Source organism: Zingiber officinale, chromosome 4A, assembly GCF_018446385.1.
Source record: "Zingiber officinale cultivar Zhangliang chromosome 4A, Zo_v1.1, whole genome shotgun sequence".
Classification (NCBI taxonomy): domain Eukaryota; kingdom Viridiplantae; phylum Streptophyta; class Magnoliopsida; order Zingiberales; family Zingiberaceae; genus Zingiber; species Zingiber officinale.
In genome coordinates, this window is record NC_055992.1 from 15,117,116 (window position 1) to 15,189,204 (window position 72,089).

Below are 72,089 nucleotides of genomic sequence, written 5' to 3' on the forward strand. Positions count from 1 at the left end.
CCACCACTTGATCTCCAAGAAGGATGAGAGGTTCGGCCACACCAAGGAGAGAAGAGAACTTGAAGGGGCCGGCCACACCAAGGAAGAAAAGAGGGAGAAAATATAATAGAGGTTGTTCCCACAAAGGCACCCAAACCCCCTCTTTTATAATCCTTTAGCCTTGGCAAATAAGGAAAATTTAATAAAAACTTCCTTAACTCTATTTCCATTGAAAAGGAAAATTTAATAAATTAAAATTAAATTCCTTTTCTTAGTTTATATAGCCGGCCACAACAAATAAGCAAACAAGGAAATTTTTCGCTAGAAAAATTAAAGTTTCCTAATTTGCTTCCGGAGAAATTTTAAAATAAAATTTCTCTTTAATAATCCCTTCATGATTGATGCTATAAAAGGAAATTTCTATAATTTTAAAATTTAACTTTTCAACATGGGGATGATAAATAAGTAAAGTTTTTACCAAAATTAAAATCAACCTTTTAATCTACAAATAAGGAAAGAGATTTAACTCTTCTCTCAATCTTTTGTAGAATCTTATAAAAGGAAATATTTTAATTTTTAAACTCTCTTTTAAATCATGTATTCCACATAAGAAAAAATTTAAAATTAAAATTCCTTTTGTATTTATAATGGTCGGCCACCTAGACTTGGGTTCAAGCTAGGGCCGGCCACCCATGGACCAAGGCATGGCCGGCCCTAGCTTGGTCCCCAAGCTAGCTTGGTCAACCCCTATAACATGGGTATGAAGGTAGGTATAGGTGGATATAGTACTCTATAAATAAGAGGCTACGATAGGGACCGAGAGGAGGAATTGGTTTTGGTCTCCTGATAAAATTAAGCATCCCGTGTTCGCCCCGAACACACAACTTAATTTTATCAATAATAATTCATTCCACTAGAGAACTATTATTGAACTACCGCACCAATCCCAAATTACATTTTGGGCTTCTTCTTATTATGAGTGTGTTAGTCTCCCTGTGTTTAAGATGTCGAATGTCCACTAATTAAGTGAGTTACTGACAACTCATTTAATTAATATCTTAATCCAAGAGTAGTACCACTCAACCTTATTGTCATGTCGGACTAAGTCCACCTGCAGGGTTTAACATGACAATCCTTATGAGCTCCTCTTAGGGACATTATCAACCTAGATCACTAGGACACAATTTCCTTCTATAATCAACAACACACACTATAAGTGATATCATTTCCCAACTTATCGGACTTATTGATTTATCGAACTAAATCTCACCCATTGATAAATTAAAGAAATAAATATCAAATATATGTGCTTGTTATTATATTAGGATTAAGAGCATACACTTCAATAATAACTGAGGTCTTTGTTCCTTTATAAAGTCAGTATAAAAGAAATGACCTCTAATGGTCCTACTCAATACACTCTTAGTGTACTAGTGTAATTATATAGTTATGATAAACTAATTCCTAATTACACTACGACCTTTCAATGGTTTGTTCCTTTCCATCTTGGTCGTGAGCTACTGTTTATAATTTATAAGGTACTGATAACATTATCTTCTATATATGACACCACAAACTATGTTATCTACAATATAAATTAATTGAACAACTACAAATAAATGTAGATAATTTGATCAAATGTGATTCTTTATTCAAAATAAATGTCTACAAAAGTTTAGGCTTTCAATATACACTCTAACAATCTCCTACTTATACTAATGACTAAGCTGCCATATCTTCTGCCATACATCTGATTCCCATCCCCTCCACATGTCGATCGAAAGCTTTTATTGGAAGGGCCTTAGTGAAAGGATCTGCTAGGTTATCTGCTGATGCAATCTTGGCGATGACAACTTCTCCTCGCTTCACGATATCTCGTATCAGGTGGTATTTGCGCTCTATATGTTTACTTGCCTTATGGGCTCGTGGTTCCTTCGAGTTTGCAATTGCACCGCTATTATCACAATAAATTGTGATGATTTTGGGCAAACCAGGAATCACATCTAAGTCCATTAGAAAGTTCCTGAGTCATACTGCTTCTTTAGCTGCCCCAGAGGCTGCCACATACTCAGCTTCCATGGTTGAGTCTGAAACGCATTTCTTCTTAACACTTCTCCATGCAATGGCTCCACCTCCTAAAGTAAACACATAGCCTGATGTAGACTTACTGTTGTCCCTATCCGATTGGAAATCTGAATCCGTGTAACCCACAGGGAGCAAATCGTCTGCTTGGTAAACTAACATATAATCTCTAGTCCTTCTTAGGTACTTTAATATATGCTTTACCGCAGTCCAATGTCCTTGTCCAGGATTACTCTGATATCTGCTAACCATGCCCACGACAAAACATATATCAGGTCTCGTACACAGCATTGCATACATAAGGCTTCCTACAGCCGAAGCATAAGGAATTCCTTTCATGCCCTCTATCTCCTTTGATGTCTTCGGAGACATCTCTTTAGATAGAGCTACTTCATGCCTAAAAGGTAAGAAACCTTTCTTGGAATTCTGCATGCTGAAACGAGCAAGGATTGTATCTATATATGAAGCTTGAGATAGACACAACATTCTTTTCTTGCGATCCCTTATAACTTTGATCCCAAGAATGTGTGCACAATCTCCTAAGTCCTTCATATCAAATTGTTTGGATAACCATACCCTTACGTCCGATAATACCTTGACATTGTTACCAATTAACAAAATATCATCTACGTATAGTACAAGAAATACCACCACGTTTCCGTTACACTTCTTGTATACACAAGACTCATCCGGATACTGAATAAATCCATATGACTGGATTACTTCATTAAACCGGATGTTCCAAGACCTTAAAGCTTGCTTCAGTCCATAAATGGATCGATTGAGCTTACACACTAGATGCTCTTTGCCTTTTTCAATGAACCCTTCTGGTTGCTTCATATGGATGTTTTCTTCAAGACTTCCATTAAGGAAAGCTGTCTTGACATCCATTTGCCAAATCTCATAATCCATATGAGCAGCAATGGATAAGAGTATCCGAATAGACTTAAGCATGACTACCGATGAAAAGGTCTCCTCATAATCGATTCTCTCTTTCTGAGTGTACCCTTTTGCAACAAGCCTAGCTTTGAAGGTTTCTACTTTCCCGTCTGTCCCTCTTTTCCTTTTGTAGATCCACTTGCATCCAACAACTTTTATACCATCAAGTGGTTCTACAAGCTCCCAGACCTTATTAGAGTACATAGACTCTATTTCAGAATTCATTGTCTTTTGCCAAGATGTTGCATCTATATCTTGGAGTGCTTCGTCATATGTTCAGGGATCAGGTTCATGTTTACCCGGGATCAAGTTCAAAAACTCTCCCAAAAACATGAATCTCTCAGGTTCCCTCACAACTCTCCCACTATGACGAGGCACCGTCTGTGGTTGTGTATCATGTGTGACACGTGTTGCAGTCTCTTCTGGTACTTCATCTTGTACTGTTGGTACTAAAGTAGACATGTCCTCTCTAACTTCTTCTAGAACAACTTTGCTACTGGGCTTGTGATCCATTATATAGTCTTCTTCTAAAAACTGGGCATTGGTGCTAACAATGACCTTCTGATCTTTAGGACTATAAAATAAACCACCTTTCGTTCCTTTGGGATAACCCACAAACACGCGAACTTCTGTACGAGATTCTAACTTATCAGCATATGGTTTCAGCATATGTGCTGGACTACCCCAAATCCGAATATGTCTTAGACTAGGCTTTCGCACATTCCACAATTCTGTGGGAGTAGAAGATACTGATTTAGAAGGTACTAAGTTCTGAATGTGTGCTGCCGTTTCCATAGCGTATCCCCAAAACGAATTTGGTAATTCTGAATAACTCATCATCGATCTAACCATCTCCATAAGAGTCCTATTCCTTCGTTCTGCCACACCATTCTGTTGGGGTGTACTAGGTGCGGACAATTGCGATTGAATCCCGGCCTCTGATAAGTAATTCCTAAACTCTCCTAAGAGGTATTCGCCACCACAATCAGACCGTAGTGTCTTGATACTTTTACCTAATCATTTCTCTACATCAGCCTTGTACTCTTTGAATTTATCAAAGCACTCGGACTTACGGCGCATTAGGTAAATGTATCCGTATCTTGAATAATCATCTATAAAAGAGACAAAATATTCAAAACCACCTCTCGCCTGGATAGACATAGGACCACACAAATCAGAATGAACAAATTCTAACACTTCTTTGGCTCTATACCCCTTGGCCTTAAAAGGTCTCTTGGTCATTTTACCTTCCAAGCAAGATTCACAAGTTGGAAAATTTTCCAACTCTAATGAACCCAAGAGTCCATCGGCTATAAGCCTTTGAATCCTACTTAAGTTAATATGATCAAGCCTTAGATGCCAAAGATATGCTTAGTTCATTTCCGAAGGTTGTTTTCTCTTATTAGTGTTAGAAGATGTGTTATAAATTTTCATATTTTGCTTTGTGGGAGAAATTGGATTTAAAGTATATAAATTGTCAACTAATGCACCAGAACAGATAATCACTTTATTTCTCTTTATAACTACATTGTTATTAAAGGAAACAGAATATCCATCCAAAAACAGTTTAGAAACTGAAATTAAGTTCTTTCTAAAACTGGGTACATAAAGACAATTTCTTAAAACCAATTTTCTATTTCTATCAAAAGATAAGTAGACGTCTCCCACTGCAACAGCCCCTACCTTAGTAGCATTGCCCATGTAGACGGTTATCTCTCCTTCATATAGTCGTCGGGTTTCCTGGAACCCCTGCAAAGAATTACAGACATGATCAGTGGCTCCCGTATCTACACACCAGGTGTTGGTAGATAACACCGCTAAACATGTTTCAACAACCAGAGCATGAGATATACCTTTGTTGTTTTGATTCCTACGAGGATAGTCCGCCTTCCAATGCCCTGACTGCTTGCAGATGAAGCACTTGCCCTTCGGCTTCTTCACTCCAGCTTTAGGTCATGTACTCTGAGATTTATTCACTTTCTTTGCTGAGCTAACTTGTTTCTTCTTCTTCTTTCCTTTCGGTTTAGAAGTAGAACCATTTTCAGCATAGTGAATATGAGAATTGTGACGAAACAAACCTTCTGCTGCCTGAAGTTCTGTCAGTAGTTCCACCAATGAACATACCCTTTTATTTATATTGTAATTCAGGTGAAATTGCTCAAAACTTCTAGGTAGCGTTTGGAGGATCATATCGATCTGGGTTTCCCCATCAATTTCTCCTCTAAGGATTTGTATTTCATTTAGATAAGCCATCATCTTTAGGATATGATCCCTCACAGGAGTACCCTCTTGCATGGTGGTTGTCATTATCTTTCTCATGGCTTCTTGCCTAGAGGCCCGATCCTAGTGACCAAAGAGTTCCTTTGAGATTGTTCATAATATCATAAGCTGTTGGTAAATCTTGATGCTGATGTTGCAATACATTTGACATTGAAGCCAAAATATAACATCGCGCCATCTCATCTGCTTTTACCCATTTCTTATGATATTCAATCTCCTCTTTGGTAGATTCACCAGTGGGTACATCAGGGCAATGCTCAGTCAGTACAAACTTATAACTTTCAGCAGTAAGAACAATGTCCAGGTTCCTTTTCCAATCTATGTAGTTAGGACCTGTAAGTCTGTTATCTTTTAGTATGATAGACAGTGGGTTGAAAGTCATCCTAAGAATCACAAATAACTTTTGGTCAGAACTTTAAATTTAGAATAATATTGATTCCTCAAACAATACTATTTTAAATTAACCAACACCTCAAAACACCGTGAATTTTGTATGCCACGATAGTATGGATGTATACAATTCAACATTTGTAAAAGAAGGGTTTAACCCATTAATTTTATTATCTTGTCAACTTAAATTTTTGACAAATAAAATTAATAGTTGGTTTCCTTTGGTCACACGAATAATAGCAGTGACTACGATGGGGAGGATACTATTAGACGTGCCTAAGTGTATACTATTACTTGACACTAAGTCCATTAATAAGATTGTGCCCCTTCCGATGGGGAAGATCACACGCTCTTAATTAATTTCCTATAGTCATCCAAAATGGAAGTTTGATCTAGTGATCCACAAACAAACTCATCCAATATGGAGGAAGGCACTCAGAGCCAACGCGTAAGTTTGTTTGCATCACTTACAAACCAGTAATGGAGACCGTGGAATTTATTTAAAATCCCTCTCCCACTTAGTTATTTAAAATGAGGAATTTTGACTATGCTAGCCTACTTAACATGCATACTAACAAGCATACACAACACAACATAAAAGCAATAAATAGAAAAACTAATTTTCAACTATTATGACTTTTATCTATTGTTGTCCTCCTTGTGTCGCCATCCCTAGCTGCTGCCATTTTTTGCCACCGCCACCGGATCTAGTTGTCGCATCCATCTTGCTTCTTGTTCCGCTGCGCATCTAGTCCTCAAAAGGTTCCACGCCTTGCAAGATTCGATCCGCGACATAAATAGAATTTTATATTTTTCAATCCTATATTCCTCGAAGGAATGTACATGTATCTAGATCAAAAAATAAAATCCTAATAAAATTAAATACAGCTCCTACTGTATTTTATAATACAATCATGCACACACAATAAAATACCCTTGATATGTCCAAGGGTCCAATCAAAGTTAGCACATCCTACTATTATCCTACCTAAATTATGTATAACATGTGCATAACTAAACTAATACTAAATACACAGAGGCAAAACCTTAACTCTGATACCAATTGTTGGTTGCTACTTGGAAAACCTAACGGTTCCACTGTACAAAAATTTTGTACAAAGGTTTGAACCTTTTCCTAGCTATCATGTGTTCTTTTAAATTAAACTTGGATCGCTTGCGGAACTTAACACGTTTGATCCTAAGTTTAATTTATTTGTTCTTTTAGGTTTAGACTTGGATCTCCTGCGGAACTTAACACGTTCGATCTAAATCACCTAGGTCACGAAGACAATTAAATATCTATTTCTAAAATCGGCTTCCAGTACTGCATGGCGAGGCACATAGCCTTCTTGGATATGGGAGCAACCACCATCGACTAGACAAAGCCTTTTAAGGAAATTAAATATTTAACCTTCCCATAGTAACCCTAGGTTAACCTCTAAGAACAATCAAATCACAAGGAAAAGAAAAAAAAACAAAAGAACACAATTTCAAAAACTAATTCAAAAAAACTAGAATTGCATGTCTCTTGTATTTGGTATTTTTACATGGAGATAAAACTAACATGATGTGGAAAACAATATTAGTTATACCTTTCTTAGTGAATAATGACCTCTAGATCTTCTACCGTATTCCTCTTCTAATCTCGGACGTTGTGTGGGCAACGATCTTCCGAGACGAGGACCACCTAGCACCTTCTTCTCCTTCCTTCAAGTTTCGGCCAAGCACAAAGCTTCCAAAGGATGAAGATCTTTTTCCACCAACCAAGCTCCAAGAGATGCAAGCTTTCTCTCCTTCTTCTCCAAGCTAAAATCCGGCCACCACTTGATCTCCAAGAAGGATGAGAGGTTCGGCCACACCAAGGAGAGAAGAGAACTTGAAGGGGCCGACCACACCAAGGAAGAAAAGAGGGAGAAAATAGAATAGAGGTTGTTCCCACAAAGGCACCCAAACCCCCTCTTTTATAATCCTTTAGCCTTGGCAAATAAGGAAAATTTAATAAAAACTTCCTTAATTCTATTGCCATTGAAAAGGAAAATTTAATAAATTAAAACTAAATTTATTTTCTTAGTTTATATGGCCGGCCACAACAAATAAGCAAACAAGGAAATTTTTCGCTAGAAAAATTAAAGCTTCCTAATTTGCTTCCGGAGGAATTTTAAAATAAAATTTCTCTTTAATAATCCCTTCATGATTGATGCTATAAAAGGAAATTCCTATAATTTTAAAATTTAACTTTTCAACATGTGGATGATAAATAAGTAAAATGTTTTTACCAAAATTAAAATCAACCTTTTAATCTACAAATAAGGAAAGAGATTTAACTCTTCTCTTAATCTTTTGTAGAATCTTATAAAAGGAAATATTTTAATTTTTAAACTCTTTTTTAAATTATGTATTCCACATAAGAAAAAATTTTAAATTAAAATTCCTTTTGTATTTATAATGGTCGGCCACCTAGACTTGGGTTCAAGCTAGGGTCGGCCACCCATGGACCAAGGCTTGGCCAGCCCTAGCTTGGTCCCCAAGCTAGCTTGGCCGACCCCTATAACATGGGTATGAAGGTGGGTATAGGTGGATATAGTACTCTATAAATAAGAGGCTACGATAGGGACCGAGAGGAGGAATTGGTTTTGGTCTCCCGATAAAATTAAGCATCCTGTGTTCACCCCAAACACACAACTTAATTTTATCAATAATAATTCATTCCACTAGAGAACTATTATTGAACTACCGCACCAATCCCAAATTATATTTTGGGCTCCTTCTTATTATGAGTGTGTTAGTCTCCCTGTGTTTAAGATGTTGAGTGTCCACTAATTAAGTGAGTTACTGACAACTCATTTAATTAATATCTTAATCCAAGAGTAGTACCACTCAACCTTATTGTCATATCGGACTAAGTCCACCTGCAGGGTTTAACATGACAATCCTTATGAGCTCCTCTTGGGGACATTATCAACCTAGATCACTAGGACACAGTTTCCTTCTATAATCAACAACACACACTATAAGTGATATCATTTCCCAACTTATCGGACTTATTGATTTATGGAACTAAATCTCACTCATTGATAAATTAAAGAAATAAATATCAAATATATGTGCTTGTTATTATATTAGGATTAAGAGCATACACTTCAATAATAACTGAGGTCTTTGTTCCTTTATAAAGTCAGTATAAAAGAAACGACCTCTAATGGTCCTACTCAATACACTCTTAGTGTACTAGTGTAATTATATAGTTAAGAGAAACTAATTCCTAATTACACTACGACCTTCCTATGGTTTGTTCCTTTCCATCTTGGTCGTGAACTACTGTTTATAATTTATAAGGTACTGATAACATTATCTTCTGTATGTGACACCACATATTATGTTATCTACAATATAAATTAATTGAACTACAAATAAATGTAGATAATTTGACCAAATGTGATTCTTTATTCAAAATAAATGTCTACAAAAGCTTAGGCTTTCAGTATACACTCTAACAGTGATAGGTTCCATTGCATGCTTGTATAATTTCTCGGCGATGTAAGTCCAAGTGTGTAGCCTTGGCAACGTAAGTTCATTTCTTGGCGGTGTAAGTCCAAGCGTGTAGCCTTGGCAACGTAAGTCCATTCTCGATTGTGTAAGTCCAAGTGTGTATCCTTGGCAATGTAAGTCCATTTCTTGGCTGTGTAAGTCCAAGTGTGTAGCCTTAGCAACGTAAGTCCAAATGTGTATTAGCATGATTATTTGCTATTTATTTTTCCTAACTTAAACGTATTACCAAACATCAAAAAGGAGGAGATTGTTAAAGCAATCTTTCCTCAAGATGGTTCAAGGTGACCATGGGTTTTGATAGTTAGGCAAAGGGTTTAAGTTAGATTTACCCTTGTATTTGATATGTGTATATGAGTGTGCAGGATACACATATGATTCAACTTGATGGCTTCGGGTCCAGTGAAGGATAGAGCATCTGAGGGACCGTGGATAAGGCAACAAAGACAAGAGCTGAGAGAAGCGACTTTGAGGCATACGCAAAAGATAGCATCGGGACAAGTCGTGAGCTTGAATGCATCTGAGGGATGAGAGCCAAAGGAAGTAAGCTTGAAGGTAAGAGGTCATGTCACGTCCCAGAGGAGTTCCTGCCCCATAAATGGACAACATCTCCCTTGTAACTGTGACAATATGAGCATATATACATTGCCACAAGGCTACTCACAAGCAATAATCAACAGCTCACACGACTGAAACATACATAACCACACAGTTATATACACAGTCCACTTGGCTAGAACAAAATGATCACAACCACACAGTTATATAATAAATAGTTCACATGGCTGTACTAAAAACACAATAGAAAATGAAAGAAAAGCTCATACAAACCAAAAAAGATACAATGTGTGTCAGCACACCTTGAATACAACAAAAATATCAAAATGATAAAATAGTCACATGGCTAAACACCAATATAATGCCAATACTATAAGGAAAACGGGTAAGAAAACAAGAGCAAAGTAAAGACCATCTTCTGATGTGACGTGGGACCGATAGACAGGATACTCCAAGCGACTCCACAATCATTTATCTGTTATCTGAGGAAAAAGATAATACACAAATGCGGTGGTGGGTGTGGGTCACTCAAGGGGTAATAAATAAGATAGTGCATGACCAAAATAAAATATGGAGATCAAAGTATACAATCTCATCAGGGAAATAAGAACATGATCATAAATCAACATAATGAATGCATCTAAACATAACTGGCATATTGAATACACATATACAATTTGGATCTAACATATAAGATCATGATCACTCATAGCATAATAAACATGCATACCCAATCTGGATCTAACACATAAGGTCAAGATTGAAAATGACATAATAAATACACCTACCCAATCTGAAATCAACACATACGATATAATGATCAGTAAACTCATCAGGGATCAGCAACAGATCTGCTCGCAACACTTGAGCAATATAACTGACAGCATATACATGTATATTAAATGACATGTATGCAGCATGACAACCATATGCAACAATCATAGCTCAAAAAAGTGCAACATATCACAATCACATATAGCTAGTATCTACTAGACATATATACAAATATATCTCCATAGATGCACTGCGTATCATATGCAAATGCGCATGCATGCTCCATGGTCACCCTCACCACCTCTCCAAACACCACGACCCCTATATGGCCAAGAGGCTTGGATCCGTGACAACTATACTACCCTCTAGATACCACAATAGAGTGGTCGAGGCAGACAGTTCGCTAAGTAGCTATCTAGCTATATAGCATCAGGGTCCCTGACTACTCACATCTTTAGCCTCCTGACTACTGTATCCTCCAAATATCACTACTCATGAGTGGTCGAGGCTGACAGACCAGCCGCTCCCCTCCTAGCTACCACTCTCCCACAATGGTCGAATGGACAGCTATAAATGACTAACAACCCGCTCAACCACAAGGGAGACATTTGATTATCAACATGCAGTGAAAATGATGGGCATGATGTAATAATCATGATACAGACATAGTCATCATCAATGCAACACCTCAATCAATCATAAATACCTCCAGTACAATGATCCATCTAATATCTATATCTATAGGTATGGGTAGATTCAACTGGTGTCTACTAAACAACAAATACAATAAGTAGAAACACAAGACACATACACACCACACACGTATGCACACTACAACGTAGGTATAATCAACGTGATACCTCCAATATCACACCAGACACATAAAATCATCAACATAGGTATTATCGACATGATTCCTCCAATAGTATATATTAGAGACGTGTACACACAATATAGATACAATCAATATAGTTCCACCAACAGCAAACACCAAACATGTGTACACATATAATATGCAAATGGGCAATCAACCAGGTGACTCCTACAACGTATACCAATCATGTGTAACTCAACATCAAATGCATAATCAGTATGTTAATTCAGTCAACAAGATATCCCCTACTATATATACTCTACATGTATATGTTAGGATGTATACTAAAAGCCTAGCTTTTGGTATAAACATTTATCTAGAAATAAGAATCACATTGGTCAAATGTCTACATTTACAATAAATGTAGTTGCTCAATTAATTTATATTGTAGATAACATGGTGTGTGGTGTCACACACAGAAGATCATGTTATCGGTTCCTTATAAATTATAAACAGTAGCTCACGACCAAGATGGAAAAGAACAAACCATTGGAAGGTCGTAGTGTAATTAGGTGTTAGTTTATCTTAACTATATAATTACACTAGTACACTTAGAGTGTATTGAGTAGGACCATTTGAGGTTGTTCCTTTTATACTGACTTTATGAAGGAACAAAGACCTCAGTTATTATGAAAGTGTGTGCTCTTAATCATAATATAATAACAAGCACATATATTTGATATTTATTTCTTTAATTTATCAATGGGTGAGATTTAGTTCCATAAATCAATAAGCCCGATAAGTTGGGAAATGATATCACTTATAGTGTGCGTTGTTGATTATAGAAAGAAACTGTGTCCTAGTGATTTAGGTTGAGAATGTCCCTAAGAGAGCTCATAAGGATTGTCATGTTAAACCTTGCAGGTGGACTTGGTCCGACATGACGATGAAGTTGAGTGGTACTACTCTTGGAGCTAGATATTAATTAAGTGAGTTGTCAGTAACTTACTTAATTAGTGGACATTTGTTATCTTAAACACAGGGAGACTAACACACTCATAATAAGAAGTAGCCCAAAATGTAATTTGGGATAGGTGCGGTAGTTCAATAATAGTTCTCTAGTGGAATGAATTATTATTGATAAAATTAAGTTGTGTGTTCGGGGCGAACACGGGATGCTTAATTTTATCGGGAGACCAAAACCAATTCCTCCTCTCGGTCCCTATCGTAGCCTCTTAATTATAGAGTACTATACCCACCTATACCCACCTTCTTACCCATCCCATAGGGGCCGGCCAAGCTAGCTTGGAGACCAAGCTAGGGCCGGCCAAAGTTTGGTTCATCGGTGCTTCAAGGTGGCCGACCCTAGCTTGGGTTCATGCTTGGTGTGGCCGGCCCAAATTAAAATAAAAGGATTTTTATTTTTTTTAAATTTTTCTTATGTGGATAACATGATTTAAAAGAGAGTTTAAAAATTTAAATCTTTCCTTTTATAAGATTCTACAAAAGATTAAGAGAAGAGCTAAATCTCTTTCCTTATTTGTAGATTAAAAGGTTGATTTTAATTTTGGTAAAAACTTTCCTTTTAACCATGTTCATGATTTAAAAGAAAGTTTAAAAAATTAATAATTTTCTTTTATTAGTTTCTACAAAAGATTAAGAAAATATTTGATATCTTTCCTTATTTGTAGATTGAAAGGAGATTTTAATTTTTAGAGATAACTTTCCGGAAATTATCCACATGTTTAAAGGAAGATTTAATTTATAAAATTTTATTTTAACCAATCATGAAGGGATAAAAATTATTGGAGAAATTTTTTATAAAATTTCCGGAAGCAAATAAGGAAGTTTTAATTTGTGTTTAAAATTTTTATTTGCTTGGAGATTTGGTGTGGCCGGCCATTATAGTAATGAGAATAAAAATTATTTTTAATTAAATAAATTTTTCCTTTTCATGACAAAAGAATTAAGGAAGTTTTTATTAAAATTTCCTTATTTGCCAAGACTTATAAAAGAGGAGGTAGAGGAGCCTTCATGGGTGAACAACCTCTATTCTTTCCTCCCTCTCTTCCTTGGTTTTGGTGGCTGGCCCTATTTCTCTCCTCTCCTCTTGTTGGTCGAAACCTATCTTCTTGGTGGAGCTCTTGTTTGTGGCCGGATCAAGGAAGGAGAAGAAGAAGAGAAAGCAAGCCTCGTCTCTAGCATCCCTTGGAGCATTGGTGGTGGCCGAAATTCTTCATCCTTGAAGAAATTTATTGTGGCCGAAATCTAGAAGAAAGAAGGAAGGTGGAAAGGTGGTTCTCATCTCGGAAGATCGTTGCCCACACAACGTCCGAGGTTAGAAGAGGAATACGGTAGAAAATCAAGAGGTCTCTGTCTTCAAAAGAAAGGTATAACTAGTAATGTTTTTCCGCATCATGCTAGTTTTATTTCTTTGTAGAAATACCAAATACAAGAGGCATGCAATTCTAGTATTTCGAATTTATTTTCGATGTTGTGTTCTTTTGTTTTTCTTTTTCCTTGTGATTTGATTGTTTTTTTTTTGGTTGACCTAAAGTTATTTAAGGAAATTAAATATTAGCTTTCCTTAAAAGGCTTTGTCTAGTCGGTGGTGGTTGCTCCCATATCCAAGAAGGTCATGTGCCTCGCCACATCAGTACTGGAAGCCAATTTTGGAAATTAATATTTAATAGAATTAATAACCTAGGTGATTTGGATCGAAAGTGTTAAGTTCCGCAGGAGATCCAAGTCTAAACCTAAAAGAACAAATAAATTAAACTTTGGATCAAACATGTTAAGTTCCGTAGGTGATCCAAGTTTAATTTAAAAGAACACATGGTAGCAAGGAAAAGGTTCAGATCTTTGTACAAAATTTTTGTACAGTGGAACCATTAGGTTTTCCGAGTAGCAACCAACAGTATATACACAATAGAGTTTAGATATCCAAAATCTAAGACTGTATATGAATAAATAAATCATCTCTAAGGACAAGAAGATAAATCTCAAACAGGATATCAAACAAATAGATTTAAGGTAAAGCAGCATAAACCATTATATAATAACCATGCACTAAGTTCAAAGAACTATATAGAGACCAAGGAAGAAATACCCGTCTTTATACGTAGATTGTGTCAAGTAATCCCACGTCAAGACGCCCGTCTCGAATCAAAGTCCAGCAATTTACATGATGTACAGTTTAGCTAATCACATATACAATAATTAGCTAAACCCCAAAGCCCATCGTAATTAGGGGAAACGCTAATTGAGACAATTAACCTTGATACTCCCAAATCCACATATTGATTAGGTTTAATCCCCAATTAACTTTAACCATGTCATATTATCAACCTAATTAATCTGTTCCATCACCGAAATGTTAACTGATCTTCATACATAGCTTACCTTAATGTGGTTGCTCCCTTGTTAACTCACAGTCGAAAACCTTTCTACCAAAATGGGTGGCCGACATTAGGTGGAGTTGTTGTCATCCAAACCCAATCCCCAAGTCAGCTCTAAATCTAGATCCAACAATTAACCTCCATCATACCGTAACCTAATTAAATTAGGGTTTACAACCATGGCTTACCCCAAAAACTCACCCAAATCGAAGGTGACTATTGGTGGAACACGGACGGAGGGATTCACTGTTGAAATAGGATCGTTGGAATTGTGGATCACTGGCAAACAATACTGACCAAAGCTACAATGACCAACCAAGCATCAATCTCCACATTCTAATACAAAAATAGAAATTAGATAGCTACAAATCTGATATGAACCATACCTTATCCTAATTTTGTGTCGAAAGTCTGTCCCACTCTAAGGATTGGTAGTCGATCTATGTCAGCTAGGATGAGGAACCGGAATCTGATGAAGAGGAGAAGGCGATGGACCTCCCCGATGGCAACCACCTGCTTTGCTCAGATCCGTTAGTGAGAGGGAGAGTATGGCCTAGCCCCCCTCCCCCTCCGTTGATCCTTCCTCCGGCAACAGTGACAACCAGCGACGAAGCAACTTCAGTGACGATCAAGAGGAAAGGGTGGATCGATGAACAATGGGGAAAAGAATCGACGATGAAAGGCACAACTCGGTGGAGATCTACGCCGACGATGAGGATAGGAGATCGGGATTGAAAATCCATCGTGTCGTTGGCTCGAGTGCTCAGCCTCCGACGAGTGCTCAGTGTCCGCAACCAGAAGAGGGTCGACAGCGGCCAATGATCGGGTGACGTCGTGAGCGAAGACAAGTGGAGTGTGAGGCACTGGCAAAGAGGAGATCAGAAGGGGAAAGGAGGAGGAATCGGGGAAAGAAATGGTCTCGGCAAAGAATAGGCACATTACATTAATATATACTTAGGTTTACATTGATTAAACCCTAAGTTAATTCCTCAATCAACTCCCTCTTAAATGATATTCCAAAATAGGTCTTCTCCAAGCCCAATAACTCTACCGCTTAAACATGTCATACAGACTCCGTTTAAATCTAGAAAAATTTCTTAAAATTCCTGAAAAACTTAATAAGATTATTTCTTGAATAACACTTATTATTAAATTTATCGTGTCTTACAAGTAAACGCTGTAAGGAAGAGTCAAGTGAGTCATAAGGGTGAGGGTCCAAGTGCTAAGAGACTATACTCAGGTAACAGTTGACTGATACTTTCATCAGTCGATTGGGCAGTCAATTTGGAGTAAACAGAATGCTTCTGTTTGCTCGGCCAGTGTGGAGCAGTCGACTGGTACTTTCACCAGTCGACTGGTATCGAGCCGTTGGAATGTAACGGTCAAAATTTCATAAAAGGCAGTCGACTGGTACTTTCACCAGTCGATTAGTAGGCGAGATTTTCCAACCTGTGGCCTATATAACCAAAGCTTTGTAGCTTGGTTAAGGTTGATGAAATAGTGGTGGATAACCCTATTAGTAGTCTTCCAAGTGCCCTAGCGTCTCAAGAACTCTTATGAGAGTTGTGGTGAGGTTTCTCCACCCATAAGGAGCTACATTAATTAGCCGGAGGTTTTTCAAGGAGTCATCCACCGACGAATCAGGATTATCCACCTTACGGATAGCCATGGAGTAGGAACTTTATTTCCGAACCACGTTACATCAACATATAGTGGTTTGCTTGTTTTCTTTCTTGTCTTTAACCTTTAGTATTCATATTTGTATTTTTTTTTGTATTCCGCTGTGCTAACAAATATGTAGGAAAGTGATTTAGGGTCAATGTCTATTCAATCCCCTTCTAACCGGCCACCGATCTCCAACACCTTAGTCATAGGATTCAAAATATTTTAAAGTGATACTTGATTGTACTTCATATGCAAGTCACCATGAGCAAATGACTTTGATAATTCAATGTGTGGATGTGTTAGTTTGTCCTATAAAGGTAAATGAGTATTTTATAGAGTTTTTTAAAGTGGATGATACATCTAGGTTAGGACTTTTTAATGAATTACAATCTATTTTAGAAACCCTTGGACTTGATATTGATAATGTGAGGGGGTAAGGTTATGATAATAGTTTCAATATAAAAGGTAAAAAAATTAAGGTGTATAAAAGAGATTTCTTGAAATAAATCCAAAAGAATTTTATATGTCATGTGCTTATTATTCTCTTAATTTAGCAATTTATGATATGACAAAATCTCATATTAAGGCTATGTCATTTTTTGGAGTTATACAACACATCATGTATATTTTATTTGCTAGTTCTGCAAAAAGGTAGAAGATTTTACAAGATCATGTTCATCAATTAATTCTAAAGTCATTGTCAACAAGATAGAAAAGTCATGTTAATAATATCATTGTCATAATAAATTAGCCAAATGAGATAAAAAAGAAGCTTTATATGAATTATCAAGAGTTAGTGAAGATGCTAAGACTAGGAGTGAGGCTGAATCTTTAGCAACACATAAACTTGAAAGTTTTGAATTTTTTTAGGCATGACTGTATGACATAACATTTTGAAAAAAAAATGAATTGATTAGCAAAAAGTTACAATCTAAAGATATGCAATTGACGTTGCAATAAAGATTTTGCGAGGACTTATTTCTTATTTTGAAAGATATAGGGAGGAAGGTTTCTAATCTACTATGACATTAACAAAAGAGATTGCATCTAAAATGAAAATTGATCATATTTTTTCTCAAAAATGTATAACTCGTAGAAAAAAATAATTTTATGAAAATTGTCATAAAGAGATTTCACAATGTGCTGAGAAATCTTTTAGAATTAATTATTTTTTTATTATTATTGATATTGCTATTTCATCTTTAAAGAATATATTTGAATAATTGGAAGTCTTTGAAAATATTTTTGATTTTCTGTTCAATCCTAAAAAGTTACTTTCAATAGATGATAATAGATTGCGTGAGTGTTGTGATAATTTTTAAGTTGCTCTAAAATATAGTGACAAATCTGATATTAATGTTGATGATATATTTTCTGAATTACAAATGCTACAAATGTATTTACTAACAGAAACAAAGTCAGCTTTTGAAGTTCTTGAGTTCGTAAAAGTCTTAGATTGTTTTCCTAATATCTCCATTGTTTATAGAGTTTGGTTAACTTTACTGGTTACTGTAGCACCAGTAGAAAGAAGTTTTTCTAAACTAAAATTGATAAAATCACACTTGCGTTTAGCTATGTCTCAAGAAAAATTAAATAGTTTGACAATTTTATGTATTGAAAACGAAGTATTAGAAAAACTTGATTTTGAAGACCTTATTGATGATTTTTTTTTTCTCAAAATGCTAGAAAATCTAGATTTTTTCAATGATTATTTGATATTTTTTTTTTGTATTTATAGGTATTGCATTTTCTAAGAAGTTTAGGAAATATATTTTGTATGATATTATACTTTTTAGAGAATCTTGAAAAATATATTTTGTATGGAGTTTATTATATTTTAAATAAAATATATTGATTTTCTAATTTTTCTATTAAACTCTATTTAAATTGTACGTTAGTAATTTTTTTCCCTATAGGGCCCCTTTTTTATTCTCGTCAAAGGCCTCCAAAAGTCAGGATTGACCCTAGTCAAAACAGATGGATTGATGTGTTATGATATAATAGGATAAGGAAAAAAAACTGTAGTCGAAAAATAGAAAGAAGAGGGAAGGAGAGAATAATAAAAAATCGATAAGGATTGAGGCGGTGAGAAGAAGCGATGTAGATAATAGAAATTAAGTTATAGGTATATGATTTGAGAAAGATAAAATGTTAAAATTATCAATAATCCTTGAAATTATTTTCGGTGGTGTAAAAAGAAAAAAAAAAGATATTAACGTAACTTAATTTTAGACTTCACCAAATCAATTAAGAGTTGATTATTAAAATGTCCATATTCTTAATTAAATATCTTAAAATTATTTTCGATGAGAAAAAAAAATATTAACATAACTTAATTTTAAATTTTACTAAATTAATTAAGAATTAATTATTAAAGATCCATATTCTTAATTAAATAATAAGATAAAGAATTTAATCCATGAACCAACAACCACAGTGAGTGAAAAGTATCGGAGATGAAAACTGCTATGATAAAATTGTGTAAAGATTATTTTTAAATATTTTTTCTTGAATATTATTATTATTATTATTTAAAAGGCAGAAATTAGCTTAATTTTGTGAGTAAATTTTAAATTCTCACTTTTCTCTCTATTGAGAAAAATATAAAAAAAAATATTTATTATTTTAATTTGTTTTCTTTTCCTTTCCTTTCCTTCCATCGACGAGTAAACGCAGCAGCATTAGGGTTCTTCACCTCTTCCAGTCAGTCAGTGTCGACGAAAGTTTCGTGACCTCTGCTGCCTCCGTCCTGTCGCCACCGGTGCATGAGTGGAACCGGTGCAGATCCATCGATCGCGAGGAATCGATGAATTTTGTGTGTCGACGAGTGTTTTCTTTTCTGGATTTCCTTGGATAGTTGTTTTGGTTTCTCAATCGTTGGTCGGGAGTTTGCTATGCTGTTTGCGTTTCGATTGGAATCAGTTTGGTTCTCTCAATATTTAGGGTTTTTCTTTGGTTGATTCGTGGATCGGCGTTTGTGTCTAGGGTTTCTTGTTTTATTACTTTTGGTATATGGACGAGGCCTGGGAGAGGGCCGTGGAGGCGGCGATAGGCGCTCAGGAGGAATCTTCTGCTTCACCGCCGCGGAGCCTCACGCTTGACGGTTCGGTGAAGTGTTGTCACGGACAGCTTCCGCCGCCGCAGATCCTGGAGAGGTATCAGTCGCTGGAGGTTCTCTCAATCGCAAACATTGGGGTGTCATCGCTCGAGAAGTTTCCGCGTCTTCAGAACCTGCACCGGTTGATCCTATCTGACAATCGCATTGGCGGAGGGCTTGAATTTCTGGTGGATGCTGGGCTGGATTCTCTCCGGGATCTTGATCTCTCCAACAACCGGATCCAGTTCCTGGAGGATTTGTCACCTTTGGCTCAACTCCGGCTCGTATCTTTGGATCTCTATGAGTGTCCTGTTACCAGGATCAAGGATTATCGATCAAGAGTATTCGGAATGATCAGGACTCTGAAATATCTTGATAAGTTGGACACCGATGAAAATGAACGGTCAGAGTCTGATGAGGAAGATGAGGAAGAGGAAGAAGATGAAGATGATGAGGATCCTGGGAGCGGTGAAGTTGATGGAGAAGAACATGCCAAGAGGTTGATGAATGGCAGTGGCAGCAATACAATACATGCAATAGACGATGTTGATCAAGAAGAAGAAAGTGATGCTGAGGAAGAGGACATTGAGACTGGTGTGGGGACAGATGCAAATGGCTCAGAGAGGGGGTATCATGCTTCCAATGGATTTCGAGTTGCCTCTATCAGAGCCGCTTCAGTAGAGGATGAAGAGGAGGACGATGTAGATGAGTATGATGAGGTGGATTTAGGAGAGGAGATTGATGCAGAGGATGATGATGATGATGATGATGATGATGATGAAGAAGAAGACGATGTTATTGAGGATCATGACATAGAAGACAATGAGGATGATGATGATGGGGTTGAAGAGGGCGAAGAAGAGTTAGATGAAGAGGACAAGGATGCTGAGGATGGTGATGTAGAGGAAGACCAGGATGTTCCATATGACAACGATGTTGGTGGACCTGGAAGCTTAGGGAGATTCATCAATGTGGAAGGGGAGATTGATGGTCATGAGCAAGGTGAAGGTGATGAAGATGAGAATGGAGAGATTGGGCAGGAAGATGCGCAGGACGTGGATGATGATAGATTTTCCGAAGAAGGTGATGGTGAGGATGAATTTGAGGTATACTGTTGTTACTGAAACAATTTATCATTCATTGTTATAAATTATTTTGTGCTAATGTTGAATAGGAATTTGTTGTATGATTATGTATAACTATTCTAATGTTTCTTTGTTATGTGGCAGTTTTCATGTTTCTTTGATCACCATTTATAAATGCTGACTAACAGTGAACTGTAGGTCAGCAAGTTCAAGATTTCTCATGTTGAACGACCTAAAATCTGATTCAACTGAAATTCCTCCCTTGAATCAATTGGACTCACTTGGCAATGGGTTCCTCCTGGTTATGATTGCATTAGTGAGTGGTTCAGGTTGTAAAAACACTGGCTATTGTGCATAGAAATCTGTGTTAGTGAATTATCATGGTGGCATTTTGTAGGATGGTTATATAAAACACATTAGCTAGTTAGACTCTTTCATGTGCATGATACACATAATATTGTAACATTGCACATCTGATGATTCTGCAAGCATATCAAACACATTTGTGCTGATTGAATAGCCAAAACATTTTGACACTCATTTATCTTGTTTTCACTTTGGAAATACCTTTTATGCATGTTAATGCTTATTATCATGGAGAACGAAGCATCTGTTCTGCTTTAGTTTTATTTTACTATGTTGAATTTGAGATTATACCAGTATCAAATGATGTTTTCCCCCAAATCAATTGTTGAGAAATTTTTATATTTTTATTGATGAAATAGCTTGTTAGTGCACACTTAGCATGTCTGAATGTTTTTGAACCATCAAAAGTCTGTTAGAAAATTTATTGGTCTTGTTTAAGTTCACGAGTTAATTCTTACTTTTTTTTATATATCTGATCAACAAGTTTCACCTCTAATGCTTATACTTGTATTGAAAATGCATGAAGTTAATCAAATCTTATTTTACAGTATCAGAATTTCATTGTTTTAACTAGTTTTTAAATTATATATATATATTTGAATACCTTCAAACTTCATTAGTAAAAAAAAGGAGACTTTACTCATAGTCTCACATCCAACGTGGTGTGTAAAGACACCTCATGCTCAAGAACAAAAAAAAAAAAAAAGATATTTTAACTTGCTTCTTTTAATTATTGTAGTTTGTTCTTTAAAATTCTTTTGCTTCTCGGTGTGGAAATAATAATTGATATGTTTTTTTTCTTCATTTGTCAGTGTTATTTTCTTTTCCTTTCCATTTTCCTCATTATTCCATGTGATCGTGATCTACTCACTTTCATTAAGGAATGCTCTAGCTGTGAAACTGGACCGTGGTGATATCTCATGTTTGTTCTTGCCCAGCATTCCTTTCACTTGTTTTGCTTATAATTGCAACATATTCTTTTTGCTTGATCTTAATTGTGTTTTGATCGTTTTTGTGTATGATATATCTCTTTTCTGAGTAACATTTCTGGAATCTGTTTTCAGGAAGATGACAATGGTGGGGAGTATCTGGTGCAACAAATTGCACGGACTCCGCTTGAGGAAGCAGCTGGGAATGACGTGTTCGAGGAAGATGAAGATGACGAGGTCGACAATGATGATGATGTTGAAGAGCTCCTCCATGGAAATGATAAAGCTTCTCCGCACCATGTGCCTTCTTCTCAGCCCAACAAGCGAAGGAGAGACGACAATGACAGCGATGAGGAGTCCGAGCAGGAACAACAATGTAGGCCTAAGAATTGTCCTTGACAGTTTCTCGATCCCGCTGTGTTAATGGTTATTGGCGGTGGGTTCTTTCCCTCCTATGTAGTGTATTCTGAACTTGCCTTTCTAGAAGAACCAGCAAATGAAAGGAAAAAAAATGTTCAGTTTGTTTTTTATTGGTCTTCCCTCCTGATTTCAAAAGTTAGTTATTCATCTACGTTCGAATGGCAGGTATGTACAGTTCTCAATCTCGTTCCCTCCAAACTAGTAAGTTCAAGTGCTACTAGCCGTTGTGTGTTTAGATCATTCCTTGTTCATGTGTACTTGCGGCAGAGAAATAGAGGTATCTTGTTCCTTCACAGTTTGAGCTCGGTTGTGTTGGTAAGTTCAAATACTAATAGCCGTTATCCTTTTTCCCATTCAATTTGTGTTTGACACATAGTTCACGTGTACGTGTGGCGTTAGAATGAGACATCTTGTTCCTTCACTGTTTATGTTTGAATGTGTGTTCAGGTCATGTGTTCCTAAAGTATAGTCTGGTGTAGGAAATGATCTCGAGAAAGGGTCTATCTAATATCTTATTGTAAGAGATTATTTTTAAGAACTTGAACTAGTAACTTTTAGATCACATGGTAGTAATTCTACCACTACGCCAAGACCTTTAAATCACGTGTTCCTGCGAAGCGAAATATAATTGAGACGGATCTTGTTCCTTTTTGTTTGCTTGTGTTGTCAATTTTCATCCCATTGTTTCATGCCTATTAATATTTGACCCAGTAATGTTGAACGCCACCAGGGCATTGGATACTTTGAATGGATTGGATTAGTCATAATTTTGAATCCGTCTTCCGTCAGTACTGACAGAGTTGAATGAGTTTGGTTTAGTAATGGTAGGCAAATTATCGAACTGAATTAAATTAATAAACTGACTCAATTAATTTGTTTTAACTAATTGTATCAATCAACTTTTCTAATAATCATTCGGTCAAAACAAACAGAATTAATCAAAATTTTCTAATTAAAACTAAAAATTAATAATAAATCACAATGATACCTAAACTGAATTGATCATTATCGGTTTTTTTATTTCAATTTAATCGGATAAAAAAATTTAAAATCAAACTCAAATTATTAATCGAATAAATCAATATTTTTTTAAAATAAAATTTTAAAATAATCAAATTTTTAAATCCGATCCATTTGTTAATCAAAATCACTCCTAAATTTGAGTGTTGATTATTTTATTGGACATCAAAATTAAATCGAATTAGATAAACTTTTAAATTTAGTTTTGTTTAATAACTCCATAACTTATTTGGTTTTAGTTTTAATTTTTAATTTTTATTTTATTTCGCATGAACCAAATATTAACATATGATACCAATTTTTCATTGTTTCTGAATTTGAAGCTTTAATTATAAACATAAATTTTATAATGTTAATACCACATTCGTTGCTTAAAGTAATATTATTGCATAAATGTCATTATTTAATATCAACAATAGTATTAGATGTTTAAAATAATTAAATAATATTTGTGCGTACATAATAACGTTGGGTTAGAGTTTTATATCTAAATTTTTTATATATAATTAATGAAACCAAATCAGAAATCAACTAAACAATAAACCAGTCAGATGTCAAACGGGACAATTTCTGAGCTATTGACTTAGATATTAAATTTTATTTATAATGATATGTTTAAGTAATGATAATAACTTGAGAGTTGGGAAGTCTACATGGATCCGTAAGATCATATGAACAACAGATTAGTGTTTACAGTGAGCCTCATCTGTAATTTGAACATACTAAAACTATACTACTTTCCTTTAAACAGGTTGACCAAGATGCATAGACTCCAGGTTAGACAGATTAACAATTGTTTCAAAGAATTAAAAGTATCATATCTCTAGTGTAACTTATGGACAAACGGCATACTGATACTGGTGATGACATCTAAATATCTAATGAATACAAAGGATAATTCTCTGAATCAGACCACAGAAAATAGATGTCATAAATCTAGCCGAGAATGACAACAAAATCCTTTTCTTTATAATACCAAAATATTGGTCAAAAAGTATACGAGATAAATTCTCTGAAGCAGTTTTACCATGTCTTATTCAAAAGCAAGAGCATACAGAGAATACTGTGTTTCATTATGGATACCACAGTTGGAAGATAGATGTGTTTCATTTTGGATACCACAGTTGGAAGATAGAAATGTTAGTTTATCAACTTGTGCCACGAGATATCATAAGAAGGAGGTCCTGAATTACCTGGACCATCAGCAGGGCTCCGACATAACACATAAATTTAGTCAAAAAGGCTCCTCGAAATGTTTCTTTTTTTTCCAAAGAAAGGGCCCCTGGATAAGAAGATGAAACTGAAGCAAACAGTTCAAACTTTGTAAAGAAACCAAAATCCACAAGGAAGTTGCTAAAAGATATCTATGCATTTGTGTTTTCAAATTTTGTATTGTAAAGAGATTGACAAAAGGCAGTGTCTGAGTTACATCACCATACTGATAGCTACTGTAACTGTTACAGGTTTCAGAGAGGAAATCTCCAAGTTTGAAGGGGAATGTAGCCAGACATAATGCTCATCGAGGGCTGTTTGAATTCAATATGAGACAAAAACATTTCAACATACACTTATTTTTATCGATTTTGAGGTGTTCAGAAAAGTAAATAAGTGTTTTTAAGAATATATAAAACAAAGTGCATGCAACAACAAGATGGATCCTCTTTTTCCTTTCACCATCAAATTTAGTAGTTTGGAAAGACAAATAAAAGGCAATAGCGATCAGAGACACACAAGTCCTGCTTTCATAAACACGAAAGCAAGTTAATTCATGAATCATCAAAATTTAGCCCATACATGAAACATGAGATGAGCATGCAATCCCAAGTTTGACTCACAGAACAAAAATATCATTACCTTCATTATTAAATAAACCCCAATAAAATAATTACACAGGATAAGGAATATATATATATATTGAAGATTAATTTATCATAAATATCAGAAGTCTATTCAGTAAATCCAACCTCGAGAATTTTAATGGGGATTCCAACTTTGTCCTTCTCTATGCAAACACATAGTATCAAATATATTCTTTGGTCTGAATGTGTTGAAAGAAGAGAACATCAAAAAACAACAGTTTCCTTGTGGATAAAAAGTACACGTTCAGGCAAACTGATTGCCTTAAGAACTATATAGCATGTATACATACGTTCAGCTGAATTGGTTACCTAAAAAACTATCAAACATGTTGGCTGGCTTTGATATGTTTTATCAGGTGATTCTTGTTGCAACTTGCAACACTATTGCTTTGCATGTCAGTAATACTAGAGCAATCAATCACTTGTGGTTAATGACTTCAGCAATCTTAACAATAACATTGACAATAATGTATCCAACTTTCCAATTATTTGGGGTTGGTAACAAGGATCTTATCAATTCTCTCTACATCGGACTCATTAAGGCAATTCACTAGTAATAAACATGCCATTGATATCATTTTAAATTCTACTAAGTAGACTTATCTTTGTATTGAATTTTAAGCAGTCAAATAATAATTCTATTGATGATATTGTAAGATCCAATAGATGAATGATTATACATACACACAAGCATACAAAACAGACACATCAATTATTCACGTACATGCATCATGAAATGTCATGTGATGTTGAGCACCTGAAGCTCATGCTTTAGTTTCTTTAGGCACATGTAATAAATGCATCACTATTTAACCAAGAGAAAGTGAAGTCAAACCCAACTTCAGCCATGTCAGAAGTGTAATTCTAGATGTTAGTGAATCATCACAAAGAAATATGTGAAGTTAGGACAAAACTGCAACAAAATAGTACCACCAACTAAGAAAACATCAAGAAGATAATTAGATTAACTTTGATTAAAAAGGAAAATGTAAATAACAATTGCCTGATAAATAATGTAGCATGTGTTGGGACATTGCAAAAATTAATGAACAAGAAATTGCCATTGTAAAGACTGCCCAAGAAACTTAAGAAATTAATATACAAACAACATGATTCCACAAGAACTTACAAAACTGATTTCACCTATATCAAAGTTACACATTAGTAATCTGCAAAACTGATTCCTCCTAAAACACTGTAGGTCATATGACAGCATGAACTATCTGGTTTTGGTAACTCGTGTCTCCTAAAATTTCCAGGATTGAACCAAACTTTCTTTAGTCACTGACTGAATTATGATTCAAAAGAGATGATTCATATAGATAAGGCGGAGTTATTATAAAGAATCTATTCCAGAGAGATTTCTCCCTATCCCATGGTAATATTCCATGGGAAGATACCAAGTAATTAAACAAACTATCCCTTGATGTTTGCAAAGATGGATCAAACAAGAATTTGACAAATCAAGGAACCTTCAGGTCGGGTTGAATAAATCTTCACCAGAGTGGAAGCAGATTTTCTCAAGTTGTGATGGCCAATCTTCACCAAGTTGCTGTCGATTCAGCTCCATTGCTACCCTAAAGTCTTGGAAAGAAACCATACACTGTGTTTCCTGCCTTTGTTTGTTATTGAAAGATCCACCATTATTATGTACGTGCAAGTGAATTCCAGACCAGAAACCATTAGTTGGCTTCAATTGAGCTTCCTGCTTGAAGGTTGGATGATTTGTTTGATCATGACCTAACCTAGTTCCTGATAATTCAATACATGACCTAATTAGACCCTTCAAGTAAGTATCTAAGGCATTATTTAGCAGGTTAGAGCAGTCCAATGTGACTCTTTCCAAACCAAGTATTTCTGCCATTTTCCCCATCCTTTTCTGTAGTGCTTCAGTATCACATAATTCTCCGCCAGAATAGTTGCTGCCATGAAAACCACCGCTGGAAGTTGTTACCGAATAGAAAGCTCTTCGTGCCCCACCTAGACTTGCAGGGCATAAAGGGATCCCTAGTGGAGCTTGGAGAGTAAACTTTCTGGGGTTTAAATCATTAGATTGTTGCAATTCTTGTCCAATATCGACAGCTACAATGTCGCAGAACTTGTTCCTCTTTGCAAATGCTTCATTTTGTGGCATCAAATCATCTACCAGTGGTCGCTGCTCAGAAGGAATATAACCTTGGTGATGCTGCATCGATCTCTTCAAATCATGTGGAGCAACGGCGCCACTTTTCTCTATAACAGTATTCTCATCTATGGCCATTTTAGATTGTGATGTCGCACCTCCATTCTGTCTAATAGAAACAGCATGCTCTCTGTTCCTCCGTTCTCGAATGCATGACCTGACTTTCCGAGGTGATGGTGGAAAAATATACCCATTTGACCATTTGCTGTTTGTTGGGGCTGCAGTTGCCAAATGATTGATGTTCTCTTCATAAGTTGATTTGTTTCTGAGAGCTTCGAGGGGCTTTGGGGTAGCCCTCTCAAGGCTACACAGAGGCATGGTTTTGGCTCGAAAGGCATTTTTCAGAATTGATTGAATAAGCTGATTGTGTAAAGGAATGTTCTGGCGCCCAAGGATCCGAAGACAATACTTATTGAAATCTCGTTTGCTCAGCTTCTGTGCTAATAACTGATTCAAACAACCAAAGTATATCCGGCAGCGCTCAGGGCCGAGTTTCTTTGCTATCTGCAATTTGAGATCACCAAGATTGATCCGGCTGCGCTGTGAAGGTTGTGATGTAGTCGGCATTTCTCAATGTATCGCAGACGTTTATCGCATTAGAGTAATGGAACTACTGACCCATTTGCTTTATTCTCAATTTTGTGAAATCTAAATCGCGATCCATCTCCGACTCCAGAAAATTCCAGCAACTATTACCAATATTATACTAGTCCACGAGGAACAAGCAAGCAGACATCTCATATCCGACAAAGAAAACCCTAAAGCAACAAAAGATCCACTCGGTGATCAATGATCCCGAGCTCGAACTAACTACGGCCACCTTCCACAAGAAGACAATTGAGACCGAGCGGGATCAAACCCCTAAGAACTGAACATAACTAAAGGCACAAAAAAAAGTTCCAGCTCCGGAAGTCGGACAAAGATCTCAACTTTGCAGGCTAATTGGACGCTGGGGAAGTACCGGAGATTGATTCCGCGGTCTGCAATGAGGGAAGCAACTTCAGCGAGAGGAGATCGAAGTGGAAAGTCGCAGGGTGGGAGGGTAGATTGCAAAGCGAGGACGGGGAAAAAGGAAGCAAAAGGGAAGACGCGGGGGAGAAGAGAACGGACCTTAGGGATGCCCGGATGCGAATGCGGAGGAGAGCCGGAGGTGGTCGCCGGGAACTCGGAGCATGGAGGAGGTAACGCGCCGCGATTCTTCCAAGCGCGAAGCGAGCTCGAATTCGCCTTGCCCTCTCTCTCTCTCTCTCTCTCTCTCTCTCTCTCTCTCTCTTCCCCTCCCTCCCTCGCCTTCCTCTTCCCCTCCCTCTTCCTCTTCGTCTTGGAATTGGATGGATTGCACTCTGATGACTCCTGCGATCGCTGCGCAAAGTAAAAAATTAATTAATTAACAAAAAAAATATAAGAAATAATGGTTAATCTTTTTCCGGTTATTTATATTCTTAAAGAAAAAAATATGCATCTCATTACTCATAATATTATATATATTTTAAAATTGCGGGATCTTTTTTTAAATTGTTAAAGAGAAACATGTAAGAATACAAATGACATTTTTTTATCACTAGAAATTATTTGATTCATAAACTTTTTTATTTATTTATATTGGAAATTCTATATTTATAAGAGATTAATAATAATAATAATAATAATAATAATAATAATAAATATATATTATTCACCTCCTTACAAAAACATTTCTTTTATTAGGGTTAATAAGTAGATAGTGATGTGGCGATGATAAATAACCTACATGTGACATCACCGAGTCGGTTAAAAATCAAGATGCATTGTAAGTATAGAAAAGGAGATTGACTAGGGTCAGGATGGGCCTAAAACGGATCAAACGAAGTACTGAGGTGTGGTGCCAACATGTTAATCAACACGCTCAAGAGGGATTCAACTCCTCTAGCTCGGTCACACCTGACTCTCTTAACCCGGTCACATCTGATTCCCTCAGCTCGACCACACCGACTCCCTTAGCTTAACCATGCCCGACTCTCTCAGCTCAACCACGCCTGACTCTTTCAGCTCGGCTACATTCGACTCTTTTATCTTGGTCACACTCGACTCCCTCAACTCAGTCCCGGCTAGATACCTCCGGATGTGATCACTAGCCTCCTAATCATAGGGAACGTGTATACCATAATAAATGGGAGATAAGAGAGTGGGAGCCTATGTGACAACCCCACAACTTGAATGTGAGTTTCATGCCTCCTAGAAAGTGCATTTACGCATTCAAAATTCTTACTTTCGAAAGTTCTCCATCAACCAATCCATTTTTAACTTCAACGTCGGAGTGACCATGTTAAGATCCTCTTTGCCCCCATTCTAACCTCTTGCTAAGTGTTTCAGAGATCCTAGGAACTTGCTTTGCCATTGAGCCATTAGGAACCCTCTTCACAACGATTACTCTTGAGTGATTCATCTATCTGCGATATTAAATTAGTATTATGATCTTTTTCAAAGTTGATGGTGTTGTTGGATTAATAAGGTGAACTAGAAATTAGAACAAAACTTGACCATAAAATTTGTTAGTAAGCATTCATTGAATTATGAGAAGTAAAATGTTCATCATAATTATAACTATTTTGGGTTATTTAATTATAACTATTTTGGGTTATTGTCAGAAAGAAAATTACACACTTTAGAATAAAATGAACAAAATGAAACACAAAAATCGGCTCCATAATTTCACAAGACAAAGAAAGTACTAAGAAAAGTGAATATTTCTAATAATTTTTGCTATCTAACAACAGAGAGAGCAGATGCAGATGGTACTCTACTTCCATGCTGCAAAAAAACAAAAAAAAAAAAAAAAAAAATCTCATAAAGATTCTTCCTATCTGTTCATCAGGTAAGGACTACGTGCACAATTACAGTGAGTGTGCAGATGAATTGCGCTGTATATTGCTGAGGTTCACAGAAAAAAAAAAAACAAAAGTAAATGAAACATAGAGATAAGAAAGAGTGATTAATGTGAAAATTTTACAGCTTCATATCTGTTCTTGATTAATGACTAAATGGCCCCCGGACTATGGTGCGGACAGTATGTTTAGGTTTATAAATGGGACGTATAATTAGTGGATGTTGGGTTTTTTACCTATTTATCGTGTGTGCTTCTTGTTTTATCTTGATGACCAATAAAAAAATTTCATAGGACCCGGCTGGTCACCCTAAGGCTAGTCCATGAGATTAACTGAATTTATTAATTGATTAAGGACTAAATGTCTCATCGAGGTGGTGGATGGTTGAGGAATGGGTCGTGTGTTGCTATATAAGGTATTGGGGTCAAAACTCAGTGCGTCTGAGCATGTCTTCCCCATGCCTTAGCCACCTACACTAATGGTTAGTAATCACCCATGATTTACCTCCTCCGTGTCGGCTTAGGGACGGATTGACTGGAACGCTAGGGGCGAGCGAATCGCCTTTTGCCACATTGATTAAGGACTATATGAGTCCCCTCGGGGTGGTGCAGTGGTTCCTCTGGGGTATTGTCACATGAAGTCTTGGGGTCGAAACTCGATGTGTCCGAGCATGTCTTCCCCCATGTGTTGGGCATCTACACTAATGGCTAGTAGTCTCCCGTAATTTATCTCTTTCGTATTAGCCTAGGATAGGTTGATGAGGACGCTGGGACGAGCGAAACACCTTTTATCACTTGATTAAGGACTAAATGGCCCCCGAGACGGAGTTAGTTGGCTAGTGTAGGGTAAAGTTGCTACTATAGGGCAAGGGTTCGAATCTCGACAAAGTCGAGGAAAAAATGTCCTCCCCTATACTGGCCAACTACAGCTTCCCGATTTATCTCCTCACAGATGGTCATGAGGTCGACCATGTGGAGCTGCTAGGGTGGCAGATTCCACATTTTGCTATCAGTGATTAAGGACTAAATGGTCCCTGGGCAGAGTTGAGTTGGCTAATACAGGGTAGAATTACTATCATAGGATAAGGGTTTGAATCTCGACAAATTAAGCCGAGGAAAAAAACCCTCCCCGCACTAGCTAACTAGAGCTTCTTGATTTATGTCCTCACAGATGGTCATGAAGCCGACTGTGTGGGGTCGTTGGGGTTGCTACCATTAATTAAAGACTAAATGATCCCAAGGGGTGTTCAGTTGGCTAGAGGGTGACAATTTTATTATAATAGAGCAAGGGGTTAATTCCCAACGGGCACATACCCTCAGGGAAAACAAACCCCTTCCACCCTCTAGCCACTTGGCGATCGACTATAAATTAACCTCGTAATTTACCTCCCTTGACATAATCTGAGGCAAGCTGTGAGCGACACCTGATGTGAGCATAATCATCTTTCGCTACAATTGGTTAAGGACCAAATACCCCCGGGGCTATGGTGTAGCGAAAGGGCTCTAAATTGTCACCCAAGCATCCACGATTCCATCTCCAGCTACGGCGCAGTTACGGAGATTTTCCCTCCAAATGGGACGTGAAACCACGGGATGTGGCCCGCCCTCCACGAGCACTTCTCAATTTACCCTAGCAATCGGTGGGATACTTCCGTGGGACTGGGCCAGTTCTCTCAGATTCGGTGTTACCTGATTTAATATTTATTTTTAGTTAAGGGTCAAATGTTTTCTCCAAATGGGGCGCACAATCATGGGATGCTGGGCTTCTGGACCGCTCGCCGTGAACACTTCCTGATTTACCTTGACAACCGGTGAAAAACTTCCGTTGAGCCGGGGTGATCGCCCTAAGTTTAGTGTTACCTGGTTCATCATTGTTTTGGTTAAGGACCAAATGACCCCCACGGGTTGGTACAATTGGTAACTATACTAGTGATTGCTATAATATGTGTTGAGGTCAATTTCCAACGGGTGCAAAATGACTCATTAGATGTTTAACCTCTCGGATACAAAGAGTCGTTATACTAGAATAAAAATATTTCTCATGATTTACTCGTCTATATCTAACCGGGAGATAAATGATACTGAACTAGAATGGAAGTTATCACCTTTTTATTCCAATGATCAAGAACCAAATGATTTCACAGAAAAATCTTGCAACAAAAGGTTCATAGTTTCAACGAATGTATCTTCTCAGGACGGTGTGATAATTAAAGTATGAAATATTGTCACATTAGGTCATAGGTCGAAATTTAGCACGTCTCAGTATGTTTTCCTTTATACCTTGACCACTGTATTAATAGCTAGTAGTCATTTATAATTTACTTTCTCCATGTTAACTTAAAGACGGATTAGTAAAAGTGCTAGAAGTGAACAAACCACCTTTTACCATAATAATTTCAATGAATGTGCAAAAGAATCACGTTCCGCATTACTCACTAATGAAGCCAATCATTAGAGCATTGAGCATTCTACAACCATTTCTAAAGGAGATGAAAAACCTCATCACAATTTGGACAAGCACAAAGAATCCGTTTATATATATATATATACAAGAGATACCCATGTGCCAGCTTTGTTGAGCCGGCTATTGCTGCGATATTTCACCTCCATCACAGAGCTATAGGCGTCCCTGATATGAAGCTATCTCCGTCTCGAATCCCATAGAGGTTTAACTATAAAATAACCAAAGAAGGGGTGATCCGTAGTCTCGTCTATTTGTTGGCACAATGATAGAATCGTCCATTTGTTGGCACAATGATAGAAGTTAGAAACTCAATTTTAAACCTCATGACTGTATTTTAAGTTTTCTTAAAGATTTAGAAATTCAAAATCATTATGGGTGTTGATCATGTCCGAAAGCGGGAAGGTGGAAAGCTGGGGATGTGGCGGTTTCACTGACCAACTGTAAACCTCGCTCCACTCTGCAAAACAAGTAGCGTCAGTGCTAGACAGGAAGGCATCTCCGGTGTTGACCCTCCGACGCTCAAGTCAGTCACTAGAATAGTGGAAGAAAGTGGAGCAAAAGTAACGCTAGCGCAAACAGTGAATAATGCGTACCTCCGCCGGCGATGGATCCCCCTTTATATAGAGCACTGGTGGGCGACATGCACGCTCCTCGAGGAATAATGCGTAGCTCCGTCGATGATGGACCTCCCTTTATATAGAGCCCTGATGGGCAACATGCATGCTCCTCAAGGCGTGAGCATGTTCTCCAATATGTCCTATAAAAGGACATGTCAGGAAAGTATCTCTGACACCATGCCTTAACAGGGCATGTGTATCTTTGACAAGACAGTAGAAGCTTTCATCGTACGATCCGCCTATCGACCATGCCTCGTGTTAGCAACACTATCTCCTAGAAAGATATCGAGAGATATGACACTCCTCCGCTCTGTTGATGGCCAGCTCCCGCTGCTTGGCCGAGCGGGATAGCCGCTCAGCTATCCCGCTCGGCCAGGACTCCTGCTCTGTTGATGGCCAGCTCCCGCTGCTTGGCCAAGCGAGATAGCCGCTCAGCTGTGACTCCTCTGCTCTGTTGATGGCCAGCTCCCGCTGCTTGGCCGAATAGGATAGCCGCTCGGTCGGGACTCCTCCGCTCTATAGGCTTCGAAGAGATGACAAGGGTCCCGTTGTTTGGCGAAGCAAGGTAGCCGCTCGGCCGATGTCAACCTCAGCTGCTCTTCCCTGCGGTGACTGTGTAATAGCATGACCTCCCCGTTCAGACAAGCTCTCTGGTCTCCTTAGCATCCTGTTACTCCACATTGAGCGTATGACTGCTACTCCACATTGAGCGTATGACTGCTACTCCACATTGAGTGTATGGCTATCTTACCATATTATCCGAGCTAGACGGTTGGCCCGCCCAGCTTATTCTTTCTTATCGACGTGTAATGGTTTGCTTATTCTTTCTTATTGTCTTTGACTTTCTACTTGTTTTGTTTGTATTTCCACTTGCGCACTAACATTGTAGAAAGAAGCAATCGACTTGGGGGTGACGTCTATTCAACCCCCCGTTCTAGCCGGTCATCCAAACCCCAACACTAACTGTCTTAAAATTACCTTCTTTCACATTTTGTACGAACAATTATATTTACAAAATCCATCAATGAGTGCAAGTGAACTTCACATTGAGCGTATGGCTATCTTACCATATTATCCGAGCTAGACGGTTGGTCCGTCGAACTTATTCTTTCTTATCGGCGTGTAATGGTTTGCTTATTCTTTCTTATTGTCTTTGACTTTCTACTTGTTTTGTTTGTATTTTCGCTTGCGCACTAACATTGTAGAAAGAAACAATCGACTTGAGGGTGACGTCTATTCAACCCCCCCTTCTAACCGGTCATCCGATCCCCAACACTAATTGTCTTAAAATTACCTTCTTTCACAGTTTGTACGAACAACAATTATATTTACAAAATCTATCAATGAGTGCAAGCGAAGTAGTTGAAAAGTTAGAAACCGAATTTGTATTATGGTTTCAAATATATGTAAGTTAGAGAAATTTTTATAATTCTTCATTAAATTAAGTTCGGTCCTAATTTATACCATAACTATTTTGATAGGTGAAAGACAGCAGAATATCAAATGTGCAAGATGATAAAATATTGAATCTTACATCAAGACCCCTCCGTTAAATAATGATCTACTCTGGTTACTATATTAATGGTCTCAAATTCCATGTGACATAACGAAATTTACGAAGATTAACTTATAATTCTGATATTTGCGTTAAAGGATCTATCGACAACAATAACACTGAGTTTGATTACTATGATAAACTTGAGGAAATCATAGACGTTGAATATCTTGCATTACCTATAAAAAGGTGTGTTGTTCAAATATTCATGGTATGATCCAACTCTAAGAACAGGTATCAAAATACATCCAAATTATAATTTAGTTGAGGTTAATACAAACAGAAGGTTCAATAAGTTTAAACCTTTCATTTTTAGGATATAAGTGGGTCAAGTTTTTTATTTTGAATATCCTACAAAAAGAAGAAAATCTAGTGAATGGTTGTCTATTTGTCGAATAAAGTCTCATTCGACCATAGCAATGCCGAACACCATCACTACTCACAATCATGATGCATTTCAGAATGACAAAGTAGAGAGACATTAAATTGATTCACAACTCCAATTTACATCACAATTACTTGTAGATGTTAATGTCACTTACGAGAAGATAAATGATGGAGAAATATCTAACAGTGAAGATCTTATTGAACTAATTGAATCTAGCGACGACAACTAAGAAACTATTAATGTTAAGTAGAAATACTTCCAGAGTCTAACATTGATTAAATTTTAGCATTATTGTTCATCAAGTTATACTTCAATCATGTTTTATTACTTAATTATCATGTTAGTAAATTTTATTATAATGTACTGTAATATTATTTTGTAGATATTATATATTATGACAGACCATCCAGTACCACTCTATGGATCTACAGTACTTAGGGTTGTTGGAAAATCGTAAGTATTTTTTTATTATTAGTAATTCAAGTTCTTTATTTATAACATATATCTTATGTTTCAATTTTTTTATATGCAGGTTTACTCCTGATGATCATCGAATAGCAACATATATTAGCAAAAAAATTAAAGAAAAAGTTTGCATTTCTAGTACTACATGGAGACATATAGACCAGGAGACCAAGAATTTTTATTATAATAAATTTGTGGTAAGTAAATTGAATATGTAAAATATATTTATCCTTTAATATACTAAATTTTCAATTTTAGTTGCAGAAAAAATATACATGGGAGGATGACACGAATTAGAATTTGCAGTGACTTGGAATATTTATTATGATAAATTGTACAAAGACCTCTTATATTATATGAGAATGAATGGCACAAGGCCAACTTATGTATCCGACGAGATCTAGAGTGCATAGGCGGCCACTTAGTTTACAGAGAGATAGCAGGCAAGGACTCTAAAAGTTCGAGAAAATAGGAATACATAGCCAGGTAGCCCAAGTACCGAATCCGATCGACATACATTAGGATCCCGATCCATTGTTGAGCACGCTATGGATCTAGTGAGTTTAATTTAAAATTATATAAATTAAATTTTTATTTATTAACAAACTTGTATAATTTTACTCCAACTTATTTGTGTATGCAGGAGCGTTCTTTAGAAAGACAACCCACTTGCTTAGAGATATTTCTTAAGACTTACCAGAGAAAGGATCACGCATACGTTGATCTTCGATCCAAGAACATTGGGATTTGAATTATTAACTTTATTATATTTAATTGTTAATAATGATTAATTAGTTGTAGTAATTGTATACAAGATATAAATTCGTATATTTCTTTTCTACACAGGAGGAAATGACAAGTAGAGTGGCTCAAGCATCTCAGCCACCAATAGGGGGAAGAGAGTCACAAGATCTATCCACCCAGCAAATAAATGATATTTATTGTGATGTTGTGGGTGAAAGGACAAAGAATTCCTCCCTCTACGACCTTGGCTCTCAGACCAAGGTGGTATTTAATCACTTGAGAACTCCTAGAGAATGTGTTAGTTCCTCCTCTTCTTCTTCTTCTAAAGTGGAGTCATTAAGAAAACAAAATTAAGAAGTGAAGACTCAAATGACTACGATAGATCAAAGGTGAGAGGAAAGGTGTGCTGCTCAGGAGCAGACATTGGCCCAGATGCGAACAATCATTGCTAGATGGGACCAGCCACAATAGCCTCAGTCACAGCATGAGTCACAGGAAACTCGAGACCCATCAGACCCTGCTAATGATTAGATTTTTCTGAGGTATGTTCAACTGCACCTTTTTTTAATTTATCATACATTAATTAAGTAAAATATTTTTATTATATTCGGATATTATTAGATATTTATTTTAAATTGTATTACATTTTTTCAGGAGTTTGTATTGATACATTCACCATTATCATTGGATATCCAAAATATAATTTAGGTACTTTTTTTACATGTAAAATTAATTATATATTACAATTTTTTAGTTATATATTACATTTGCATCGATTCATTCGGATCATAATCTCTTGTATTTGACTTTTATATAATTATATTTGGATATATATATATAAGAGATATATCATGGTAAGTATTTTGGATATTTTGTATTTGTCTTTTATTTATCATTCACTTTTGGATAGTTATGATTGTGAGTATGATGTATTTGTATAGCTATACTTGTGCTTTGTACTGAATTTTGGAGATTTGAACAGTTATGATTGTGTTTTGTATTGAATTTTGGATAGTTTGATTGTTTGTATGTGGTATGGATTATGATTTATGTATGGATTATGTTTGTGATAATTTTTATTTATATGAAAATTATATATAGGATATGTTATAAATAAAAGAGGGGTTTTAAATATTTTATTAAATTTTACTGACAGAATTATAATTCCGTCTGTGATTTCCGACGAAAATCATCATTCCGTCGGCAAAATATCGAATTGCATAGTAAATTTTCAATATAAAATTACCGACAGAATTAATTATTCCGTCGGTAATTTTACCGACTGAATTTGATTTAGTCGGTAAATTCGATTACCCACAGTTTGTTATATGCTGACGGAACGGTTGTTTTGTCGTTAAATTTTACCAACAAAAATTTATATTCCGTCGGTAAATACCGACTGAATATTATTTCCATCGGTAAATTACCTTTTCGATACAATTACTTCTAATATTACAAATTCCATCATTATTCCGTCAATAATCTCAATTATCGACGGAATTACGACGAAAAATTCTATCGTTATTCGCTGTTATTTTTGTAATGCTCCCCTGCCGCACGCGAGAATCCCAAATTCCGACGTGTGTATCCATGGTACTTCCAAGTCCTCTCTCAGTCAACGCTACTAATACCATCGTCGGCCTCTGTTTGGCTCAGTTTCCGGACGAGATTATCGATGATCCCCTCAATAGCCCAAAGTTCGTTGGAAATCTGGTTGCACGGTGGTTGATCCAGTGAGAGCTTCCTGCGCATCTGCGAGGCTCCGGACTCCTTCCCTTTGTTCGTTGTACGGCTATCCTTTTTTGTGCAGCCCCTCATGCCACACCCCAGCACTCCCAACGAGGTGGAGAAGCTCCGTGCCTCTAAGGAGAGGAAGCTGGGATGGAGTTACTGACCTTTTCTCTCCAATGACGGCGGCAGTGTGAGTTTGCAGGGAGATGTTGTTTGCAGCATCTCTCTCTAGCTCGCTCCTTCCCTTTGTTGATGTAGGACCGGTGCAGCTCCGCTCTCCCGCACAGCCCTTCCTCTCCTCCGCACAGCCCGATGGCTGGCTGGTTGGCCAGCAGCCACCACGCCGTGGTGTAGCCCTCCTTCTCTCTAGTTTCTAAAGAGAAGGCAGAGCTTCTATTACTAGAAACAGGATAAACTAAGGTTGTAAATTTTTCCTCAGTTATATATTGTTTATATACATTTCTGTAGCATTTGGCATTTAGAACATCTTTCAGTTCATTGAAGAATTAAAATTATTCCACAACCTTACAGAATGGAATCGAGCTGCCAATTTGAGCTGCTGAATTTGCTAAGAACTCTGATCAAGATTGATCTTTGGGTTCTTATTTCCAGCTCAACTTCAGAAATTCGACCTCCATTGCCAAAGAGATTTGTCTGTTTGTTTAATATCATCTAAGGTTATGTATGTTGTCCAAGGAAAACCAATCTTATGAGTCTCGTACTGAAAACATGACAAAATGGATTCAGTTGGGATTATTTGATTAATCTATCAATAACTATAGGATCCGAATTGAACTATCAATCATCACAATTTTTCTCACTAGTATTAACAAATTTCTATTGTTTATTATTCATCATCATTTGACTAAACTATTTGGTACAAACTATATGGATCCTATAATGGCTCCACACATGCTCTTAGCCTTCTCATCTTTACTATATTAACTTCTTTTTTTCTTCTATTTAGCATATGTTAAGCTGAGTTGAATGATGATAGATAAACTTCACATATAATTATTATAAAGAATGGTTCTATGTCGATCAATCACATGTCCTTTTAATAACAGTTAATTATAAGTCATAAATTCAGTAAATAAGCTTAAGGAAAAATGGAGTAATTCTTGAACCAACCAAGAAAATGAAGGGTAATCACCTTTCTAAAATATTCAACTTAGGAATGTTAATTAGGCATGACAAAGAGCGGTGCAGAAACACTACATTCCTTATCAGAATGCAATGAAATTACCTCTAAATACCTTGAGTGAAAATCCCATGATTGTCCCGATATTTCTGATCATCAGTATGAAAGTCCAACGATGGAAACTTGACGGAAAAGCTCTCCCACTAGCACCATCAAAAACCCAGTGCTGCTAAACCAACCATGCTACTTCCAACTTGGGAACAGGAAAATCTCAGTAGCATATTGCTTGCATACACAAGTCATTGCAATTGCATGATGCTTGCTTGGTATTCAAAAGTGCTGCACAAGAATCTTAATCAGTGAATCTCTTGGAATGTGGATCATTGGCCATCAAATTAATTACAAGAACCAATTATAGGCATACGAGAGCACAGCATTATATTGTTTATATAGAATTTTATTGCAAAAAGATAGATTCAGCAAACTTCTACTAGCCAAGTTTCTCTTCTTTTTTCTTAAAACTTCTTCAGTATCTATTGTGATTGTAAGCTGAAACTGAGCCTACTCATTTAGCACAGGGGCAATATTGTGGCAAATGGAATTTTAACAAGTTCACAAATGTTGAGGATCGAATGGAATTTTAACAAATTACTCCTAGCAATTAGTTACAAGTCGTGCACGATAGCATCAAAGTAAGTATTAAGCAAGGGAAAAAACAGGGATATCTTCTCACGTACAGAGTTAAGCTTCAGCCATCTGCAGGTTGGAACAAATGTAGGAATACAAAAAGTGACTGCAAGAAATATCAAAATTATTATTTAATTGCAACAAGTCATGATTTGGTACGTCGGAAGCTAGGCGGCTAATTACACACAACTATCCTTCCACGACCCTCACGACCCTCGGAGACGGACAACGAGCCCCAACGGCGCCGTGGCCACCGCCGCGCTTTCGATCCCGTTGCAGCTCAGCGAGCGCAGCACCATCCAACCGAAGCGGCTGCTCGTCTCGCCGACGGGGCGTCTCTGCCGGCTCCGGATGTCGCTCAACCCCATCGTCACCGGCACTCTCGCCGGACCGAGCACGCACGGGGACGGGGAGTGGAGGTGCGTCGGTCGGGCTTTAGTGACGGGCCGCCCCGACGACGCGCTCCTCAGCCTACGGTACTCCGGCTTCGTCAATCCTGCGCTACCATCGAGCGGCACCGACGGACTGGTCTCCGATGGCGGTCGGCGGCGCGTTCTTCGGATTTCCTTGGGCGTGGGTGGACTGGAGGTGCCTAGAGATAGGATCGGCAGGCCAGGACTGGCGGCTGCGGGGGCAGAGACAAGCTCCGGAAAGAGGGAGGGGAACTCGAAAGTGTCGTCGGCCATAGGAAGGTGGGTTGGGACGGCCTTAGAGGCTGTCTTTAGATATATATAGACACGCGTCGTGAGAGGGAAGGGCAGCTTTCTCGGGTAATGGATTTTGGGTCCGAATCCAAAGGGTCAGGCAGACCAAGGTCTTCTAGAACACTGGAGTCTGAAAGCAAAAGCTAAGGACTTTAATGTTATTTCTTTCATTCAAGAAGAAAAAAAAAATATATTACTCATTTATGTTATCAAATATTTTAATTTCATTTCTTTAAGTTTCCACTTAGGCAAAAACAATATATAAATGAAATTCTTTTTTTTTTGGTTTTAGATAAACATGAGAATACAATGATCTTATTTTAGTTTCCTCTAGCAAGTAAAGACAACTATGTTAACATTAAAAAAAAAAGATTAATTAATAAAATATCTTAAGTTTTATTTTTTTTCAAATCTATCTAAATTTTGCACTTATTATTATTTACATATAAATTTGTTATTATCATATAAAATAATAGAATTTAATATCGTCAAACTCTCAGCCAATTTTAAACTGCATATATAGGCATGTGTTTATGTATAATATATGCAAAAATTAAGCAGAAGCTCTTGTTTTTTCCAAAACGTGTAGGGGCATCTTGAACTAGTCAAACCGATGGTAACAATTATAATTTCATATATCCGTTACAATTATATAGTTATAATAACTATAATTTATTAACTATTATAACTATAATAATCATAGTAGTTACGTTTTCATAACTACTACAATATAAAAAATAATTTTAATAAAAAAAACTAAAATTTTTCGAAGCTTCTGAAAAAGAGTTTTTCAAAATTTACCTAACATTCACATTTAGGGATGACAATGGGTCGGATTTGAATCAGATTTTATATCCTTCGTCTCCATATCCATCGGGTATAAAATCTCCAATAGATATATCCATACTCATTAAAAGATCAGATATCTTCTATAGTTTTAATTTTTCTTCTTTCTATCCAACTATTATCATTCAACAAAAATATATTAAAATTAATATCCTATTAACAAATATATATAATTAAAAAAATAGATTAACATCTATATAGTCTCCTCCTAATATCAACAAAAATAGCAAGTTGATTTTGGAAAAAGAAAATTTTCTTTAATATATGTATATATATTATTTAATCGAGTATTCGGGTCGGGTATCGGGTATTAATAGTCTCTCCATACCCTCCTTCATTCGGGTCGAGTATCGGATTCTCCATCAGATTCGGATGAAATTATTATCCCTATTCACATTATAACAACTCCTATTTCATGATTGCTACAAGTTAGTAATTATAAAATCGTAACTATTATAATTGTATAATAGCTACAGATATGTAACTCTTATAATTTGCCCTCGATTCATAATTTAAACGGAAAATATAAATGAGATAAAATTATAAAAATAGTATAGTGAAAAGTAGTGAGATAATTGATAAAAAAAAATAGAAGTGCAATGTCATTTCTATAGTTCTAAAAATAAGAGGGGCCCTTTTAATTTTTGCCCTATAATATATGGGTAATATTAAATGATCAGAATCTGGCCAGCTAGAATCAATACATGCAAGTGTACACATGGATATTTTAGTAATATCATATGTATACATTAATTACATGCATGTACATGCATGCATTTTAATTAGAGGATAAAAAATTCTAGCTGACCAGATTCTGACCAACAAGAATTACCGATAATATATACACATCATTATTTGAATTAGTACTAAGCAAGGTAGATTTGATTTTTATTTATTTTACCAACAGTGAACAATCCAAATTTGTTTTGTATAATAAGACTAGTAAAAAATGCTTAAGAAACGTAACCTTCTGGAGGAAATAAAAAATAAATAAATGTGTAAACACTCTTTAATTAAAGACTAAGAAAGACAAACTTCACTTACACGGATCAGCATTGGTCAAACTAAATATTTAAAACCTTAGTCAAAATAAATGTGGATCTTAATCAGTCAAAGAAAAGAGACACATTTTCTATAGTTGATGTATCAATACAAAAAACGGTGTCCCAAGCAAACACGTCGTTGGATGTCCGACCCAAAACGCTAACATCAGCAGCAATAATATACTACTAGTATAAACTTATCTAAATTCTAGTTATTGGTAAATTTAATTAATCTATCGTATTACCAGTAAGTTTGAACAAATGTGATATATAACTTCAGAAAACACACGTAGACAAGTGATATATAACTTCAGGAAACATACATAAACATATTTGATATACTTGCAGCATAGTTGCATAGTAGGGCAAGGTACTTACCATGTCAACACTGCCTCTTCTGCAGCATTCGCACACGACACAGAACTGGAAGGGGAGGCTTTAATTTGGCATCTTAATGCTCACTGCAAGTCACTTTGCCTCGACAGGAACTCATCAGGCTATTGTCAGCATACCAAATTGAAGAAGGAATTCATATAATTAATAGGATATGTTATGAATGTGATAATACTATAAATTTTGAAATTCAGTCAAGAAAATGAGTGCAACATTATCATGAACAACCAGTAAATAGTGGCCTACAAGCAAAATGCAAAATGATATTCTGTTTTCATAACATATATATAAGCACGAGAAAATAGCCAAAAATCACAGTAAGGGCCTTGTTAGTTTATAATTTTTCCTCTGGATTTGACAATCTCTAACTGTATAGGTACACAAGCATGTCAAATTATCTCGACTAGTATCGAATAAAAAGTAATAGTCGTTATTGAACCATTTCCATTCCCGGCTAGCACCAAAGAAGAAAAGTATTCAACTTTTCTTGGTTAAATGGTGGAACCCAAATTTGGTAACTGAAAAAGCTAAGAAACCTCCCAAAATTGGAGTGTGGATGCATCAGACTATAGCAACGTTTGTGCCCCAAAAAGAATCTTGTTGCCCAATTTGCAACCAACCTAGCCCATACTGATCCACTTTACATGTTTCGCCATTGCCTTCCATTCCTCTTTTCACACTGACTAAATTTTTTGCACTCAAAATTGACTCTGTCAAGATTTTCATTCTCAATAAAGCAGGTTCCTTTGCCAAATTTGAAACTTGAGATGAAGCTTTTGTGCAAAACCACTGTTATGCATCTCGCGTATCATTCTCTAGCCACAACAATATAAAAGTGATCATTTTTAACCATATCGCCAATGCCATTAACTGTCAGGATGAGCAATTTTTTGGCATAGGATTCCTTTGGGAACTCAGGGATCCTTATACATGTTGCTAACCATGTGCACAGAGATATTGATTTGGAATTACCCATGGACAGTTCCTCCACCAAGGAGATTCAGAAGGTGAAAACTCAACTCACCTTGGAGTTTCCACAATGACTTCAAGTGATTTTTTAAGACACGTGAAAACAAACTTTCTTCCCAAAACATTGATTATTAAGAAGTCCCTCCTTGCATCCTGCCATTGTGTTTCCTCCTTGGTCCACCACCAGTTGGTTTGGGTTTTTGCATTCTAGAAAGTCTTCATCTTCTTCCATGAAAACATCCAAAAACCAATAACAAGGTGGAAACTTCCCTAAAAGATAAGCCCTTCTTCTCCCACATCACCTTAGGATCTTCAGCCTCGTTGGAAATAGAATTACCACTCCCATCTTCCGTTTTACCTTCTTCGCATTATCTACACTATGTCTCTTACCTCCACAGGCATCATTCTCCAACTTTTATAAGATATAAAATTTGAAAATGCACAATCAACAGTTTAGTATAAATTTCAATTCCTTTCTTTTTATATATATATATATATATATATATATATATATATATATATATATATATATATATATATTTTGATTCCTATCTAGTAGTAAAGTAAAGAAAGAAAAGAAACTTATCAAAAAAAAAAATAACAAAAATAAATTAATAAAATAGGACGTTGATATAGATAAATTCTAATTCATAAATACTTAAAAAAAAATCTTAAATATCATAAAAATAAAAATTACTAAAAATAATAAAAAAATCTTCAAAACTAAAAAAAGGTCTACTAAATAAAAAAACTTATGACCTTTAAAATATATTGGCTTGGTCATGCATTAATTTTCCAGAAAAACACTTAAGGCTACGTTTGGTTGGGTGTAATGTAATCTAGCTTGTAATGTAATCAAATTTGTAATGTAATGTAATGTAATCTTGATTACATTACTACGTTTGGAAATATAATGTATGTAATATTTGATTATAAGGATGATTACATTCTTTTGTTTGGTATCTATTATTTTTTATCAGGAATGTAATTTGTATTATTATAAAATGACAAAAATGTCCTACGACCTCTACTGACGGTCGCTGCACTTCTGCCGCAGCCGTCGGTCGCCGGCCGGTGACGGCCGGCGGTCGGCGGTCGGCGGCCGGCGACGGCCGGCGACGGCCGGCGGTCGGCGGCCGACGACGGCCGGCGGTCGGCGGCCGACGACGACCGGCGGTCGGCGGTCGGCGGCCGGCGACGGCCGGCGGTCGGCGGCCGGCGACGGCCGGCGACGGCCGCCGACGGCCGGCGGCCGGCGACGGCCGGCGACGGCCGGCGGCCGGCGACGGCCGGCGACGGCCGGCGGCCGGCGGCCGGCGGCCGGCGGCGGCCGGCGGCCGGCGACGGCCGGCGGCGGTCGGCGGCCGGCGACGGCCGGCGGCCGGCGGTCGGCTGCCGGCGGCGGTCGGCTGCCGGCGGCCGGCGGTCGGCTGCCGGCGGCGGTCGGCTGCCGGCGGCGGTCGGCTGCCGGCGGCGGTCGGCTGCCGGCGGCGGTCGGCGGTGGACTAAGGGTGTATTCGGTATTTAAATTTTGGTGGGACGGTGACCTCGTAATGTAATCGGATTACATAGCATTTGCTTTGTAATCCAGATTACAAAACTTCACTACATTTTGTAATCCAGATTACATTACATTACAAGTTTAAAAGTGAAACAAACAAAATAATCTACCTTGTAACGTAATCAGGATTACATTACAAGACAGATTACGCCCTACCAAATACAATCTTAGGCAAAGGCTCCAGTGCATGGTTGTCCATAACTGGGCAAGTAAGATTCTGTGCTTACAAAAAGAAATCCGTCGAAGTTAAAAAAGCAAAAGGTTAAATCAAATTTTGTTGCCAATTTGAAATTCAATGAAGAGTAACCATGTTTAATTTCCTTTGGACTTGAGCTAACGTCAAACCGACCTATAGAACCTAATTATTAGGTGTCCCTGGGCTGCAAACATTGACCAAACCATAATCTTTTTTTTCGTGAAAAGGAAAAGTTAAGAAGAGGTTTCGGGAACAGAGCTTGATCTGTGACTTTCTAGAATAAACATCACTAGTAAACCAAGAAAAGCATCAAGTGGATTCACGTTGCAAGTGATGTTTTAATTGTATCGGTCAAAATTGAAGAACATGACTATATTAAATCATAAAGTGATATTTGGTGCCTCTGGGCATAGTGCAAGGGTGAACGTATGATATATTTGATGTAATTATCCGGAGTCGATTTTAAGATAGTGAATTTATCTTGTTTTGTAAACAGATCCTTGAAGGGCATAAGAGTCATTTTAAATATTCACTTGATTGTAGTAAAAGATCTCGTCTCTAGTAATCCATCCATAAGTTATATCAAGAGAATATATCATGGATGAATTTATAATCAACAGCTAAATAACTTAAAGACCGAAGGTATAGTTTAGAAGTCCAGTATTTTTTAGTTCCGCGATATTAATGTACTTTGATGTGACCAAAAAAAAAAAAAAAACTTGAGATATGAGGTGATGTGGCTTAATGTGACTTGTCTCCCCAAATTTATCATCCAATGTAAATGCAATCTCCTAGGCATCCTAATCCACGGGGAACTTCAGAGCTTATCCAAAGTCATACCCGTTTTGTCATTTTCCTCCAACCTTATCAGTCTCCACGCGACGCCCCACAACATGGAAATTAAAGATGTTAATATCATGGAGTCCATGTATTTAATGCCATCTTTAATATCAAGCTTACAATTAAAACAAATAAATTTTAAAATTCATGTTTCAAGTGCAAAAAAAACTCAATCAAAAAATTACAGGCTAAATAAATTAACAAATATCAATTTTTTAAACATTATGCAGGTTTACACAAAACAAGTTAATTGTAAAAATTATTTACATGCCCATATTAGATTTGTTATGACAACTTATGGGACAATCTTAAGACTCACATTTCAGAAGTAAATAAATTCATCTTATTTTATAAAATCATTATTTAAACAAACGCAAGAATATTTTTATACAATAGGCAGTAATATAGCTAAACTAGAAAGAAGCTTCTTCTTTAATCTCGGTGTCTTTATTAAGAGACATAATTATCCTAAATCTAAGAACATGTATTTTATCAATGATAGGCATTTTGCGAGCTTACACTACAAAACTAATAAGCCACCTGATTTTATTACTTCCCAATATGTATAAACAAAGCCACATCAAATAGTTGAAATCACTACTTACTCATTTGTAACTAAATTGTCATTCACAAATTGACTTTAATAACAGTTAGTTGGCTAACAATTTAGAATAAGCAATAAAATTTATTGGAGCAAAAGATGATATCGTTCAGTCAGACATCCAACTAAATATTTTATACTTATTGGAAATTAACCCCGAGTCCTATCCGAGCAAAACCCCACACAGGTACCATCTCTGCCAACACGTGAATGCAACAATAGAATATCATTCGACAAAAAGATAAAATCTATTACCCTAGCGGCCCTCATGGCTGTTCATACCATTAAGAGAGAGTAAATCAAGAAACTGAAACAAACCACCACATGAGAGGATATTTCTGTGACTTCGTCAAGATTCGATCCTTAATTCTACAAATCTATCATATGATAATTGACCCAACTATGTCATGAGAGCAGCAATAGAATCTTATTGATGATTGTAAGATAAATGTCAATTGAATATATGCTAACCTTAAATTATCCTGAAAGTACATCTTTAAACTATGTTTTGCACAACAACAATGTAGAAATAAAAAATTATAAATATGAATAAATATTTTGTTACCCATTGTGAAAAAAATATCATTATAATCGTTTTTTTTTTTTGAAAAATATGAAGATAATACTCTAAGTAGATTTATAAAAACTCTAGCTCAAGAAAAATGTATGGAACCTTTTGAAAGCAAAGAAATAACATTATCTTCATAGTTGAAAGATTAAAAAGCCCCTTGATCCATTTCTGAACGGAGGCATATATGCATTCATTGAATTTAACAATTAATAGATAGGAAAAGAATCAAACTTGATAAACTCTAATGAAGCACGAACAATAATGTCACAATAGGAAGTTTCAATTAACTTTATAACTAATCATAGCAGCTTTAGGTTCATATCCGTTGAAACCTATTTCTATTGACAATTGCTATTTTGTAGATTGTGAGATATGTATATATACATGGTGGCAAAAAAATGATTTGTTCGCCCCAACACCTCCGTAAGCTCGTCCCCATGTCAACATGGAAGAGATAAATCACGAATGACTATTTATCTTAGAGAATTGAATAGCGGATGGAGAAGGTGGCTATTAGATGAGATTTAATTTCAAATCTCATGATGACAACACCATCATACGCTAGCCAACTGTCCATCCCAAAGTGATGATACGTACACATACAATTCACTAACAGTCGAGAAACTCTTATCCAATAATAAGTAAGTGACTCGCCTACCTTAGTTTATTAAAAAAAATAAACTTAATTGATAATATAATAATTACATTTTAAAATGTTAGTTTGAACTTAATATTAAGAAATATAGTTAAATAATCTTCAAAGAATGTGTCAGGCAATATCCAATATTTCGTAACATAGCAATAGCAACTAAGGAGACACTTATCTATTTTTTCTTTCAAACAAGCAATTCGAACCTCTATCATTACAAAGGAGACCTCGGAGAGATAGAAGTTTAAGTTTCAATTGAAATCGTCTAGAAGATTAGATTGCCCAAAGTGTTTGGCGATCGCACACGATAAAGTTTGAGGGAGACGGAATAGAATAGGATCGAACGGCGTTCTCCGTGAACTATTTTTTAAAAGAAAATATTTAATGAAATCGATTAATCAGTATGCTGGGAAAAACAGGACGTAGCTGTGTAAAACATGGCAGGAAGAAACATAGAAAGGAGGCCCTTTAGGTCGTTATCAAAAGCGTGCTTTGGCGAGGCAAACCTGGTGGTTAAGGAAATTTTAACACAGTTGCTTAATAATTATTATAAAAATAGTTCTCGCCCTACGTGGCCTAATACTAACTTAGTACTTGTTATTATTTTAAAAAGAGTACTTTTAGGAAGATGGGACTCTAATTACCAATTCGCCATTGGCTAAATGGCGAAAGAGAGCTCTTCATTGACACATCCTCACAGTCGAATTTTGATCGGAGGGCGCAAAGTGGTCGGGCAGTACCTGTCCTGACACCTAGGCCTCCAAAAAGTTGATGCCTAGTAATTAATCAGTGACAGCGAGAGCAGAGGAGAAACGATACTGGACGATTATGTCGACCCAAAAAGGGCGGTCCCCACGCCCCACCACCCTTCGGTCCCTCAACCAATAAAAGCGTGGGTCCCGTTGCCTTTTGGCCATCCAGCTCGAGGCGCTACCAAAACGGATCGTCTGCAAATGTAGCAATACCGTTATGCTGCAACAGCAAACGCTGACGCTCCGATGTTCGTTTAAGGGGAGAGACAGAAGTTGGTGAGAGCGAAGCGTGTTGGTGAGACTGGAGCGGATCAAGAATAGGGTCGTAATGACGTCATCAGCGTCGTCATAGAGGAGGCTAAGCTGCCAAATTTGCCCCCGGCAGATAATGAAGCAGCACCCAAGCAATCTTTAGCCTCTTAAAACGAGTAAACTCAGCGGCCAAATCACACAATTCAACAACGGCAGAAGAACTGAAGAAGAGGAAGAAGAAAGAAGAAGCAGAGGAGGATAAAAAAACTAGAGGGATGGAAAGCAAGGCGGAAGGAAAGGGAGGATACTGGGCGGCGCTGGACGCGCGGCGGTGCGACTCGTGCAAGGCGACCGCGGCGGTGGTCTATTGCCGAGCGGACGCGGCGTACCTCTGCCGCGGGTGTGACGCACGCGTGCACAGCTTGGCGTCACACCACGAGCGCGTCTGGATGTGCGAGGTCTGCGAGCAGTCGCCGGCTGTGGTCACCTGCAAGGCGGACGCCGCCGCGCTATGCGACGCCTGCGATGCCGACATCCATTCCGCCAACCCCCTCGCTAGCCGCCATGAACGCGCTCCGGTCGTACCCTTCGTCGAGCCACTCTCAGACGCCCACATCAAACCCTCGACTGCTACCGCCGCCGCCGCTGCTGACGCAGGCGGTGGCTGGTTCCCCGTCGGCGAAGCGGCTATCCTGGGCGATAGCAACAACGAGGCGGCCCAAGACGTCGATGCGGCTGCAGCCTCCTGGCTCCTCTCATCCCAAGGGCATTCTAACTTCAAGAGCTTGATCGGGGCGGCTGAACTCAAATCAACTGATTATTTCTTCTCAGATGTAGATCCATACCTGGATCTGGAGTACGCCACTTCGATGGACGCTCGATTCCACCAATCGGACAGCGTCGTCCCCGTCCACAACAAGGCTGCCAGTTTTGATGGCGGAGCCCCGGCTCTTCCATCGTTCCAGCTCCCTGCGGGTGGCTGTATAGAACTCGATTTTGCTGCGTCCAAGGCCTCCTACAGTTCCCACACTACCCACTCCGTTAGCCACAGCGTAAATCCACAAGAAACCCTCAGGATCTATGATAATTTTCTTATTGTATAATACTTACCCGCCTGATTCTTTTCCTGGAACTGAGCAGATGTCATCTTCGGAGGTCGGCGTGGTACCGGATGGCAGCGTGATGGCGGACGGGAACGATCCCTACGCCGGAGCTGCCGGGAAGGCGGCAGCGCAAATGGATCGTGAGACTAGGGTCATGCGATACCGCGAGAAGAGGAAGAACCGTCGATTCGAGAAAACGATCCGGTACGCGTCGAGGAAGGCGTACGCGGAGACGCGGCCGCGGATCAAGGGGCGATTCGCCAAGCGAACGGACATCGACGCGGAGGTCGACCGCATCTACTCCTCCGCGGCCGCCGCTGCCGCTGCGCTTATGGCGGACTCCGCTTACGGCGTCGTCCCATCGTTTTGAGGGCGATCGATCGCCGCTTGTAACTTTTAAGATGTAACGATATTCCTCTCTCTGTTCCCCTCTTCCGCTTTATATAGATTATTATATGCCTAAATTAAGCTGTAAACTGTATGTAACCTTCCGATGCCGTCGGCACGCGAATCTTGATGTTTCATTTTTGGAGGGCTCTTCAACTTTTTAAGCGCTTTCTCTTCCATACCTTTTTTCTTTTTTAAACACTTTGCGAACTCTTTTCGATATGAATTCCTTCCTTATTGGTGGTCTGATGAAGCAATACGCACACTAATCATGATCAAATAATTTACAAGTCAAGCTCTAAATTAAATAACACAAACGCAAGCAAAGAAATCAAATCTCAAAATCTAAATGATGCTAGGCATCGATATAACAATCTGCTGCCGAAGCGTAATCAGCCATCTCATCCACCTGTGACTCAGGGATCTTCCAAATCAGTGATTCCGCAGAATCATGGTCCTTCCTCAACAGATCCAATACCTGGAATTTCCTATCATTATGTTCAGCAAATTTACGTAGGTGACGAAGATCGAACAAGCATTGAGCGATCGAGGCTAACTAACCTCCGTCATTGATGGCCGCCAAAACGATGATTGTCTCAGGCAATAGGAGGCTGTAAGGACTAGTCTCTGCATCTGATCTCTTTCATACTTACCTCCAAGTTTAGAATCAGCCAGTTCATCTATTTTTCCCGACTCCATTAGCGGTTTTGCCTGATCGACGTTCGAACATATAAGCAGTGATTCGTCGCTGAAGAACTAAGAGCAGATTAGTAGACAGTGTGTGTTAGTTCGCTTACCCACACAAGCAAGCTCTGTTTTGAAGTGTCCACCGGCCTCCTACCAGATACTATCTCCAACAATAGGACTCCGAAGGCAAAGACATCAGTCTTCTCATCGACGATACCGTACATGAAGTATTCTGGTGCTAGATACCTGTTCAACACGAACAAAGCTCATGTATTCTCAAATCTTTATCTTTCTTAAAATCTGCTGATTGCTGATGTTACCCGAAAGTGCCTTCGATCGGAACGACGGAGTGATGAGTCCACTGTTTAGGAAGCCATTTTGCTAGTCCAAAATCTGAAATCTGAAACAAGAAGAAGAAGAAGAAGAAGAAGAGGGGAATCAAGCCTACACAATCTCGCTAACATATTTTGTTTAGCTGAAGCTCCACCTGGGGTTCAAAGTCTGGACCGAGAAGAACATTAGACGCCTTGATGTCCCTGTGGATGATGCGATGCCTGCAGCATTTATGAAGGTAATGCAAACCTCGGGCTACTCCAATGGCGATCTTGTACCTCACTGGCCATTCCAGAAACTTGCCGCTTTTACCTGGAGCAGCGAGAAGCTGAGTAAATTTCTTATCCACGATTGCGCATGTAAGTAAACATTAGAGGATGAAATGAGGGAGTGATTGGCAGATGTCACACTGTGAAGTGCTGATGCCAAACTGCCATTGCAGGACAAATCGAAGACCAGGTGGAGGCCGTTCTCAATGCAACAGCCTATCAAATTGGCCGTGTTTGGATGGCAGATATGCCCAAGTATGCCAAGCTCGGCCAGGAACTCTTTCTCCTTCTGCTGGTCTCCATTTCCTTTGGCCAATGTTTTTACTGCCACTCTCTGGCCACTGTGAAGGGTCCCCTTGAACACTTCTGCAAACCCACCTCTCCCCACCAAGTTGTCTGGTCTCCATGATCAATAGGAAATTAAGATGAGTTGAATTATCAATGAAGTATGACTGATCGTTCCAATTGTTTATTTGTCATCCCACCTGCGTGAAAGCTATTTGTGGCACGCGAAATCTCGTCGTAGCTGAAGCACCTCCAAGAAGGCTTCAAGTCTTCAGTGTAAGAAGAACAAATCTCACTGTCCTTGCCCATTAAATCTCCTGATGAGCGAGACTTAAGAAAGAAGAGCTTCAGGGAGGACAGCCTCCTCCAGAAGCTGGCCCGACTGCGCCTGGGAGTCACACTGTTGCATGTACTCGAGCAGTCCTCCACTGCTTCCAGGACTCCCCTCGGTGAATCTTTCTCGCAAATGCTTTCGGTCGAAGAATTTTGGCTTCCCCTCTTTGAAGCTGATCCTAAGAGCTTGTGAAATGGAGATAGAACTTTAGCCGTGTTGGTGTTGTCTTTGCTAGCCCATCTGGAACTCAAAGAACTGTTGTCTGCATTGCCGTCGATGTTGCTTAATTCATCATAACGAGAGAAGATTCAACTTATTTTCAGAAGATAGATTGCTTGTACCATCGCATGTCGACGAGTCTAAATCACGATCTTTTCTTGGAGGTTGCTGCAAACCGATGCCGACTATGGAGCAGCCTTCAGGAGCATTCTCGAAGCAATACTTTAAAATTTCAAAGGAGCTCCTGAAATTCCAGAGAAAGATATTAACGTGATCACTGGATCGGTTTGTAGTATTAAGCTGTATATCTACATTACGATTAAGTTTCACTAGTCTAAAATTTGGGGGAAAACTTATGCAACAGGACTTACCTTCTTGGTAAATTCCTTGACCTGCCAAGAACAAGGAAGCTGGCCTCATTTAATGCTGCTTCATCAATGAGTCCTCTTCCAATGCTAGAACTAGCCCTCACCTTTGCCTCCAACCTCACCTGAAACAGAGCACGCACTATAGACGTCCATTTTTGCATCTCGTTACTCAGGTTAAGTAATTTGTGTCTATTTATACCTGTTTAGTTTGGCACATCTCAGCAAACTCTCCGAGAGCAGAGATCACAAAAGCCTTAGCCTGGCGAAACATGCTCTTCTCAAAACTCATCCCCTTCTCTTCTTTCCCAACTGCTACACTCATCGGAACCAATAAAAAACTAATTTTTATAATAATTGCAAACTTGATGTGCCAACTGATACCAACCAAGAACATGCAAGGCGACGATTGTGTCATTTGGATGAGCAACAGTGACAGACCATGCAAGCAGCTGCGAGCTTTCTCCGCCATCAAGTGAAACACCGACTAGCAACTTAGCAGCAGGAGGAACACTGACACTCTCCTCTACTGAATCCATGGCGAACATTTTCGGGTCGTTTTCCTGCAACTCGATGAGGGACAAGATGCTGCTCTTGCTGCTTGGAATTTGTAGGGAAGAGCAACATCGAATTGTGGAGACCACCGTATGGGATCACTCATATAGCCTTGCTTAAGAAGCATAACGGGGTTGGATTACTATCCTGAATATATGCATGGAGAGAAGCTGACTGGAGAGAAAGAGAAGCCATGGCGTTGTCACTTGTCATTGCTGAATTTGCTTATGCCGGAGATATTGGAGTTTGGTAGGAGGAGGTTTGGGACGGAAGCAAAGGTCTGCAAATTGATTTTATCTTGAAGTTCAAGACAGGGCATGTGGCCGAGAGAGATGATGAAAAGGTTCATTAAGTTGTGGATTAGGGGTTTTAACTATATATCCTAGAATTCCACTAGGCTCTCCTTGTGCTTTTCTACCTTCAAATGACAACGCTTGTCAATGTGAGAACAGTATGATATACTTTTCTTCAGTAGCATCTAAACTATAATTTAATAGTGCATAAAATATGACATAATAATATTTAGGATAAAGTTTGATAATTTATAATATAATTTAGTAATAATTAAGCTACAACAACTAAGATAGGATTCTAGCTGTAATATAAGTTTTTTATTATTTATTATATGATATAATTTAACTAATACGGTGATAAAAATAGTCATTAAAAATGGGTCAAAGCAGTAAAAATCGATTCACATATAGGTCAAAGTCAAATAGTCAAAATCATAGGATCAGGTGAACTATGAGACCGCGGACTGTGGATGGCCAAGCGTGCCTCTAGAGTCGGTTGAATGTGAAAGGCCGACCAGACCATCAGTCAAGAGTCAAACACTAAGTTATCCGGCCCATCGCCCTGACATAATGCGCCTATTGTACTTTTTTAGAAGTTTGTGCTTCATAGACGTATTTCAACTTGTCTTTTATTAGAAAGCTTTGAAAAATACGTATATACTTTGGGATGCGTGCATAGACGATATAGCGGTGGTAAAAGGCGACTACACTCACCCCCAGCTCCCCCGCCAACCTGTTTCAGGACCAACACGGAGGAGGTAAATTGCGGGTGGCTACTAACCTTTTAAATAGTGACTAACGCATAAGGGAGGCATTTACCTCGGCTATGCCAAGATTCGAACCTCAGACCTCATGATGGCAGCACCTCATGCGCTGACCACTAGACCGTCCCAAGGGGGCGTGCACAGACGCTATAGTGACACTGTAAAAGGGGGTCTCCATCTACAAGCGGAGGTATGCGATGCTTCATATTTGAACACGCTCATTGCTACAGTCTTTTTACTATTCTTCTCCTCCTCATACATGGATCACTGACTTGAGCGTCTGAGGGCCAACGTTGAGGACCCCTTTCCTAGCCCAACACTAACATTCTTGCTTTTGCAGGACAACACGAGGTCTTCATCAAGTCAATAGCAGAGTCACATTCCCAGCTAACCGTCTACTCAATTTTCGAATAGAATCATATTTGGGACAGTCTGTGGGAACTTCACCTGCATCCATGACATCAAGATGGAGGACGATAGACGACTCACCACCGTGATGTTAACCCAAGAAGAGTTAGAGATACTAATAAATGCTCGAGCTGTAAAGATGGTTCAACAGCAATAGGAGATAGCAGCCGACTGCTGAGCACTGAACGACCTAGCTGTATAGGCAACAAGTCAACAAGCTGACCAAAGAACTTGAGTGGAAGACCCTGCTAGCCGCATGCTGAACCACTAGCCGACTGGCACCTTCCATCAAGCACTGAACACGCCGATCCTGTACCACAGGGTATTATTCTACACACTCTCGGAGGAGCATGGTCGAGCTGAAAGGACACAAGGATCATCTTCCTATAACACGCTCGTCTAGAATGTACTAAAAGGCAAAACACCCCGACTCGACAACTCTCCCGAGCGGATCAATAGGCAATTCTCCCAAAAATCTTCGACGATCAGGTGCCACCTCACTTCAGGCCTCTAACGATCAGAGAGTATACATGGTCGACTGATCCCGAAGACAACCTACTCAAATTCGATAACATGGTCATGCTCAACCAGTACACCGACGGAGTTAAATGTCATGTATTCCTCACCATGCTATCTGGTTCGGCGCAGAGGTGGTTCAAGCACTTATCGATTGGCGCCATCTGTGCCTTCAAAGACTTCCGAGCAACTTTTCTTCAGCACTTTGCTAGCAGTCGTTGCTATCAAAAGACGAATGTGAACATGTTCTCATTCAAACAGAGACCCAACGAAACGTTACGGGCCTAAATTAAAAGATTCAATTAAGTGACCATTAACGTCTCATTAGCCACCAAGGAAATTTTGGTGAGTGTCTTTTCCAAGGACTTACATATAACAATTTCTTTTGCTCACTTATCAGGAAGCCTCCAAGAGATTTCAATCATTTGCTTGGACAGGCTATGAAGTACAACAATGTTGAAGATGCCCAGTCAACTCGGAAAAAAGAAGTGATCCCCGAGCCTACAGCTGTCCCAGAATGTTGAGCGACCCACACCCATCCGCTGCCAAAAGGGCCCCGAGTGGGCCCAACACAGCAACACCAAGAGCCCCGAGCTCATGCAGTCTAGTATGTAGAGATCGAGTGGGCAAAATTCACCGAGCCCTAATAGTGGGCCCTGCTCTTTTGTCCTTATCACCGCTTGGTAACTCATAATATGAAGGATTGTTACCATCTCAACCCAAAGTCGCGTTGACTGACTCCCCAAAGATTTTGTTGTTGATCGCCCTCTCTTGATCACCACCATTACCACCGATTAGGTAGACAACATGATCAAGGTCATGCACCTGCCGAGTAGCACCCACCATAGCCCCAGCAAAGAGATAATCAGAGGTCTACTCAAGTAGCTGCCAAGTGGCCATGCCTGTTAGCCCGGGAGGAAGAAAATCATGGTAATGTCACCTGAGGTGACATTGGCATGATAACAGGAGGCCCGATCGATGATGGTTCCAATCGAGCTAGGAAGTCACATGTCAGGAGGTTGGAGATCTACACAGTTGGGTGCAGTGAAGAAAAAGCACAGGGACTAAAAATTAGTTTTGGTCCTCGAGATTTGGAGGAAGTGGAGGTCCCTCATGACGACGCCTTAATTATAAAGGATGTGATCGCCAACTATAACATCCATCGGACCTTTGTTGACATGGGCAGCTCGATCAACATTATATTCAAGAAGGCATTTGATCAACTTTAGATAGACTGAAGTAAACTTCATCCCATGATGACTGCATTATACAGGTTCACGAGTAATGACATGTTTCTGATCGACTAGGTTCGGTTGGCCATTTCTTTGGGGGAGGAGCATTTTACGAGCTTCATCATAGTGGATGTGTCTTTTGCGTACAACATAATTCTTGGCCAGCCAGCGCTGAACAAGTTTCGAGTTGGCATCTCTATCTTTTATCAAAAGATCAAGTTTTCTGTTGACGACTCAGCCAGCGAAGTCAAAGGCAATCAGCTAGTGGCGCAAAGATGCTACATGGAGGTTGTAAGAGCTAAGTCTCGAGCCACTCGGAAAGCTTAACGACTTGAGGTCAACATAATTCGAGAGGCTCCCCCAACTCTGGTTTATGAAGAAAAAGAAGTACAAATCCATCCTAGCAAATCGAACGTCACCACGTTCATCGCAGCCGATCTGAACCTCGAGAAGAAGTCCATGTAAGGACTCCATGATAGTTTTGATGTGATCAACCAAGTCAAGTTAGGTCCTGTGTATGTTTGATGTCTTGTGCCTAAGTGTGCAGGAACTTAGGAGCACAGAAAGTAGAGTGAAAGATGCTAGTGAGAAGGATGGCACAGGAGAGAGTCGACCAGCTCAGTGCGTCTGAGGGACGAGGTGCTGCGGAAGAGTACACTGGCAGATGAGAAGGAAGCGTGCAACATTTTCAATGGACGAACAACATAAGCAGAAGCTTGGTTGAGGAGAAAGCCAGAAAATGGGTTCAGATGAGTTCTATTCTGGATGGTTGAAATCACCCAAGGAAACAGAGTCGGAATAGAGGAGAAATCGGATAGTCAACGCTATGTTGACTATCTGGACTCCTAGACTAAGTCCAGGCGCCCGAACTGGACCGAGCACCCGGACCCTTGGGGGCAGCTCGGGGCACCTCCTCGACGCAGGGATGTGTTAGCCACGTATGGGCGCCCAAACCAGGATAAGATTTTCCAGTTCAAGCCGATGCCAACCATTGCGACGTAGATAAAGTTTTATCCACGTCTAGGCGCCTAGAGCCCTTCCAAGTGCTCGAAGCTACTATGTCAACAAATGGTCAGATTCGACTAGTAGACTATACATAGAGCCCTTATCTCAGTAGTTTAAAACAACACTTGTAAATGACTTCTGTACTTTAACTTGTATGTCTGTTATTTACTTTTCTATTCTTTTAATGTTGTAAGAGGTTACTCTGCCTATAGGAGAAAGAGATTTTCATAAGCTACATTTGTCTTGGATTAGCAATCCTCTTATTGTAAACCAAGTAAATATTTGGACCTCTGTCTTTATTTTATGCATTTACTTTATGTTTCTAAACAAGTGTTTGTCTTACTTAGTCCAAAGATCGAGAAAGGATATTCTTTTAATTTTAGGCAATTCACTCTCCCTCTTGTCAACCGAATAGGAACCTGCAATTGGTATCAAAGTAAGAATGCTTTAAAAGAACTAACCGTCAATCGAAGCAAAAAAATCAATGACCGGACCAACCCTTAACCAGCCAAAGTTTAAGGGGGAGTTCGTCCACTGAAAACGCCAAATAGAGGTATTCCTATAAACTGATTTTGAAATTCTCTTAATAATAAAATATGATTTTGTAGTTCCTACGGATCAACAAGGAGAAGAGAAAGAAGAAATCAATGAACAAAGAAGGAACAAAGTGATTTTGTAGCAAATAGCATAATGGAATACCACTTGCTAAGTGTATTGCCGCCTCAAGAAGTCAACCGTATCGGAAGCTACTCATCAGTCAAAGAACTATGGGAAAAATTCTTGAAGCTCCATGAAGGAACATTCGAAGCGAAGCTGGCACAACGAGACCTTCTTCAAAATCAACTAACAAACATCCATCTAGAAAAGGGTGAGAAGATAGCCCAACTACACGCGAAGATCAAAGAGCTGATCACCGGGCTGGTCAACCTCGACGAAAAGGTAACCAATCGGGACTCATATTCTATGCGCTCAACGCCTTTTCTAGAACCCCTGAATGGACTTCGATCATAGACACCTACTATATCTCGAAAGACTTAGAGGTAAGTACCTTAGAAGAACTATTTCTAACTTTAAAATTGTATGAATCCAGATGTGCATGGACAAGTAAAGAGTTAAGCCAGAACCTGGCACTAAAAGCCACCAAGGACAAACCCGAGACAGACTCGGCTATTGATGCAGACCAAGAAACTTATATGATAAGAAAATTCAAAAAGTTTATTAAATCTAACAAATTTAAAGAAATACAGACCAGAAAAAAATCCAAAAAATAAAATAAAAGTTCGATGCTACCATTACTAAAAAGGACATATAAAGGAAGACTGTCCAGATCTCAAGAATGAGAAAGAAATAGGGCCAAAGTGAAACAAGCACAAAAATCTCAAGGTCACTTGGGATGAGAGTTCATCATCCGAGTCCGAAATAGAAGCATATGCTAGACTAACACTGATGGCTAGTCATGAAAAACAAAGCAACTCAGAAGTTAGCATCGATAAAGGGGGAGCAACATCAGATGAATACAACAATGCAGGGAGAGAATCTAGCTTCAAATCTGATATGGCAAGTGAGGTATGTCTCTTACCTCTTGATCAATTGTATTTTGGTATTAAATCGATATCTAAACCAATGTGTAAATTAAAAACTAAAAATAAAAAATTTAAAATGGAGAATTTATAAATAAAAATAATCTTAGCAAAATCATGTTTAATAGAAGATTTTGATAAATTAAAAATTGGAAATGCTAATCTAAAAGAACAAATAAAAAGTTTAAAAAATTATGCATGTACAAATTTTACTACTTCAAATGTTAGAAATTATCAAGGACTAAATTGGTATTATAAATTTCATAAAGGTCAAATCAGAAATGTAATAAAAAGTATATTTAGGAAGGAACCTATATTGGGTTCCAAAATCATGTTTAGATTAAATTCTTTATACATATTTCTAATCTTAATTTGATTTAATATTTTTTTTAAATTATTTAAAGTTTTCAAATAAATTGTTTTGTATAATTTTTATTCTAAATTAATTAGATCTTAATTTTTCTGACAAAAAGAATTGCATTACTTATCTTTAAAAAAAAATTTTAAAAAATTATCGTTGTATTATTTTTTATTAATTTTTTAACTAAAATTATATTTTAAATTTAAAACTATTTTGATTTTCTTATATATTTCATTTTTTATGATAAAGAATCATTTTCTCTATCAAATAAAATATTTTTAAAATTTTTTACCGTTATTGAATTTTCTAAAAATTATTTATCTAAGTGATAATTTTAAATATTAAAAATTCTTGAAATTCAATTTTGAAATTTTATTTTTTCCTATAAAATACATGCTCTATTGTATTCTCAAAAAATATTTCAAGATTTTTCGAGCTTAAAAATTATTTTTAAGTATTTTTTTTAAGAAAATACATCTTTTGTAGAAATAATTTATTACTATTTAAATTAATTTCATTTTTCATGAAAATTTTATCACCGCCTTGGACGTGTCTATTTAACCATTATAAAAAAATTTAAAATTTTTTAACAATTACAAATAATTTTAAAATTATTTTTTTTAATTTCTCTATAAATCACAAAATTTAGTTTTCCAAAATATACTTTCCAATTTTCTAAGTGTTAGTTAATAATTGTGTAACCCTTAATTTTTTTGTCCCTATTTTTAATGTGATCAAAGGGAGAGAATTATAAATTAACTCTAGAGGGAGGTACATTTTAATTTGTTTATTTAATCCTTTAATTTGCATATTCATTTATTTTAATATTTTATTTTTTTTCCTAACTTAATTTGAATTGGTCCACATCAAAAAAGGAGAGATTGTGAGTACTCTATGATAGTTTTGATGTGATTAGCCAAGTCAAGTTAGGTCCTGTGTATATTTGATGTCATGTGTCGAAGTGTGCAGGAACTCAGGAGCACAGGAAGTCTAGAGAAATATGCAGCTAGCGAGAAGCACGACACAAGAGAGAGTCAATAGGCTCAGTACGTCCGAGGGACGAGGTACTGCGGAAGAGTACATGGTGGGTGAGAAGAAAGTGCGCAGCATTTTCAAGGGATAAGAAGTCAGAGCAGAAGCTTGCTCGAGAAGAAAGTCTGAAAATGAGTTCGGGTGAACCCTATTTTGGATGGCCGAAATCACCCAAGCGTTCGAAGTCGAATGGAGGAGAAACCGGACAGCCAACACTATATTAACTGCCTGGGTGACTGGATCAAATCCGAGCATTTGGACCAAGTCCAGGCGCTCGGACTCCCTGGGGGTAGCCCGGGGTGCCTCCTCGATAAAGGGATGTGTTAGCCGCATCTTGGTGCCCGGACAGGATAAGATTTTCTAGTTCAAGCCGTTGCAAATCGTTGTGACGTGGATAAAGTTTTATCAATGCTTAGGTGTCTAGAGCCCTTCCAAGCACCCAGAGCTGCCATGTCAGTAAACGGTCAGATTCGACCAGCAAGCTATAAATAGAGCTTTGGTGTCAGTAGTTTAGAACAACACTTATAAACGATTTCTATAATTTAACTTGTAGTTCTATTCTCTACTTTTTTTACACTTTCAACGTTGTAAGAGACTACTCTGTCTTTGGGAGAAGGAGATTTTAGTGAGTTACATTTACCTTGGATTAGCAATCATCTGATTGCAAACTAAGTAAATATTCGTGCCTCTGTCTTTATTTTATGCATTTACTTTTTGTTTCTAAACAAGTGTTTGTCTAACTTAATCCAAAGATCGAGAAAGGATATTCTTTTAATTTTAGGCTGGTTGCTTGCTTAAAGTAGAATCATGATGTATTTGCACAAACCACCCACGAGCTCTTGGGAATCTCCCCGGTAATAATGTAACATGAGTTACACGTCCGACCCAACACTCAACCGGTCAAGCAAAAGAAAAGGGACTTTGGGGAGGAGCAGAATCAAATCATTTGAGCGGAGGTGGAAAAGCTACTTGAATTTGGACATATTAGGGAAGTGCAATTCTCAAGCTGGCTTGCCAACATTGTTCTGGTATCCAAGTTAGGGAATAAGTGGCAGGTCTGCATCGATTTCAGAGACCTGAACAAGACATTCCCAAAAGACTACTACCCTTGGTCGCGCATTAATCTGAGGGTGGACTCTACCACTGGCTACGAGTTGATATGCATACTGGATGCTTATCAAGTATACCATCAAGTCCCACTCGCCAAGGAGGACCAAGAGAAAGTTAGCTTAATCACGATCGACGGAACTTATTACTACAATGTCATGCCATTCGGACTGAAGAATGTCGGGGCAACATATCAAAGACTCATGAATAAAGTGTTTCGAAATCAAATTGGCTAGAATATGGAGGTATATGTTGATGACATATTAATAAAATTCCTCCAGACTGCTAATCTTTTGCAGATATCAAGGAGACGTGTCAAACCTTGAGAAAATATGGAGTTAAGTTGAACCCCGATAAATGCAAGTGGACGTTTCCTTGGTTACATCGTAACCGAGCAGGGAATCGAAGCAAATCCGAGCAAAAGAAAGGCACTCCAAGGCATGCCCCCTCCACGTAATCTAAATGAAGCTCAGCATCTGACCGAACAAATTATAGCCTTGTCAAGATTTATCTCTAAATCATCTAATCGGAGCCTACCATTTTTCAAGATTCTACGCCGAGCCCCCAAATTCCAATGGGACACTGAATATGATAAAGCACTGGAAGAGCTTAAAGTTTATTTATCCTCTTTACCTATACTGGCAAAGCCCACTGCTGATGAGCCACTCTAGATCTACTTGTCTTCCATAGAGCGGGTCATCGGGTTGGTTATGGTGCGACAAGACGACCATGAATAACAGTCGGTATATTTCCTAGCTAAGGCATTTATTAAAAAATATTGAGTGTTGTCGCTACACCTGTCTCAAGAAGTTGGCGTACACGCTAGTTTTAGCCGCTAGAAGCTTACATCCATAATTTCTCTCTCATCCCATAATCGTATTAACTAATAGTACACTAGGCAGAGTTTACCTCAATCCTGAGGTGTCCGGATGGTTAATTAAATGGACAATAGAATTGAGCAAGTTTGACATATAGCACCAGTCTAGATCGGTCATCAAGGTGCAGACCTTAGTTGATTTTATGATAGAAATATAGAATCCTAAGCCAGAGGAAACATGGAGAATCATGTAGATAGATCTTCTACTCAATAGGGCAATGGAGTGGACATACACTTAATATCATCGCGCGAAGATAGAATGCAACTATTTGTTCTGTGGTACTATCGGACCACAAATAATGAGGTAGAATATGAGGCTCTGATCACTGGTCTGCAAGAGGCCAAGCTTGTGAGCGTCACACAAATTCTCATCCACTCAAATTTCCAACTGACAGCCGAGCAACTTTTAGGTACCTTCAAAATAAATAATATCAAGCTGAAATTATATGCTAAGACTTTCAAAAAGTTAAAGGCAGGATTCCAAGAAGTAATCATACAAAAGATCCCCTAGGTGGATAACTAATATGCAGACGAGCTGGCCAAGCTAATAAGTTCTTTAAGCCCAGTATCACTGGATAGGCTGATTGAGCAGGTGATGTTGGTAGCTCATATCAAGAGATTGGCTGAAATAGAAGTGCCAAGTGATTGGAGGACACCTTTGATTGAGTTCCTCCGATCAGGCAACGTGCCGACTGATTGGGAGCAGGCTCGGTTGATAAAAAAAGAGAGTTGGGTGGTTCACATTAATAGGAGATCACTTATACAAGAGAGTTTTCTCGAGGTCATTTCTCAAATGCATCAGATCGGAAGATGTTCAATATATCTTGCAAGAAGTACACTAAGACTCTTGTTGCAGTCATCCGAGTGATCGTTCATTAGCTTGAAAAATCTTATTGGCTGGATATTTTTGGCCTACCTTACAAGCAGATGTTGCTTAGACAGTAGCCACCTACTCAACATGTTAAAGACACTAGAAATACCCCATTGACCTACCGAAGAGTTGAAGGTATCAATTATCTCTTGCTCGTTCGATTAATGGGGCATGGATATTATTGGACCTATTCCCATGATGATCGGTCAGAAAAAATTCCTCCTCATAGTTGTGGACTACTTTTCTAAGTGGGTGAAGGTCGAACCACTTGCTAAGATAACTAAGCAGATGATTATCAAATTTTTATGGTAAAATATTGTGTGTTGGTTCGGCATTCCTCATAAGCTTGTCTCTGACAACGGAAGGAAATTTTAAGGATGGAGGCTTAAAGAATGGTGTGCTATCTATGGTATTCTGTATGCCTTCACTTCAGTAGATTATCTCAGAGCAATGGCCAGGTAGAGGTCACTAACAGAGAAATCATCAGAGGACTCAAAACTTAGCTCAACCACCTTGGAAGAAGCTAGGTTGATGAGCTTCCAAGTGTACTATGGGCATACCGCACTACTCCTTGAGAAGCCACCGGCATAACTCCTTTCCATTTGATGTATGGAGGAGAAGTAGTAGTGTCGGTCTAAATAAGAGTGGAGTCCGATCGGAGATAGCAATACGACGAAAAAAATTTTGAGCATTGTCTTATGGAGTAGGACTTAATAGATGAAATAAGTGAAAAAGCAGTCATTTGGCTAATGACGTACCGACAAAGAATAAAGTAGAATTACAATAGAAGGGTTATTCCAAGATATTTTCAGGTCAACCACTTAGTATGGAAGAGAATCAAACTAGTCGGCGATGTTAGCAAGCTAGAGGCTCGTGGTGTGGACCATATAAAGTGATACAGAAGCTTAGCTTGGGATCTTACTCTTTGCATGATGACAATGGGAGGAATCTGGACCGACCATAGATTGCAAACTATCTACATCCTTATTCGGCTGGGTAATAATTTTACGATTGAATTTATGTAAATTGTAAAAATATTTGTTCTATCAATGTAGGAAGATTTAAATGGAAAATCACTAAGTGTTCCAAACTCTCATGTCGTTCGACCGAGTTATAAGTGAGCAAGCTCTCACACCAAGTGTCCTAGACTCTCGAGTTGATCAGCCAAGTTATAAGTGAGCATACTCTCACACTTTCAGACTCTTAAGCCAATCGACCTAGTCATAAGTGAGTATGCTCTCACGCTTTCAGACTCTTGCATCATTCAACCGAGTTATAAGTGAGCAAAGTCCTTGCGCCAAGTGTCCCAGACTTTCGAGTCGATCGACCGAGTTATAAATGAGCATGCTTAACACTTCCAGACTCTCACGTTGTCCGACCGAGTTATATGCAAGCAAAACTCTCGTGCCAAGTGTCCTAGACTCTCGAGCTGATCAACCAAGTTATAAGTGAGCAAAGCTCTCATGCCAAGTATTCTGGACTCTCGTGTTGTTCGGCCAAGTTATAAGCGAACTAAGCTCTAGTACCAAGTATCCTAGACTCTTGTACCAATCGATCAAATTTTAAGTAAGCTTAGCTCTCGTGCTCTGTATTGGTCGAGTAGACCAGAGGAACTAAGTCTCAAATACTAAAATTAAGGTATAAATTAGCACATCTACATAACAAGAACTCTAAAACGCAGGACGGGAATGCATTGAACCAAACTCAAAAATTTTTTTACAAAGTTACTGGACGATTACAAGAAATGGTCAACAGACTTAAAAGTAGACCACGCCAGGTTGGCAATAACATCATCAGGAAGCCCCTCCAAGATTTTCTACCTTTTTATGAAGGGGGGAGGAACCTCGGCGAAAAGATAGTTACCTTCCTTTAGCTATTGAATGATCCCATCAATGTCATGGCTGAAAATCTTGATGGTCCAGTCATTCAGCATCTAGTTGAAATCCCTCGAGTGGAGATACTCCACTCTATAGCTTTCCAATCGGTCGGGCTCCTCCTCCTTATACTTAGCAAGTTCAGCCTTTAACGATCATAGCTCGACATCTTTCTCGTCGATTATTCTTTTGTGATCACCAAGCTGGAGTTCGTGGCTCGCTTGCTCGGTCATGCAGCCGACTTGCTCTGCCTCCTCCAACTTCTTCACTAGGGTCCAAGCCTCCTTATTCTTAATGTTGAGGTCCTCGATGATCCTGAACTTCTAAGCATTTGCCGAGCTGATCTTTGCCTCAAAGTTGTGGGCTTATTTCCTAAACTTCTCTAGCTCAATGGCTTGATCATGAATTTTATCCTTTTCCACGGTTAGTGCCACTCGAATTTGAGAAGCTGCTCAAATTGCTTCTCCAAGTCTTCTTTTAATTGTGTCATCTCCATAGTTAGGCGTTCGATCAAGACTTGGGAAGCACCTGCATCCCCGCCTGCTGTTTGCGCCTGCTTGAGCTCATGGTCCAATTGAGCCAGCCTTTGGCAGAGAGCCAGGCCATTGACCTAAAACTTTTACCCAGAGAAATTGGCTACATAAGGCCAAGCAGAGAGTATAAATTTAAAGATGATATACAAACTTAACCCGGTGGAATTTTGGCGGAACCGATCAGCCAACTCATCAGTAGGGATGGTCGCCACCCTGACTCTAGCTTTAGCCCAAGTCTGGGCTAGCGGACCCTAAATCCTTATCTTGTGTTCAGCCATGTGTGGCTACTCGGGATCAGGGTACCGCCATTTGTTAGTCGGTAATCTAAGGATGGTCGTCGCATGCCTATGTGAACTGGAGTCGATTGACTCTGAGCTAGCCTGATCCTTAGATTTGGACATTGGAGTTGAACGAATGGTTGAGTTGTTGGTTAATCCTAGGAAAACGTACCGGTTCCACTGTACAAAAATTTTTGTACAAGTGTTGAACCTTTCCTTAAATAACCTATTGTGTTCTTTAAAATTAAATTAGGAATCACAGACGGAACTTAACATCATTGATTCCAAATTTAACTCATTTGTTCTTAATGGTTTAGATTTGAATCGCAAGCAGAACTTAACACTATTGATTCAAATCCACCTAAGTTATTAATTTCATTAAATATTAATTTCCAAAATTGGCTTCCAGGACTGCATGGCGAGGCACATGGCCTTCTTGGATATGGGAGCAACCACCACCGCCTAGGGAAAATCTTTTAAGGAAAACTAATATTTAATTTCCTTAAATAACTCTAGGTTAACCAAAAAGAATAATCGAATCACAAATTCAAAAAAGAAGAAAACACAAACTCGAAAAATAAATTCAATAAACTAGATCTAATTGCCTCTTGTATATAGAATTCTTACAAAGAAAATAACTAGTATGATGCGGAAGAAAATTACTAGTTATACCTTCTCTTTGTAAGCTAATAACCTCAAGATCTTCTGCCGTATTCCTCGCCTCGCCTTGGACGTCGTGTGGGCGACGATCCTCCAAGATGAACACCACCCAAAAGAGCTTCTCCTCCTTGTAATATTCGGCCACCACCACCACAATAGAAAAGAGAATAAAGGGAGAAGAGAGGGAGAGAGGGGTCGGCCACCAAGAGAGTCTCCAAGCCAAAGAATAAGAGTTGTCTCTCATGAAGTCCTCTCACCCCTTCTTTTATATTACTTGCCCAAGGCAAATAAGGAAAAACTTTTTACAAAAAATAAAATCATCCAAGAGTTTTTCCTTTTCCCTTTTTATTTTTCCTTTTCTTTCCTCTTGATTGAATCAATCACCAATTTTAATTTTGTGATGATTTTAAATAATTTAATATGGCCGGCCACTTGCTTGGGCAGCAAGCAAGGTGGCCGACCACCTCATCAAGGGAAAAAAAAAGAAATATATTTTTTATAAAATTTTACAAGAAAACTCTTATAAAATTTTACAAGCTCTCTTTCCTAAAGTAGGAGTTAAAAAAAGAAAGTTCTAAAAATTAAAATCATGTTTTAAAATTTAAAACTTCTCTTACAAAATTTCCTTTTTTAACATGATAATAGAAAATTTTAATTTTAAAACTTTTCTCCCTTTTTTTTCTAAACCATGAGGATGGTTAAAAAAGGAAAGTTTTAAAACTTTTAAAACTCTCTATTAAAACATGTGGTCAAATTCAAATAAGGAAAGTTTTTAAAATTAAAATCTCTCTTTTAAAACCTATAGTTTTCTACAAAGAGAAGATTTTAAAAATTCAAAAACAACCCTTCTTGTTTGAATATTGTGGTCGACCCCTTCATGCTTGGTCACCAAGCAAAGGGCCGACCCCTATAAAGAGGATGTGGTCGACCCTTGCTTGGTCACCAAGCATTGGACCAGCCCACTTCTTGGACACCAAGAAGAGTCTTACATTTGGATGGACTTAAGGCTATAATGAGGCTACGACAGGGACCTAGAGGAGAAATTGGTTTTGGCCTTCCGATGAGCTTGAGTATCCCATGTTCACCCCGAACACACAACTCAAGTTCATCGATAATAACTCATTCCACTAGAGAGTTATTACCGCACTACCGCACCAATCCCAAATTACATTATAGGCTCCTACTTATTATGAGTGTGTTAGTCTCCCTGTGTTTAAGATTACGAATGTCACTAATTAAGTAAGTTACTGACAACTCAATTAATATCTAGCTCCAAGAGTAGTACCACTCAACTTTATTGTCATGTCGGACTAAGTCCACCTGCAGGGTTTAACATGACAATCCTTATGAGCTCCTCTTGGGGACATTCTCAACCTAGATGACTAGGACACAGATTCCTTCTATAATCAACAACACACACTATAAGTAATATCATTTTCCAACTTATCGGGCATATTGATTTATCGAGCTAAACCTCACCCTTTGATAAGTCAAAGAAATAAATATTAAATATATGTGCTTGTTATTATATTAGGATTAAGAGCACACACTTCCATAATAACTAAGGTTTAGTTCTTTTATTAAGTCAGTACAAAAAGAACTTACCTAAATGGTCCTACTCAATACACTTAGAGTGTACCAGTGTAATTTATTAATCAAGATAAAATAATACTTAATTACACTATGACTATTCCGATGGTTTGTTCCTTTCCATCTTAGTCGTAAGCAACTATTTATAATTTATAAAGAACCGTCAACATGATCTTCTGTGTGTGACACCACACACCATGTTGTCTACTATATAAATTAATTGAACAATTACATTTAACAAATAAATGTAGATATTGACCAATGTGATTCTTTTATTTTAAAAATAAATGTTTACAAAAGCTAGGCTTTTAGTATACACTCTAACCTGAGTATGGGGCTGCTAAGCAGGCCAGTGCCGGTGGCAAATAGGAGAGAGGTTGGACGAGGGCGTCCAGTCGAAAGAAGGAGGAGTTGGCCTGCCTATTGCTCAATCATGAGGAGCAAAAGTGGACCTTTCACCTCATTTTAAAGGGGGGCGATGTGTAGATGCCACAGTTGAGGATTGGGGGACTAAAGTCATCGATTGGGAGACAACTTCCTTGCGGAGCCTCTTGCAGCATTGACATTGAATCAACGGCTCTGCAAAAGTCATCGATTCTGAAGGTACCGCTATGGGTGCCAAGGAGGGTCGCTTGGGAGGAAGCTCGCTAGTGTTGGTAGCGACATCACTTCCTGCTGCTTGGCTCACCTCTCCATTGCAGTCTGCACCACAAAGGTCCCGACCAATAGCAATCTGTGGCCCTCCAACTCGACAACTTTGTGAGCTTCCAGCTCTTCATCCACTAACCTAGTGGAGCCACTGAATAAAGCCCTTAACATTACTTTTGCTGTAAAAAAGAAGAAAAAATCAATTAGATATAAAAAAAAGGGAAGGAAAAGTGGCGCACCAAAAGTACAGGGCAGTCGAACTCGGAAGGGACTCAGTCCAAACATATATAATACGCCCTCCAACAACAGCTTATGTATGTGGAATTTTAGGCCAGTCAGCTACATGACGACTTGAAGGTAGGCCGATTTCCACCGATATTTGCCCATCTCAGGAGGGTTCAATAACTGTATATGCTAGTCGATTAAGGAGTTGGACATAAAAGTATTAGGACTTCTAGCCCTTATTGGACGAGGGGATTTTATCAAAATAAACAGCGCTCACTCGAGCTTATAAGAGAAAAACGTCCGACTCAGACTGTTTGGGATAATAAAAATAATTGAAAATGTGAGGGTGAAGAGGAATCCAGTACAATCAAAAAAGCATCACCACCCCGCACAGTAATCTAAACGAGTTTGACACTAACTGTTGCAAAGGAATGTGGAAATATCTACAAACTTCAAAGAAGAAAGGAGATATTGGAAAGTGTAGACCAGTATACAATTGGTCCTTAAAGAAAAGGAGGATGCCATTAGGAGGCATGTGGGGACGATTATAGGCAGAAGGGATAGTGATTTGGTGATCATCAGGGATATGATAAGTCATTCTCATTTGATCCACATCATCGCCATTGAAATTCGATGAGGTGGAGGTGAACCATAGGTCCGGGATAGTAGGAGGAGAAGGAGAACGTGCCATCAGAGATCAAAAGGAGAAAGAAGAAAATGTTGGGGCAGCGGGGTCGGCAAGAGGAGGTGAATTGCCTAAAAAAGAAAAATAACACCTTTCCCGTTCTTTCAACTCAAATTAAAAGCAACAATAATAATAACTTAAATTAACAACAAAAAATGAGGCTTAAGATTTACTTAGTTACAATCTAGGTAGTTGTTAATTCAAAGGCAATGAAAAACCTCTTAAAAGATCTCCTTCGTGTAGGCAAAGAAACCTCTTACAATCGTTAAACACTCAGACAGTTGCTAAGAAAAGAATACAGGAGTTGATTACTATTTCCTAGGTCCAGGGGTATTTTTATAGCCCCTAGGAAAACTTATCCGGAGTTGGAAGACATCTTCAATAAGGTGGAAGGCGCCTCTAGCGAGGTGCCAAGGGATAAAGCTTTATCCCTTGGCAATAGTGACATTAGCTTAGTTAAAGGCACCTTCCATAGAGTTGGAAGGCGCCTTCGTACTGTTCATAGAAGGCGCCTTCCACAGCGAGGCACGGAGGCACCTTAAAGGCACCTTCAATTCCCTTTGAAGGCGCCTCCAACAGTATCTTCAACCGTCTTTTGCTCTCCTATTGCTCCGATCGCCTGAATGATGTCGGCTAACCAAAATAGGGCTCACCCGAACCCAATTTTCGGCCTTCTCCTCGAGCATGCTTCCGCTCCGGCTTCTAGTCTCTCGGAATGTCGCACACGTCCTTCTCGTTCACCAATGTACTCTTTCACAGCACCTCGTCCCTCAGATGCACCGAGCCCGTCAACTCCCTTCCCATGTCATCCTTCTCCCTAGTTGCATCTTTCGCTTGACTTCTTGTTTCTAAGCTCCTGCACACTTAAACACAAGGATCAAAACATAACAGGACCTAACTTAACTTGGTTGATCATATCAAAACTATCACGGGGTTCCAATAAAAAAAAACTTACTAGAAGAGAATCATCGGTAATGAATAGAGAGCAAGGAGCAGAAGCAAGTGAAGGCGAAGACGAAGGTGATACAAGGAAAGGAGAAGTAAAGGTTTTAAAAGTCTGGTCAAAGTTATCTAGAGTTGTTTGATCAAGGGCTTGGGAAAATGAGATTTGATTAGAACCATCAAAATTTGAAAAGGTAGCTATTACATCGAATCCCAACAATCTCCTATCACATCGAATAGTCGACAGAGTATCACGACACGTGAGATTCAATCACAAGTGGCATTAATGAGAAATGGAAATGATCAATAGTTATATAATTAAAAAGCATGCTTGGCATGATTTACATTAATGGCAAGGGATTTGAGTGATTTCCAAGAAATTCAGATGACGTCAACAACAATTAAAAGGCACTATGAGTATGGGTGGTCGCTCAGGGGAGAGATCAAAAAAGAGCTAACAAATGGATAAGTGTCATCCATGTCTAATTCAAGCAGTGTCAATCTTGGAGTCGCTCAACCGGGAAGAAATCAACTTCTTTAGGAAATGAAATAGCAGTAATTGTGCAAGTCAAGCAATGATCCTAAACCCTAAAATGTCCAATCAAGAAGAAGAGTTGCAAAAAATACTAATTATCCAGTCAGTCGAACTTGTAGCT

General features: G+C 38.2%; 5 protein-coding genes across 8 annotated transcripts; 2 read left to right on the forward strand and 3 right to left on the reverse strand.

Moving 5' to 3' along the window:
• The first annotated feature begins 19,078 nt into the window (after positions 1–19,078).
• On the forward strand, positions 19,079–22,750 carry LOC121969605 (acidic leucine-rich nuclear phosphoprotein 32-related protein-like). 3 transcript variants are annotated; one of them, XR_006108583.1, is made up of 3 exons: positions 19,079–20,628; positions 20,806–20,936; positions 22,038–22,158. XR_006108583.1 is itself a non-coding variant. In XM_042519791.1 (3 exons), exons 1-2 carry the CDS (start codon positions 19,438–19,440, stop codon positions 22,299–22,301), a joined length of 1,455 nt encoding a protein of 484 aa, XP_042375725.1. In that variant the 5' UTR covers positions 19,079–19,437; the 3' UTR covers positions 22,302–22,338; positions 22,488–22,750. The 3 variants fall into 3 exon arrangements, 2 of the variants coding, with proteins under 2 accessions (XP_042375725.1, XP_042375724.1); XM_042519791.1 differs by lacking the exon at positions 20,806–20,936 and adding an exon at positions 22,488–22,750 and having other exon boundaries at positions 22,038–22,338; XM_042519790.1 differs by lacking the exon at positions 20,806–20,936 and having other exon boundaries at positions 22,038–22,432.
• Positions 22,751–26,205: 3,455 nt separating this feature from the next.
• Positions 26,206–44,347, reverse strand: LOC121969607. The gene is made up of 4 exons (XM_042519795.1): positions 43,010–44,347; positions 39,457–39,690; positions 28,494–28,745; positions 26,206–28,363 (listed from the first exon to the last, which is right to left on the reverse strand). Exon 4 carries the CDS (start codon positions 27,948–27,950, stop codon positions 26,676–26,678), a length of 1,275 nt encoding a protein of 424 aa, XP_042375729.1. The 5' UTR covers positions 27,951–28,363; positions 28,494–28,745; positions 39,457–39,690; positions 43,010–44,347; the 3' UTR covers positions 26,206–26,675.
• A 673-nt stretch (positions 44,348–45,020) lies between these two features.
• Positions 45,021–49,066, reverse strand: LOC121972258 (proline-rich proteoglycan 2-like). Its single transcript, XM_042523946.1, has 2 exons — positions 49,056–49,066; positions 45,021–45,540 (listed from the first exon to the last, which is right to left on the reverse strand). Exons 1-2 carry the CDS (start codon positions 49,064–49,066, stop codon positions 45,021–45,023), a joined length of 531 nt encoding a protein of 176 aa, XP_042379880.1.
• LOC121969608 (zinc finger protein CONSTANS-LIKE 5-like) lies at positions 48,203–51,061 on the forward strand. The gene is made up of 2 exons (XM_042519796.1): positions 48,203–50,467; positions 50,556–51,061. The coding sequence occupies exons 1-2, from the start codon at positions 49,691–49,693 to the stop codon at positions 50,886–50,888; spliced, it is 1,110 nt and encodes a 369-aa protein (XP_042375730.1). The 5' UTR covers positions 48,203–49,690; the 3' UTR covers positions 50,889–51,061.
• LOC121969606 (probable receptor-like serine/threonine-protein kinase At5g57670) lies at positions 51,049–54,254 on the reverse strand. 2 transcript variants are annotated; one of them, XM_042519793.1, is made up of 11 exons: positions 53,786–54,254; positions 53,600–53,709; positions 53,404–53,522; positions 53,155–53,276; positions 52,680–53,075; positions 52,336–52,590; positions 52,080–52,237; positions 51,913–51,992; positions 51,703–51,838; positions 51,467–51,616; positions 51,049–51,383 (listed from the first exon to the last, which is right to left on the reverse strand). In XM_042519793.1, the coding sequence occupies exons 1-11, from the start codon at positions 53,943–53,945 to the stop codon at positions 51,261–51,263; spliced, it is 1,809 nt and encodes a 602-aa protein (XP_042375727.1). In that variant the 5' UTR covers positions 53,946–54,254; the 3' UTR covers positions 51,049–51,260. The 2 variants fall into 2 exon arrangements, with proteins under 2 accessions (XP_042375727.1, XP_042375726.1); XM_042519792.1 differs by having other exon boundaries at positions 53,600–53,712; positions 53,786–54,243.
• Between the last annotated feature and the right edge of the window lie 17,835 nt (positions 54,255–72,089).

What these genes read in the sequence shown, in the direction of transcription:
- LOC121969607 (XM_042519795.1), bottom strand. Translation starts at nt 27,950, where the DNA reads ATGCCGACTACATCACAACCTTCACAGCGCAGCCGGATCAATCTTGGT.
- LOC121969606 (XM_042519792.1), bottom strand. Translation starts at nt 53,945, where the DNA reads ATGTTCGCCATGGATTCAGTAGAGGAGAGTGTCAGTGTTCCTCCTGCT. An exon ending in AGATGTGCCAAACTAAACAG is followed by an intron (nt 53,523 to 53,599) that starts GTATAAATAGAC and finishes GCTCTGTTTCAG; the next exon opens with GTGAGGTTGGAGGCAAAGGT. An exon ending in CCGATCGAAGGCACTTTCGG is followed by an intron (nt 51,839 to 51,912) that starts GTAACATCAGCA and finishes CGTGTTGAACAG; the next exon opens with GTATCTAGCACCAGAATACT.
- LOC121969605 (XM_042519791.1), top strand. Translation starts at nt 19,438, where the DNA reads ATGGACGAGGCCTGGGAGAGGGCCGTGGAGGCGGCGATAGGCGCTCAG. An exon ending in ATGGTGAGGATGAATTTGAG is followed by an intron (nt 20,629 to 22,037) that starts GTATACTGTTGT and finishes ATCTGTTTTCAG; the next exon opens with GAAGATGACAATGGTGGGGA.
- LOC121969608 (XM_042519796.1), top strand. Translation starts at nt 49,691, where the DNA reads ATGGAAAGCAAGGCGGAAGGAAAGGGAGGATACTGGGCGGCGCTGGAC. An exon ending in CCCACTCCGTTAGCCACAGC is followed by an intron (nt 50,468 to 50,555) that starts GTAAATCCACAA and finishes GGAACTGAGCAG; the next exon opens with ATGTCATCTTCGGAGGTCGG.